General features: G+C 42.5%; 1 protein-coding gene across 2 annotated transcripts; it reads left to right on the top strand.

The window, feature by feature from the left end:
• Nucleotides 1–21987: 21987 nt before the first annotated feature.
• On the top strand, nt 21988–45721 carry PAFAH1B2 (platelet activating factor acetylhydrolase 1b catalytic subunit 2). 2 transcript variants are annotated; one of them, XM_084895624.1, is made up of 6 exons: nt 21988–22140; nt 28857–28944; nt 38598–38687; nt 39378–39494; nt 40829–40951; nt 45063–45721. In XM_084895624.1, exons 2-6 carry the CDS (start codon nt 28864–28866, stop codon nt 45339–45341), a joined length of 690 nt encoding a protein of 229 aa, XP_084751750.1. In that variant the 5' UTR covers nt 21988–22140; nt 28857–28863; the 3' UTR covers nt 45342–45721. The 2 variants fall into 2 exon arrangements, with proteins under 2 accessions (XP_084751750.1, XP_084751751.1); XM_084895625.1 differs by having other exon boundaries at nt 22041–22144.
• The last annotated feature ends 8931 nt before the right edge of the window (nt 45722–54652 follow it).

Here is a 54652-nt window from a genome sequence, read left to right as displayed (position 1 = left end):
ACAGTACCATCTTTCACAGACTAAAAACAAAACAACAACAACAAAAAAACCCATACCTGGAATTATAGCACATGTGTGTATCAGTTTATTTTAGAAGAAAAATAATGTAACAAACTAGTATCTTAAGTGACATTATTTTACAGAAATCTATCCTACAGTTTTCTTTTAATTTAAAGGGCCAACTAACTATTGAGCAAATCTACAAAGGATAGTGAAATTATTGACATAAGTAATGACTTCCATGGGATTTATTTATTTTATTTTTTAATATATATTTTTACTGATTTCAGAGAGAAAGGGAGAAGGAAAGTGAGATAGAAACATCAATGATGAGAGAGAATCATTGATTGGCCACCTCCTGCATGCCCCTACCCAGGCATTTGCCTTTGACTGGAATCAAACCCAGGACCCTTCAGTTCGCAGGCTAACACTCTATCCACTGAGCCAAACTGGCTAGGGCCCTTTCATGGGATTTATTTATTTATTTATTTATTTATTTATTTATTTTTAATATATTTTATTGATTTCGTACAGAGAGGAAGGGAGAGAGATAGAGAGTTAGAGACATCGATAAGAGAGAGTCATCGATCAGCTGCCTCTTGCACACCCCCTACTGGGGATATGCCCGCAACCAAGGTACATGCCCTTGACCGGAATCGAACCCGGGACCCTTCAGTCCCCAAGCCGATGCTCTATCCCAGTGTTTTTCAACCTTTTTTGGGCAAAGGCACACTTGTTTCATGAAAAAAATCACGAGGCACATCACCATTAGAAAATGTTAAAAAATTTAACTCTGTGCCTATATTGACTATATATAAAGTAATTCTCTTGAATAGGAATCAAATAAACACAAAGAAAGTATTTTATAATTACTTTATTATGAAATATTAAGTAAACAAAATAGTGAAAAATTATAAAATTCTTGTCTTGTCTGCACCTATGGCACACCAGGCAACATCTCGCAGCACACTAATGTGCCGCGGAACAGCGGTTGAAAAACGCTGCTCTAACCATTGAGCCAAACCGGTTTTGGCCCTTTCATGGGATTTAGACTTAAAAGCATACGCACTGATACCTAGAGGCAGAAATGTAACATTGGCACATTTGATATGGTCACAAATGACTTGATTCAGAGATCCCGCCTCTTCCTCAGAGTCATCAGAATATATTCAAACTCCTTAAATTATATAACTGGTAAGGTTAATCAATTTATTGTAAATATTAACTTTGTTTTTATGTATATCATCTTTCTGTTAATCATACTTTTCATTTTCTTTTTCCCTTATTTCTTTCCTGTCTTCTTCTTCTACTAGATTGTTCAATATTTCTGTTTTTCTTTAGTTTTACTTTCTTTTCTCTACCTACTGTTATGAATATCTTGTTTAATTTCCTCAGTGGCTTTGGGTAATTTTCTCATTTGCGTAATTGACTTGACAAGTCTAAAGCTAACCAAATGTTCTACCATTCTTCCCAACAACTAAAGAAATTGAGTGTATTTCTTAAATTCTATGAGAAGAGGAGGACCAAGATGGCAGCATAGGTAAATGCCAGTGCTCGCCTCTTCCCACAACCACATCAAAATTACAACTAAATACAGATCCACCATCATTCAGAACCACCTGAAAGCTGACTAAACAGAAGTCCTACAACTAGAGAAGTAAAGAAGAAAGCATATCGAGACTGGTAGGAGGGGCAGAGCATGAATTGGGTTGCTCTGACATCCACATGTGGGGTTTTTTAATGGGGGAGTGGGTGGACCATGGCTGCTGAGGCCTCCTGTGAGGAGCAAAGACCCCCACACCAGACCCCTAGCTCAGGGTTCCAGAGCTGTCAAGAGAAGTCCCCATAACTTAGGGGTGTCGAACTCAATCAGAGAAGGAGCCAAAATCTAAAATCCAGCCTAAATCGCGAGCCGAATGGTTTACTGAACAGTCATAAACTGACAGCCGAGTGCAGTGATGACAGCGCGGTGCGGGCCACATTGCAAGGCCTGGCGGGCTGGATTTGGCCCGCGGGCCTTGTGTTTGACACATGTGCTAACTTTAGGCTGTAAAACCAGAAGGAATTGTGACTGAGTAACATGGAAGCTGTTGGAGACCCAGGAAGTCCCTCTTAATGGGCCAGCACACAGATTTACACAGATTCCATCTCTCTGGGCTCCAGTGCCAGATGGGCAGCTTAAAAGGAACCTGAGACATTCAGGGAGGATCTGAATTATTTGGCATCAGGGAGGGAGCTCAGATTGGCTTTCTCCCAAACACGGGAACTCACAGGGGACATTGTTTTTGTGCTAGGACACCCCCTGTTGACTGGCAGCCATATCTGAGTTTCCATCAGCTTGGCTCACACTGTTTCCTCAACCCTGGTGATTCCCTGAGACCCCACCTGATCCAACTTGCAGCCCCAACCCAGCTGTTTGCAGCAGCTTTTCCATATGAATGGCTTATCCTGGATCAGGCTTCAGACTTTCGTAAAATCTCACAAACAAGCAGCACCTGGTGTCAGCAAACTTACCAATAAGAGGACCAAGACTCAGCACTAGCACCAGCCTGCCTTGCTTCACAACTGGGCCTTGCCTGGACACTGCCAAACCCAATACAAGTACCAGCTATCTGCAGATCTCTCTGGCCCCAGGCAGTGGCTGACTTTGCATCTTCTGGGAGGCCCCAGAGCTAGTGCAACCAGTGGACAGCTTCAGACCATACCAAATTATAACTCTACACATACATAAGCAACACACTCAAGGGGCAGACTCAGTGAGCACCAAAGCCCCACGGAAGCAAGTTCTGCTCCATAGGGGAGCCTCCTGCACAGCAGCTCTTCCACTGTAGACACAGTTAGTCCTCACAGCCAATTGCTCTGGAGGTCAATTCCTCCCAGTGATGCCAATAGCAATCAAGGCTCAACTACAATGAAACTATGCACACAACCCACACAGGGGTGCACTTAGAGTGCCCAATTCAAGTGACTGGGGATGCTGAGACACCAGGCCCTACAGGACATCTATTACATAAGGCCACTTTATGGAAACATAGACTACCAATACCAGGAGACACAGCAGCTCTACCTAATACATAGAAACAAACATAATGAAGCATCCAAAATGTGGAGACAAAGAAATGTCACAAATGAAAAAAACGAACAAAACTCCGGAAAAAGAACTAACTGAAATGGAATCAAACAAAGTACTGGATATAGAGTTCAAAACAATGGTTATAAGGATGCTCAAGGATCTCAGTGAGAGCTTCAAGGGACTTAGTGAGACTTTCAAAGATCTTAGTGAGAATTTCAAGAACCCTAGTGAGAACAAAGACATGAAAAAGGACCAGTCAGAAATTAACCATACACTAACTTAAATAAAGAATGATTCACAGGGATTCAACAGTAGAGTAGAGAATTCTAAAACTCAAATTAATGATTTGGAATATGAGGAAGCAAAAAACACCCAATCAGAAGAGCAAAAAGAAAACAGAATCCAAAAATATGAAGATAATATAAGGAGACTCTGGGACAACTTCAAGTATACAAACATTTGCATTATGGAGGTGCCAAAAGGAGATGAGAGGAAACAAGATATTGAAAAACTATCTAAAGAAATAATGGCAGAAAACTGCCCCTACCTGGTGAAAGAAATAGACGTATAACTCCAGGAAGTGCAGAGAATCCCAAACAAGAGAAACCCAAAGAAGCCCACACCAAGACACATCATAATTAAAATGCCAAGGGTTAAACATAGAATCTTAAAAGCATCAAGAGAAAAGCAGATAGTTACCTACAATTGAATGCCCATATGACTATGAGCTGATTTCTGAACAGAAACTTTGCAGGACGAGAAAGGAGTGGTAAGAAATATTCAAAGTGATGAATAGCATGGACCTTCAACCAAGATTACTCTACCCAGAAAAGCTATTATTTAAAATTGAAAGTAGATAAAGAGCTTCACAGACAAGAGAAAGCTAAAGAAGTTTATCACCACCAAACCAGAATACATGAAATGTGAAAGGTCTTTAAGAAGAGGGGGGAAAAGGAGGAGGAGGAAAAGAAGGAGGAAGGGGGAAAGGAGGAGGTGGAAAAGGAGGAGGAGAAGAAGGAGGAGGAGGAGGAGGAGGAGGAGGAGGAGGAGGAGAAGAAGAAGAAGAAGAAGAAGAAGAAGAAGAAGAAGAAGAAGAAGAAGAAGAAGAAATAAAAAACAAGAACAGCCAAAACCAATTTGGCTCAGTGGATAGAGCGTTGGCCTGTGGACTGAAAGGTCCCAGGTTCGATTCCGGTCAAGGGCATGCACGTTGGTTGTGGGCACATCTCCAGAAGTGGGTGTGCAGGAGGCAGCTGATCGATGTTTCTCTCTCATCGATGTTTCTAACTCTCTATCCCTCTCTCTTCCTCTCTGTAAAAAATCAATAAAATTTCTTTAAAAAAAAATAAAATAAAAAATAAAAATAAAAAACAAGAACAATATAATGGCAATAAATACATATCTATCAAGAATTGAATCTAAAAATCAAAACAAGGGATTCAATGCACTCCCCATTAAAATACCAACAACATATTTCACCGATCTAGAAAGAACTCTCCAAAAGTTCATTTGGAACAATAAAAGACCCCGAATAGCCACAGCAATCCTGAGAAAGAAGAGTAAAGTAGGAGGGATCTCAATACCAGACTTCAAACTATATTACAAACCCACTGTTCTCAAAACAGCCTGGTACTGGCACAAGAATAGACATATAGATCAATGGAATCAAATCGAGAACCCAGATATCAACCCAAATCACTATGCTCAATTAATATTTGACAAAGGAGGCATGAATATACAATGGAGTCAAGACAGTCTCTTTAATAAATGGTGTTGGGAAAATTGGACAGATACATGCAAAAGAATGAAACTAGATCACCAACTTACACCATACATAAAAATTAACTCAAAATGGATACAGGACTTAAACATAAGACGGGAAACAATAAAAATACTAGAGGCATCCATAGACAGCAAAATCTCATACATATGCTAAAAGAACTTCTTCACTGATACTGCCCCTAGGGCAATGGAAGCCAAAGAGAAAATAAACAAATGGGACTACATCAAAATAAAAAGCTTTTTTACAGCAAAAGAAACCATCAACAAAACAATAAGAAAGCCCACTGTATCGGAGAACATATTTGCAAATGTTATCACTGATAAAGGTTTAATCTCCAACATCTACAGACAGCTTAAACAACTAAATAAAAGGAAGATAAATGAGCCAATTAAAAAATGGGCAATGGATCTAAATAGAATCTTCTCAAAAGAAGACAGAAGGAAGGCCAAGAGGCACTTGAAAATATGCTCAAAGTGACTAATTATCCGAGAGATGCAAATCAAAACAACAATGCGGTACCTGGCTGCCTGGATTCGGACCTTGGCTTTGCCCTGTAATAGCCATATGACTCGGGGCTAGCTCTTTCCATCCGTCTCAGTTTCTTCATCTGCAAAATGAGGATGAGATGAACACATACCTCCTAGAGTTGTTACCAAGATTAAATAAATTCATCTTTGTAAAGCGCTTCAACAAGCACTTGGTTGTTAAATAAAAGTAGATTGCAGATGAGATAAGTTAGCATTCTTTTTTTTTTTTAATTGATTTTTTTACAGAGTGTAAGAGAGAGGGATAGAGAGTTAGAAACATCAATGAGAGAGAATCATGTATCAGCTGCCTCTTGCACACCCCATATTGGGGATGTGCCCACAACCAAGGTACATGCCCTTGACCGGAATCGAACCCAGGTCCTTTCAGTCCGCAGGCCGATGCTCTATCCTCTGAGCCAAACCGGTTTCGGCAGTATAGACATTTTGATTATGTTGATTCTACCAATCCATGAACACGGTATGTTCTTGCATCTGTTTATGTCTTCCTCTATCTCTTTTTTCAGTGTCCTATAGTTTCTGAGTACAGGTCTTTTACCTTCTTAGTTAAGTTTATTCCTAGTTATCTTAATCTTTTTTTTGATGTAATGGTAAATAGGATTTTTTTTAACATCTCTTTCTGTAAATTCACTATTGGTATATAAAAATGCCATAGATTTCTTGGCATTAATTTTGTATCCTGCTACATTGCTGAGTTCATTTATTAAGGCTAATATTTTTTTAAAATATATTTTATTGATTTTTTACAGAGAGGAAGAGAGAGAAGGAGAGAGACCTAGAAACATCGATGAGAGAGAATTATTGATCAGCTGCCTCCTGCACACCCCCCACCGGGGATGCGCCTGCAACCAAGGCACATGCCCCTGACCAGAATCAAACCAGGACCACTCAGTCCACAGTCCGACACTCTATCCACTGAGCCAAACCGGCCTCGGCAAGGCTAATAATTTTTTTGATGGAGTCTTTAAGGTTTTTTATGTACAGTAGCATGTCTTCTGTAAATAATGACATTTTTACTGAAAAGACAACTCTTTTTTTTCAAATTTAATAAATCTTTATTGCTCAGATTATTACAAGTTTCTCCTTTTTCCCCCCAAAGCTCCCTTCCACCCAGTTCCCACCGCACTCTCTGCCCTTACCTATCCCTCCCCATTGTCCTCATCCATTATAGTGGCTTTGTAATACCATTTTAGTCCAGTCTCTTCCTGCATTCCCCACACTCTTTCCCCCTGATAATTATCAATCAACTCCCTTTCTTTGCCCCTGATTCTATTATATTCACCAGTTTATTCTCAGATTTTTAATTCACTTGATTTTTAAATTCACTTGTTGATATATATATATATATATATATATATATATATATATATGTATATAATTTTTATCTTTACTTTTTTCTTCTTCTTCCTCTTCTTAAAAAATACCTTTCTGCATTTCATATAATACTGGTTTTGTGGTGATGAACTCCTTTAGCTTTTTCTTATCTGTGAAGCTCTTTTTCTGCCCTTCAATTCTGAATGATAACTTTGCTGGGTAGAGTAATCTTGGTTGTAGTTTCTTGCTATTCATCACTTTGAATATTTCTTGCCACTCCTGTCTGGCCTGCATAGTTTCTGTTGAGAAATCAGCTGATAATCATATGGGTGCTCCCTTATAGGTATTTCTCTTGCTGCTTGTAAGATTCTCTCTTTGTCTTTTGCCCTTGGCATTTTAATTATGTCTTGGTGTGGTCCTCTTTGGATTCCTTTTGTTTGGGGTTCTATGCATTTCCTGTACTTGTAAGTCTATTTCTTTCACCAGGTGGGGGAAGTTTTCTGACATTATTTCTTCAAATAGGTTTTCAGTATCTTGCATTCTCTCCTCTTCTGGCACCACCATAATTCTGATGTTGGTTTGCTTGAAGTTGTCCCAGAGGCTTCTTACACTATCTTCAACTTTCTGGATTCTCTTCTCTTCTTGCTTTTCCAGAGAAGTGTCCTTTGCCTCTTTGTATTCCAAATATTTGATTTGATTCTTGTGTTCCTCAAGTCTGCTGTTGGGTCTCTGCATAATATTTTTTATTTCAGTCAGTGTATGTTTAATTTCTAGTTGGTCCTTTTTCATATCCTCGAGGGTCTCATTAAATGTATCGGCCTTTTCTAGGAAATTCTTGAAAAACCTTATAACTGTGGTTTTGAACTCTATATCCAGTCTTTTGTTCTCCATCTCTTTCGTTTGAGATCTATTTCCTTGTCTCCGCATTTTTGCTTCTTCCTTGAGTTTGTAGAGTGGCTTTGTGAGCTTGGTGTCCTATATAGCCCAGTGTGTCAGCCTCCCCAGTTACCTAACGTAGACACTCTTGGTGCTCCCCTTTGTGGACTGCTTGTACAGCCTTGTTGTATTTAAATCTTGATTGTTGTTGGTATCACTGGGAGGAATTGAACTTCAGGCCCATTGGATGTAAATATCAGCTGTGTCTACTCTGGGATAGCTTCTGTATTGGAGACAGTCTTATAGGATCAGACTTGCAAAATTGCAAAAAGCCTCTGTGCTCAGCTTGGATGGGGCGTAGTCTCAGGGCTGAGTCGACAGTCTTGGCTTCCACTCAGTCCTGCCCTTGTGCGTGTGCCTTAGACCTCTGCTTTCCACGAATCCCCTGAGTTTCCACTTGACAATCCAGATTCCCCTTGTAAGAGCGAGGGTGCCCCAGGGGCTCGCCCAGAATTGGGTTGGGTCCCTGTAGTCTGGGACTCCTTCTGATATGGAGCAGCTGCGGCACCCTCCAGGGTCAGACCTCTCTGCATGCACTCACTCACGTGTGACTGTAGCCCCTGCCTGTTATGGCTCCTGGCTCCCCCAAGTCTCCCAGTCTCTGAGTCTCTGAGTGCCTTTCTCTACAGTGCAGGCTCCACCCATGTGAGCCTGGGTCCACGGGGTTTCAGCCGGGGCTGGGGTTCAGTGCAGTTGGGGGCTTCCTTTCCCCTCCCACCAGCCAGGCACTTGGCCGCCCTTCCTCTCTGCGCACAAGCGTCTCCCTATCTCAGCACTTGGCGGTTCCCCTGATCCATGAGCCTCTCTCCTTCTTTCTAGTTGTAGAATTTTCCACTCAACCAGCTTTCCTGTGGTTTTGGGTGATGTTTGTTCCGTCTTTTAGTTGTTGTTTTGAAATTGCTGTGCAAGGCAGCAGCTTAGGTGCTTACCTAGACCGCCATCTTGGTTTTCTCTCTGAAAAGACAAGTCTTAATGTAGACATTGAAAGAGCTGTTTTGCTGTCTCTGTAACACACTGGGGCTCAAACAACATGATTTGGGATCCTCTCTGAGTGTGTAACAGGAAGTGTGAGAGAAATTATTCCCTACTCTACTACCAATTGCTTTTTCGCCCGGGAGACTGGGTATAGCATGGGAAAGAGCCAGAGCACCCAGAAGAAGAGGGGAGGCACAAGCTGCGAGCTGGGAGTCTTCAGTGAGGACACAGCAGAGCACTGGAGGGCAGCAGTGTGTATTGCTCCCATCCAAGCAGTGGCCCACCCTGACAGGAGCTGCCCTCCCAGGCAGCATCACAGGAGGCAGTTTAACAGGTCAGCTCAGAGTGGCAGCAGATCTTGATGGAACACTGTGTTTATTTTGTGGATAAATAAAATTGGCCCATGGAGATGCAAGGAGTATTGAGGGAAGGGAATTTTCAGAAGGCTGAAGCCCCTATGTTTGCAGGTGAACCCTAAAAAGCCAGCAAAAATTTCTGTAATACAGTCATTCCCAATAACAAAACCATCAGTAGACTTGAAATCACGGACATCCCCGAGGTAGTAGTCCCGGGACTGTGGCGTACCCTGATGTCACTCACCATTCATGTTCCAATGTTGAAAGGTTCCTTTTACTTCACAAGTCATCAAGCAAACATTCAATTACGAATTCTCCAACACCCCAACAGAGTTTGAGGAGAGCCATTTTTAACATCACTGTGCCAGAGTAAGATCTGGGGAACAAGCCTCTGGGACAGGTAATTCCTCTGCCTAAAAGCTGGTGCCTCTGCTTTTTGCAAAGAAAGCCTTCTCTGTGTTTGCCCTTGTCTCCAAAGGAGACAGCGAACCCTTAACTCTTCCCCTGTAAATAGACTGTTCAGAGTCCCTTATGCCTTCCAAGACAAGTCAGGAACAGGTGGTCGCTGGGCATGTGGTGGACCCAGATTCTCCACAGCCCTTGCCACTGAAGAGCCTTGCAAATACGGTTGCCAGATTGCTTAGTGAACTCACAGCAACAAATCTTAAGGTGTCCCTTGCCATAGGCAACACTCTGTCTTCCCACAAAATAAGAGACAGGTGCTCTCTTTGCATCTTTCATCCGTGGGGATGCAGCTATGGGGGTAGGAAGAAAAATTAATTGTCCCTAATCCTGAATTCATTTTAAAGATGAATACTCAAAGGTTTAGAAGCTGAACACTTTAGGATTTCCCAAGGTGGAAAAGATTTTTCAGTCTCCTGTTTTGGGGGAGAGAAAGTAACCCACAATCTAGCTAAGTGACAAGTAAATCATATAAAACTTAAGGAAGATAAGTCTCAAGGTTTATAAGCTTGCTATCTGAATGTAGCCAAAGAAAGAGTGTAAACCAGTGGTTCTTCATCTTTAATGTCTATAATAATCACATAGGGAATGTGCCCAGTAATTCTAGTTTATTGATTCTGAGTTGAAGCAGAGGCAACGGCAGCCTCATTTACTCTTCTTTCCACCACTGTCCAAAGGCTGCAAGCAACTTAATCAACTGCAACTATGGAGCCTTAATCAGACTTGTTGAGATTTTGGGGGAGAAAGCTAAGAAAGTTATAAAACAAAGGCAGCTAAAGACTTGATTTTCTCCTTCCCTATCCACTACTTCTTAGTTGGGGGAAGTTTCGAACATATCTAGAGCAAGAGTGATGAGGCAGCTTTTGGTAGGATTTTGCCAGTGTATTCGTCCCTTGGCTGTGGTATAGCTACACTCTGGGCTACAGACCCTACGAACAGTGAAGAGGAGAACATTAGAATCTCCTCTGGGCTTCGAGTACCAATCCCCCTCTCAGCCTGTAAAGGTGAATTTCAGGCTTTGGATGGCTGTAGATACTGTCTCGGTGGCCTTCAAGCCATGGAGTCCTCTTCTTACTGTGGTCATTGGTTGTTAGCTCAAACTGCCATAACAAGCTACAATGGGTTCAGTCGCTTAAACACCAGAAATTTATTTCTGAGCTTTCCTCCCAGAGAGCCAGCAGGTAGTGCTATATAGGAGTCTCCGTTAACCTGGCTCACACTGTTAATTCACCTAGCCCTGGTGATTCCCTGAGACCCTACCACACCCAATATGCAGACCCACCCAAGCCATTTCCACTGACTTTTCCATAGAAATGGCCTCTCTGGCCTCATGCTTTGGACTTTGTTAAAATATCTCAAAAAAGCAGCAACTGGCCTCTTCATACCATTAATTCTTCTGCCAGGATCACTAACTGGCAGAAAACACCTGGAGACCAGTAGGAAGGGTGAGTCCCGAGAGGACCGGACCCAGTTTTATGGGCGGCAGACCCGGAGTGAAGAGGGAGCTGTGGGCTCTGGGAGGGTCATTGCCCTGAGAAGATGGAGGCCAGGCCTGGGCTGAGACCAGGAGCCCATGTGGCATCAGCTGTGAAAGGCTGAAGGCTGCTGGCCAACAGGGCGTCTGGAGCAGGTCGGACATAAAGCTGCAATGTTTGTTTGTTTGTTTGTTTGTTTGTTTGTTTGTTTTAAAACCCAGGGCACAGGATTTCCATCTGCTGCTCCTCACATGAGGCTTCAATGGAGGGAGCGCGGTGCTGACTGAGGGGAGGCTGGGTGGGAAGCATGGGGGGAAACGTAGAAAAGAGGCGGCTGGCCGAAACCGGTTTGGCTCAGTGGTAGAGTGTGGGTCTGCGGACTGAAAGGTCCCAGGTTCGATTCCGGCCAAGGGCATGTACACTGGTTGCGGGCACATCCCCGGTGGGGGGCGTGCAAGAGGCAGCTGATCGATGACTCTCCCATCGACGTTTCTAACTCTCTATCTTTCTCCCTTCCTCTCTGTAAAAAATCAATAAAATATATTTTTTTTAAAAAAGAAAAGAAAGAAAAGAGGTGGCTGGAAGACCTGTAGTTGATTGCACTCCTCCAAACCGAAATGGCCATTTTTCCTGAGAGGCTCTGGCCCATTTCAGAAGTCACAGCTCAGGAAAAGGAAAACCCCACTCAGGTGGTACAGTCCAGCTCCCCGTCATGGAAGAACCAGAGGTCTGGGCTCCCGCTGCCCTCTAGCCCTTTCAGAAACAGACATTTGGGTTGTTAAGACTGACAGTGGAGGCGAAGCCCGGGAACCTGGGAAAGGCTGCTGACCCATCACTGGGCTCCATGCTGCTGACAAGCTAGCCTGAGGGCAGCTGGGCCTCTCCCACATGCAGCCACGTCCTGTTAGACAGACAGCAACTGTGGATCACATGAAGCTTCAAGCAGGGTGCTAGAGCCAGAGGAGGACTGCTCTGACAATGGTGAGCACCGAAGCAACTCTCGGGAAGCCCAGGATCAGCAGACAGAACAGCCAACCCCAGAGGCATCAGAAGAGCAGGATCCAAAGGGAGCTCCCAGGAAGAACCAGATGGTGCATAGGCAATCCTGGTACTCCCCGCCTCCGCCTCCCACAAGCACTTCAACACAACAACTAAAATACAGAACAAGTGCCCTGGTCGGTTTGGCTCGATGGATAGAGTGTCAGCCTGCAGACTAACGGGTCCTGGGTTCAATTCTGGTCAGGGCACATGCCCAGGTTGTGGGCTCAATCCCCATTAGGGAGTGTGTAGGATGCAGCTAGTCAATGAGAGATCTCATCATTGATGTTTCTATTTCTCCCTTCCTTTCCTTTCCTCTCTGAAATCAATAAAAGTATATTTTAAAATAAATAAATAAAATATAGAACCACCATCATTCAGAACTGCCTGAAAGCTGGCTGACTGGAAGTCCTACAACTAGAGGAGTAAAGAAAAAAGCACACTAAGGCTGGTAGGAGGGGGGAGGTATGGAACAGACTGGTCGGACATGCATATGTGGCATTTTTTTAAAAACATATTTTATTTTTTTTACAGAGAGAAAGAGAGGGATAGAGAAACATTGATGAAGGAGAAACACCAATCAGCTGCCTCTTGCACTGGGGATGTGCCTGCAACCCAAAGTACATGCCCTTGACTGGAATCGAACCCGGGACCCTTCAGTCCAAAGGCCTACGCTCTATCCACTGAGCCAAACCGGTTTTGGCTGTGGCATTTTTTAATAGGAGGAATATTGTGGCTGCCAATGAGGAGCAAGGGGTCCCAGCCCCAAATCAGACCCCCAGTCTAGGAAGAGAAGTCCCCATAACTTCGGGCTGTAAAAACCAGCGGGGATTATGGCTATCAATTTTTGAATCAAAATAAGTGAACAAGGAAACTAATGAACAAAATAAACTGATTAATAAAATAGAACTAGAGGCATGGGAACATGGAACAGACTGAGGAATCTCAGAGGGAAAACGGGAGGTGGGTGGGAAGAGATTAACCGAAGATCTTATATGCATATGTGCATCACCTATGGACACAGACAATAGGGTGGTGAAGCCCTCCGGATGGAGGGGGCAATGGGAGGATAAGGGGGGGACATCTGTTATAATCTTAACAATAAAGACTAAAAAAGATATACTGTTAACAAAATGAAAATACAAGCCACAGATTGTGAGAGAAATGTTTGAAATATATTTATTTGCAAATGACTTTTATTCAGACTCCAAGAGAACTTTAAAATTTAGCAACAGGAAGGAAAAACCTAGTTTTTTTTAATGGATAAAATTGTTGAACAGGCACATTGCAAAAGAAGGTATATATAAATGTCCAATAAAGCCAAAACCATGAAAAGATTCTTGCCCTACCCAGCTTGGCTCAGTGTATAGAGCTTCAGCCTGTGGACTGAAGGGTCCCAGGTTCCATTCTGGTCAAGGGCGCATGCCTGGGTTGTGGGCTCAATCCCCAGTGGGTGACGTGCAGGAGGCGGCCAATCAATAATTCTCTCTCATCATTGATGTTTCTATCTCTATCTCCTTCTCCCTTCCTCTCTGAAATCAATAAAGAAATATTTTCTTTCTTTTTTAAAAAAATATATATTTTATTGATTTTTTACAGAGAGGAAGGAAGAAGGATAGAAAGTTAGAAACATCGATGAGAGAGTAACATTGATCAGCTGCCTCCTGCACACCCCCTACTGGGGATGTGTCTGCAACCCAGGTACATGCCCTTGACCAGAATCGAATCCGGGACCCTTGAGTCTGCAGGCCAATCATCTATCCATTGAGCCAAACTGGTTTCGGCAAGAAATATTTTTTTTAAGTAAATATGCTTATTAATATTAATTATCAGGGAAATGCAAATTAAAACCACAAGATATTCCCACACACCCACTAGAAGAGTTACTATGAAAAAGTGACAACACTATGTGTTATTGACGATGAAGAACAACTGGAATTCCAACACACTGCTAGTGAGGTGTAAAATGATAAATCGCTTTGGAAAACAGTTGGGCAGTTTATTATAATACTCGACATACACTTGTCCATAGGACTCAGCAATCCAAGAAAATGAATTGTCAACATTTAAGCTTCTACATAAACTTGCACCTTAGTTTTTTTCATAAGCAAAACTAGAAACAACCCAAAGATCCATTAACAGTCACTAGATAAGCAAATCCAGTCCACAGACATATGTAGAATATCCTTATAATGGAATACAACTTGCCAATAAAAAGGAATGAACTATTGATATACACAACAACATGGATGAACCTCAAAACTATTATGTTAAACAGAAGAAGCCAGGAACAAGAGAGTACCTACTGTCTGATTCCATTTGTATGAAACTATAGAAAAAGCAAACTAAAATGGCAGAAAGCAGATCAATGTTCAGTCATTTCAAAATGACTTAGGAGCCAACCTGAATAAGATCCCACTAACTAAAGATGGGACAATCTGGTAATCAGAAAACTTAATCCCACTGTAAGAAAGCTCATGGAGTGTATTTTAATCCATCTATATATATAAAAGTCTAAGTGACCATCTGACTGTCTGACTGGTAGCTATGACATGCACTGACCACCAGGGGGCAGATGCTCAATGCAGGAGCTGCAGAGCTGTGGGGACTTGGCAGCTGCGGGTCTCAGATGATGCACCCAGAACCAGAGAGGAGGGAGCCTCATTCCCTGGTGTGTCACCTGTGAACTATCCTCTCACGATCTGGGACCCCTTGGAAGATGTCGTAGAGCCAGTTTCAGCCTGATCCCCGCAGACCAGGCCAAGAGACTCCACACTGGACCTCTAGTGAGTTTATAATGATACTAACACACACACACACACACACACACACACACACACACACGGTTAATAAAATAAGAATATGGTAAATTAACTATCATCAGTTGTGGACACAAAAATATTGTTATAATATTTTTTTACTATACTTCTAACAGTATTTCTGGATGACCCAAAAAATATTAAAATTGATAATTAAAGTATGGAGAAACCAAGATGGCAGCATAGATAAACACCTGAATTGCTGCCTCGCACAACCACTTCAAAGACAAAAACGGACATCACCTAGAACCACAGGAAGGCTGACTGAGTGGAAATTCTACAACTAGAAGGAAAGAGAAAATCACACTGAGACTCAAAGGAGCTGCAGAAATAAAGTGCAGAGGTACAGAGGCACACACGTGCTTAAAGGGCTGGCAACTGAGTACGCAGCTGTCTTCCTCAATTGGAAGGGAGACACAAACTCTGAACTCCAGTTCCTGGGAGACTCTGGGGACCCAGACTCATACAGGGAGAAATGACTGCCTGGCATTGGGTGGAACTCAAGGGCGGCTTTCTCTTAGAGGTGCTTGTAGCGATTACCGCAGGACACTGAGACCCGAGGGTCTCTTAGGGCAGGGCTGACAGGAAGCCATTGCTGTTTGTTCCGCCCTGAGACCCCAAGCTGTGTGTGGAGGCTTTTGGGTTTTTTTGTTTTGTTTTGTTTTAAATATTTTATTGATCTTTTACAGAGAGGAAGGGAGAAGGATAGAGAGCCAGAAACATTGATGAGAGAGAAACAGCTGCCTCCTGCACACTCACCACGGGGGATGTGCCAGCAACCAATGTACATGCCCTTGACCGGAATCGAACCTGGGACCTTTCAGTCCTCAGGCCAATGCTCTATCCACTGAGCCAAAAACACTGGTTTTGGCATGTGTGTGGAGGCTTTGCATATGAATGGCCTGGCCCTTTGCAATCTAAAATTATCTAACAAACTGCAGCTGGGCAGAGAGACCCAGAACATCCAAAAGAAGGCCCAAGGCCCCCCAGCAGCTTGATTGCTTCACAGCTGGGCCTCATCTGGGCACCTCCAAACCCCAAACAAAGAAGAGGAATCTGCAGATCTCTCCATAGCTCCTGCTGGGTGGCCTCAGGCACAGGCTAAATTAGCACATCCTTAGAGATCCAAGAGCCAGTGTACCCAGTGATCAGAGTGGGACCATCCAGATTACAACTCCTCAGATCCATAAGGGACACACTCAGGGGGCAGACTCAGTGAGCACCAAAGCCCCACTGAAACAAGTCTTGCCCCATAAGGGTGTCTCCAGCACAGAAGTTCTCTCAATGTAGACACAGCTGATCCTCACAGCCAATTGCCTGGAGGTCAATTCCTCTCAGGGATTCCAACAATAATCAAGGCTTAACTACAACAAGACTGTGCACACAGCCCACAAAGGGGTGTACCAAGAGTGTCCACCTCAGGTAACTGGGGAGGCTGAGCCACTGGGCCCTATAGGACACCTAGCACACAAAGCTACTCTAGCAATACAGGGAAGCAGCCAAAATGTGAAGACAAAGAAACAGGTCACAACTGGAAGAAATGGAGGATATAGAGTTCAAAACCACGGTTATAAGGTTTTTCAAGAATTTTCTAGAAACCGCCAATAAATTTAGTGAGACCTTCGAGTATATTAAAAAGGATCAACTAGAAATTAAGTATACACTGAATGGAATAAAGAATAATAATACAGAGATCCAACAGCAAACTAGAGGATCCCAAGAATCAAAGTCAAAGATTTGAAATACGAAGAAGCAAAAAGCACTCAACTGGGAAAACAAAAAGAAAAAAGAACACAAAAATATGAAGATAGTGTAAGGAGCCTCTGGGACAACTTCAAGTATAACAGAAGAAGAGAGTGAGCAAAATATTGAAAACCTATTTAAAGAAATAATGACTGAAAACTTTCCCCTACCTGGTGAAAGAAATGGACTTACAAGTCCAGGAAGCATACAGAACCCCAAACAAAAGGAATCCAAAGAGGACCACACCAAGACACATCATAATTAAAATGCCAAGAGCTAAAGACAGAGAATATTAAAAGCAGCAAGAGAAAAGCAATTAATTAATTACCTACAAGGGAGTACCCATACAATTGTCAGCTGATTTCTCAACAGAAACTAAGCAGGCCAGATGGGAGTGGCAAGAAATTGATTCAAAGTGATGTATAATAAGAACCTACAACCAAGATTACTCTACCCAGCAAAGCTATCATTCGGAATTGAAGGGCAGATAAAGAGCTTCACAGATAAGAAGAGACTGGACAAAAATCATACACCTATGGATGGGGACAGGGGGAAGGGAGGGTAAGGGTATGGGTTGGGGTGGGAACCAGGTGGAGGGGAGCAATGGGGGGGGGAGGGGGAAAGAGGAACAACTGTAATAACCTGAACAATAAAGATTTATTAAAAAACAAAAAATTGAGAAAGTATTTATTGAACATATAGCTATTGAATGAAAGGAATTGAGGCAAATAAAAAGATTAACTTATAGGAATGCAAGTGAAACTATTTTTTTCTGTTTAAACATTTCTTAATGTTGTTTTAACAATAAACAAAACTTTGCAACTCTTTTTTTGTAAGCCATCTGACCTTGTGTTCTACCCACAGAAATTTTCTGAATTCATACTGTGTTATTTCTCAGTCCACATAGCTTTTCTTCCCTCTTATCATGCCTGAAATGCCAGGCCCTCTGAAATCTCCAGTTTTTATTCATGTAAGTAATTAAATAAGTAGTTACCTAAATTTTAGGCAGGGAGAGTAGGATTTTGATACTTGTCCTTGCCAAAGTGTTTGAATTACTCTAGCCCTGTGGTCGGCAAACTGTGGCTCACGAGCCACATGTGGCTCTTTGGTCCCTTGAGTATGGCTCTTCCACAAAATACCATGGCCTGGGTGGGTCTGTTTTGAAGAAGTGGCATTAGAAGAAGTTTAAGTTTAAAAAATTTGGCTCTCAAAAGAAATTTCAGCCAAAGCCGGTTTGGCTCAGTGGTAGAGCGTCGGTCTGTGGACTGAAAGGTCCCGGGTTCGATTCCGGTCAAGGGCATGTACATTGGTGGGGGATGTGCAAGAGGCAGCTGGTCGATGTTTCTCTCTCATCGACGTTTCTAGCTCTCTATCTCTCTCCCTGCCTCTCTGTAAAAAAATCATTTATATATATATATATATATATATATATATATATATATATATATATATATATAAAGAAATTTCAATCGCTGTACTGTTGATATTTGGCTCTGTTGATTAATGAGTTTGCCAACCACTGCTCTAGTCCATAGGAGTACTCCAACTAGTCCACAGGCATTTGTCAGAGTTTGTATATTTTCTTCCTTTAGGTTGGCATTTAATCCCAAGGGAAACCAGACTAAAGAATCTGAATGGGTTCATAAAACCTACCATAATTAATGAAAAAACAACTTGAAGGACAAGCTGTCCTGGAAAATTTCAGTCAATTTGCCTCATAGTCAAAAAACAATTTCTTTTTACCTACCACCAACTCCCAATCTATGGAAAATAAACTCTGAATGGCGCTCTGTGAGGGAGAGGGGGTTGTGTGAAAAGTGAGGAGCAAGACAGTGTGTGTGCCATCAGAATTATGTTCCTGCATGTAACCGAGGGAAGGGTGCAAGTTTAGAACTAGAAAGGAACTTAGCAATGATCTAGTCCATCGATTTTGGTTAATTTGTTGTTAATCCTCACCTGAAGATATTTTTCCCATTGATTTTTGTAGAGAGTGGGAAAGGAGGGGAAGAGAGAGAAACAGAGATGGATGTGAGAGAGACACATCAATTGGCTGACTCCTAACGAGGGTCAGGATGGATCCTGCAACTCAGATATGTGCCCTTGACTGGAAATGGTACCCACAACTTTTTGGTGCATGGGCCAATGCTCTAACCACTTCATGGCACCAGCCAGGGCTCTAGTCCATTTGCAGACTAAGAAACAAAGGCTGGAAGAAGTTAAATAAGTAATAGCTTATTTAAGAACCCTGGGCATGTTGACACCTCTTATCGAATCCTTTCCACTATGCCACCTACATATATTTTTAATGAATTGTTTAGAAAGCTAAAACAGAAAAATCAGGAGACAGGCTCTCAAAAAATTTCAAGGTTCAGCGACATTGAGATTTTTGCCAAAATACTAAAGACCGCCTAAGCCATAAAGGTATTTAAATATTTGCAGAGAATAGTTTAACTAGGTCTAGTACCTCCTAGAGGCACACCTCCCTTATTTGTTTCTTAGTTAAAAAGTTGGAAAAAAACAAAAACAAAAACAGGAAGGAGACTGGCCATGGGTTGCACACAAGCACACATTCAACCCTTGATCATTTCATTCCTCACTCAAGGGTCTTTAGTATTTTGGCAAAAATCTCAATGTCACTGAACCTTAAAATTTATTGAGAGCCTGTCTCCTGATTTTTTTGTTTTAGCTTTCTAAACAATTCATTAAAAAATATATGTAGGTGGCATAATGGAAAGGATTCTAAACGAGGCTTCAGCATGCCCAGGGTTCTTAAATATGTTAAAGTGGTGATTACATTAAAATGTGTTAAGTATTAACATTGGGGAAATGCCAGATTCTATAGATTTATCCCTGGAGAATAATTCAAGCTGCTTCTCTTCTGTTATTACTATACTAGAGGCCCAGTGCATGAAATTCACGAACGGGGGTAGGGTCCCCTCAGCCCAGCCTATAGCCTCTCCAATCGGGAACTCTCAAAGGATGTCCGACTGCTGGTTTAGGCCCAATCCTCAGTTGGACATGCCTCTCACAATCCTAGACCACTGGCTCCTAACCACTCACCTACCTGCCTGCCTGATTGCCCCTAACTTCCCCTCCTGCCAGCCTGATCCCCCTAACTGCCTCTGCCTGTTGGCCTGATTGCCCCTCACTAACCCCCCTGCCAGCCTGGTCGCCCCACACAGCCTGCTGTTCAGTCGTTTGGTCACCCTCACTGCCCCCCCTGCCAGCCTTGTCGCCCCATGCAGCCTGTGTTCGGTTGTTAGGGCCCCTGGCTTTTTTTTATATATTAGGATTCCTGGGCTGCCTCTTTATACCATCATTTGAGTTCCCCAAAAGAGAACTCTTCTCAATAAAACATTTAAAACAATAAACATTTCCTGAGCACCTCATGGTGTGCCACACATGGTGTGAATTTTTGCAAGAGAATTCCAAGGTAAACTAGTAATGTAAAATGCATTTTATATGGGAACAAAATTATTTTGGATTACATATGACTGTTAAATTTAGTACAATTGACAAGCACAGGTGATCTCAGAAGTAATTTGATATGTCTTGAAACTTTAGGTTCCCAGGTTTTTATAGTAGTAACAGGTTTTGTCAGCAAAATTAAATCCCATGACTATTTTTGGGGTGCTACTGTATTCTGGGCACAGGTACAAATGACTCCCATCCATCCTTAAAGGGCCAGCTCAGCCCAGCCAGTGTTGCTCAATAGTTGAGCCTCCTCCAGTCATGAAGACAGAAGAGATACAATTCAGAGATGGAAGATGCTGACGATGCCTCAGCATACCAGCAGACAGCAGCTGCCGGTTGCTGAAGGATGCCCAGGACCAAACCAGAGATGGGCAGACCTGCATTACCACCATTTGTTTACCAACCAGATCTGAAATATCATGGCTGGCATGTACACATAAGGAACTATCTGGCATTGAAATTGGGACTTAAAAGAACTGTTGACCCAGAAATGAACTCACTACAGACTGATTCATTTGCCTCTCAGCATAACCATTAGGGCTTGTTGCAGTTTAGGTTCTTACAAGGGTATTTCTTGGATCACGTGATCTCACACATCTAGAGGAAATAATGAACAACATAAACAGACCCAGAGAAAGAGAACCAGCGATCAGACTCTCAAACCTCAGAGGGAAAGTAAGGGAGGATGGGGGTAAGGGGAAGAGATCAACCAAAGGACTTGTGTGCACACATATAGGCCTAGCCAGTGGCCATGGACAGTGGGGGTTGGAGGGGGCATATCTAGGGAGGGGTTTGGGATGGGAATGGGGGAATAAGGACAATTATGTGAGACCATAATCAATAAAATAAAATTAAATTAAATTAAAAAAAATAGTTGAGCCTCTATCCATGAACCAAGAGGTCACTGATTTGATTCTGGTCAGGGCACATGCCCGGGGTTTCAGACTCCATCCCCAGTAGGGGACTTGCAGGAGACAGCCAAAGGATGTTTTTATTTCTCTACCTTTCTCCCTTCCTCCCTCTCTAAAATCAAAAAACATTTTTTTTAAAGGGCCAGCTCAGAGCGCTACTCCACATAGCCCTCCTCTCTACCCTTAACAGAACTCACATATCTGTAGCATTTATCATATATTATCCTTCTTATATAATAAAGGACTAATATTTAAACCAACCCAAGGCAGAACCACCAGTTGCTATGATGCATACTGACCACCAGGGGGCAAATGCTCATTGCAGGAACTGCCCCTTGGTGGTCAGTGTGCTCCCAGAGCGCCTCTCAGCCAGAAGCTGGGCTCAGGGCGTGTGTGTGTGTGTGTGTGTGTGTGTGTGTGTGTGTGTGGCAGGAGCCTCTCCTGCCTCTGTGGCAGCACTTAGGAAGTCTGGCTGCTGGCAGTGGGACAGCCGGAAGGCTCCAGAACTGCGAGAGGGTGAGGCCTGGCTGAGGGACACACACACACCCAGTGCATGAGTTCGTGCACCAAGCCTCCTGTTTTCAATATTGACTTTATGTATGTCTTCCCCTAAACGGGAGGAATGGATCATTAAGGAAGACTGGGCCTCCCCATGCCCCTACAGAGGCTGTCCCGCAGAATCCGTACTTTCCTCCTGGAAACAGAAATTCCCATCATAAATGTACGGGGTTGCCTCGTTAACCTCGGAGCCTCGCTGCCCTCACGCTTGCAGCAGTCTGGGTTATTGCACGGGGTGGAGAAGGAAGCCAGGTCGGCTGGAGGGAAGGGAATGGCGGCAGCGTGAGGTCATGCCACATGGTCCCGAATGGCATCTCTGCACAGCGGGGACATTAACGCGGGATGGAGGGATGCAGCTGAGGGAAGACGGAGGCCCCGGCGCGCAGCCTACAGTCCAAAGAGGGCCGGGCATGGAACAAAGCGGGGCCCTCCCGGGGCGTGGCCGGCCAGCCGGCCGCCCGAGCGATGGAGGGAGAGTGGACAGCGGGGAGCCACCCCGAGGCCCGCAGGATGGGGCGGGACTTCCGGAAGCCATTTGCCTGAGTGGCAGGGGGACCGGAAGTGGGGGCGCTGCTGCTGGTGCTCGGGCCGAGGGACGCGCCGTGGTGGGGCCGCCGGGACTGAGCGAGCGACAGACGCGCCACCCGCCGCCGGGGCCAGCACGGACCCTCTGCCTGAGTGAGTGCGTCCGGGGTCCGAGACTGCGGCTCCGGGGGGCGTGGGGAGGGCTGCGCTTCGGTCTCGCGAGCGGCCCGCGGCCTCCCCTCCCCCACCGGGCCTCCCGCGCCGCCGGGCCTCGCCTCCGCGGCCCAGAGCCTCCCCGGCTCCCACCCCCCGCATGTCGGCCCTGGCCGCTCCCGCTCCCCGTACCGCCCGGAGGAAGCCCGGGGCCCGGCCGCCCGCCCGGCTCGCTGCCTCCGGCCCAGCTGTCGCCCCGACGCCGCCCGGCGCCCCCCGCCCCGTCGCTCTGGCCCGAGAGGCCTGGAACGCGGGCCCGCGCCACTTAGTTACTCTGTCGTTTCTGAACGGGGCACCTGTCCTCCCCCTTTTGTTGGAAATCTCAGCTCTTTAGAAACTTCTCCACTTCCCCCTCCAGTGCAGAGTAAAAATTCCCGGGCCGCTGACTCAGAGGGGCTCTTCCTCACGGCGCTCCCGCCCAGCCCCTCTTGGAGACGGGCCCGGCGAGGTTGCCCTCCGCCAGGGCGGCCAGCGCTCGGACCGAGCCCGGCGGTGCTCGCAGGTGCTCTCCCTGCGGCCCAGGCCGCGGCGTCCGGACCCGCGGGTCTGCAGGTGGCGATGCCGGCGCGCGGGGACTCCCTGCTCTCCTCCCCCGTCCCGCCGCCCCGGCGTCGCCTTTCAGCATTCACACACAAACCTGGAGAAAGCCAACACGTGAAATGTGGCCTCTTTTAAAGCTTCCCCTGGGGAGACGACCCGGACCCCACCCTAGCAGCTCTTTTCGTACAACTTGGAGTTGGGGGAGGGGAGGTAAAGGAAGGAGAAAAGGCAGAGGACTGTCTCCCCGAACCTCGAAGCAGCCCCGGCCTTGGTTTTGCCGGTGTCTTTAGATCCTGCCCCGGGGCACATTGTTCTGATACAAAGGCTGCTTCCCTGTGGGGGAGCAGAAGGGGGGTGGAAGATCTTTGTGCTTTAATTTGTTAGCTTGGGCATTGGATAATAAATTATGGATGTGCTGGAAACGGGGGGCCCTCCCACCGGCACCAGAGGCTGGGTATTCAGGATGAGGCCTCCTTCCCCTGCGGAACCACCCTGCCAGCTGACTGCCTCTGGAACAAAACTGAGCCCCAGGTCTGGGTGGAAACGTTCTGAATCTTTTCCTTCTCAGTGCAGCGTTCCCCTCCATCTGTTTCTGGTGAGACTGCAGAGACATCACCGGGCCGAGGACGTGAAGTTAATTCTTTGTGGCGCTGGCCTCTGGGTAGCCCCGCTGCCCCCTGCCTGGCAGAGGCCTCTGGGAGTTGGTGTCCTGCTGTCAGTGGGGGCTGAGGCGGAAGACAGGCCGCGCAGGGAACTTGGGATGCTGTGCATCTCTTCTTCCCAGAAAACTCATTTTAATGGGCAAGGAGCTTACCTGGAACCGTCTCTCCTGGTCAGTTAACAAAACTGGCGATCTTTGGGCCTTTTTCTCCTTTAGGCTGGGTTTTTCTTTTTCTTTTTTTTTTAAATGAGGATTTCTTTTTTTTCTTTTTTTTTTAAATATGTTTTATTGACTTTTTACAGAGAGAAAGGGAGAGAGATAGGGAGTTAGAAACGTTGATGAGAGAGTCATCGATCAGCTGCCTCTTGCACGCCCCCCACCGGGGATGTGCCCGCAACCAAGGTACATGCCCCTGACCGGAATCGAACCCAGGACCCTTCAGTCCGCAGGCGGACGCTCTATCCACTGAGCCAAACCGGTTTCGGCTAGGCTGGGTTTTTCTAACTCAGGGGTCCTCAAACTTTTTAAAGTGGGGGCCAGATCACGGTCCCTCAGAGAGCTGGAGGGCCGGACTATATGAACTACTAATTCCTACTGTAACACCTTGGCTGTGCTCACTGCCCAAAAAACCTGGCGGGCCGGATCAGACTCCTCTGCGGGCCGCATGTGGCCCGAGGGCCGTAGTTTGAAGACCCCTGTAATGAACCAGGTTGTACATTTCCATCTTGGTTCTTAAAGAGGAGGTTGGCTTGTGGCTGTTTTTCTTTACCTCATGTTTAAAAATGTTACCAAGGCCAAAACCGGTTTGGCTCAGTGGTAGAGCGTCGGTCTGTGGACTGAAAGGTCCCGGGTTCGATTCCGGTCAAGGGCATGTACCTTGGTTGCGGGCACATCCCTAGTGGAGGATGTGCAGGAGGCGGCTGGCCGATGTTTCTCTCTCATTGACGTTTCTCTATCTCTCTCCCTTCCTCTCTGTAAGAAATCAATAAAATATATATTTTTTAAATAAATAAATAAATAAATAAAAATAAAAATGTTACCAAGCCATAGGCATCTGTAAAAATGAAAGCTACTTTGTCAAAATAATACACACTATTTTGTAAATAGTAAGTTCTTAATAAAACTTACTTGCAATTATTATTCTAAATCAGTTGTTTCTCTGTTGGAGGAACTCTGAAAATCCATGTAAAATGAATCATAAGCCTAAGTAGGTCTTACAGTGTAAACCACTGGTCTTGAAAGTAGAGTGTGTGCACACTGGCAAGTTTCTAAAACAAAAACAGTGTTTGGACCACACTAATCTGGACCGGTCTTGACTCATCTGCTTTAGTTGACTTTATGCTTTCCTATTGGGTATTCACCCTGCCTCTCTTTTGACTCTTTGTTGGAGGAATCTACCTTGAGAGACAGGCCATGTGGCTTTGTAGTCATATTTGTTAGAAACTTGACTCTATATTCTATCCATGGCTTTATCTTCATCTGTGGAGACATGTAGAATAATCCTAATATCCTTTCCTACTCATCTTTGAATATGTTGACAGCTCTTTATGTCCTGTGTCTTCTTCCTCTTCCCCAACCAGTTTTTCTATAGATACCTAGTTTATACATACCCATTTCTTAAAAGCTACCCTAATATGAAAGGTTTTCAAATTTCTCATTATCTTGGCTCATTTTCTCTAGACACTCTCCAGTTGTCAAAATTCTTTATAAGTTTGTTGTTGTTGTTTTTTTTAATATATTTTATTGGTTTTTTACAGAGAGAAAGAGGGATAGAGAGTTAGAAACATCAATGAGAGAGAATCATCATCGATCAGCTGTCTCTTGCACACCCCCTACCGGGGATGTGCCCGCAACCAAGGTACATGCCCTTGACCGGAATCGAACCCGGGACCTTTCAGTCTGCAGGCTGACGCTCTATCCACTGAGCCAAACCAGTTTCGGCTCTTTATAAGTTTTTCAACAAGATTTGAACATGGTATCCCAAGAGCTAAAATGAGCTTAAGGGCCTATCTGCACTTTGTCTTTATGCGGTGAGGGATGTATTTGAATACATTTATTATGAAGGTACTTCATATTGATAGTTGGACACTCTTGCTCTTTATTTTTTAAAATATATTTTATTGATTTTAGAGAGGAAGGGAAAGAGAGAGAGATAGAAACATCAGTGATGAGAGAAAATCGTTGACTGGCTGCCTCCTGCATGTTCCTACTGGGGTTCAAGCCCACACATCCCAGGCAAGTGCCCTTGGCTGGAATTGAACCCAGGACCCTTAGTCTGCAGGCCAATGCTCTATTCATTGAGCCAAACTGGCTAGGGCTGTCTCTCTTCTTCTTTAAGCAATCCTCAGTAAAAATAGTTTCAATTATATAATAGTGAGAGTAGGAGAGATTATTTTTCTCCTTTATTAGTGATTCTTAATTATACTCTTTTTAAACTCTGTAAAGTTCACTTTTGCCTCAAAATACCTAACATGTTAAGTGTTTCCCCAGGTGGGAAAATAAATAGAAAAAAACGAATGAAATGGTTGGGTTTCTTAAATCTATTTTAAAAATTAAGTTAGAAAATAGACTTTTTCAGTTATTGAGTAGAAAATGGAGCTCGTTGTTCTTATATTTCTTTACATTGTATGTCTAATTTTAAAATCCATAATGTAGGAAATGTTGATTGCCCTTTATGTGTCTTAAGGCCAATAGAGCATGTGATCAGCAGGGAAATAAGGAACTCTTTAAATTAAAATACTATTTTTTTTTAAATTTTTTTTTATTAAATTGTTATCTGCGTACATATTTTAACATTGCCCTCCCTCCCCCATACATACCCTTCCTCTCCAGAGTTTTGTGTCCATTGGTTGTACTTATATGCATGTATACAAGTCCTTTGGTTGATCTCTTATTTCCCCCAGATCTCCCTAACCTCCCCGCTTTAATTTGACAGTCTGCTTGTTGCTTTACTGTCTTTATATCTGACTTTTGGTTCATCAGTTTATAATGTTCTTTAATATCCATATATGAGTGAGGTCATGTGGTATTTCTCTTTCATTGACTGGCTTATTTCACTCAGCATGATGTTCTCTAGTTCTATCCAGGTTGCTGCAGATGTTGAGAATTCCTTCTTTTTTATGGCAGCATAGTATTCCATTGTGTAGATGTACCATAGTTTTTTGATTCAATCATCTGCTGGCGGGCACCTAGGCTGTTTCCAGATTCTAGCTATTGTAGATTGTGCTGCTATGAACATAGGGGTGCATATATCCTTTCTGATTGGTGTTTCTAGTTTCTTGGGATATATTCCTAGGAGTGGGATTACTGGGTCAAATGGGAGTTCCATTTTCAGTTTTTTGAGGAAACTCCACACTGTTCTCCACAGTGGTTGCACCAGTCTGCATTCCCACCAGCAGTGCACGAGGGTTCCTTTTTCTCCGCAACCTCGCCAACACTTGTCGTTTGTTGATTTGTTGATGTTGGCCATTCTGACAGGTGTGAGATGGTACCGCATTGTTGTTTTGATTTGCATCTCTCGGATAATTAGTGACTTTGAGCATGTTTTCATGTGCCTCTTAGCCTTCCTTCTGTCTTCTTTTGAATAAATTAAAATACTATTAAACACTAGAGACCCAATGCACGAAATTTGTGCAAGGGTAGCGCCCTCGCAGCCTCAGCTTCATCTGGAAGGTTGGTTAGCTGTTCAGTCTAATTAACATATTAGGCTTTTATTATTATAGATTATGTCATATTTAACCTGATAGCAGACTTAATTCTATAATTGAACTTAGACCCAAAGACACTTTTATAGATGTTTTATGGGGTTAAAAAATCGAAAACCTAAGATTAAGTAATTCTATATGGCTATTTGTTTTAATCCCTTTAATCATTTTTCTTTTTCCTTTATGCGTGTTTTAATTTTTTTCATATCTTTTTAAGACAATGATACTCCAAACATATCATACATAGTCTGATTGGAGTTATATAAGTTCATCTTGCAATTCTTGCTGATTCTTGTATTTTTACCTTGATGTTTTTATCTCTGTGTAATATTTATGTATATCTTTTGAATAAAATGGTTATATATAAGGCCCTCTCTAGGGAGTGATCTATGAATTCTTTTGTGATCAGTGGGCCAGATGTGACATTGGGGGGTTCAGACAAACCTAATTTCAGTCACTCACCATGCAAATTACCTAAGTTGTCTGATCCTTATTTTTCTCATTTTGCAGCACTTTTGTGAGGATTGGTTACATAACACATAGTCCTTCATAGAAAGATGCTATTATTGATAGTTGCAAATTTTAGTAATCTGAAGAAATATATACATAGGGACTGGGTGGCGTTTTATATCTTCAGTCAGATATGGGTCTAAACGTGAGCCTAATTTATTTAGACCTATATAATTTAGAACTGCGCTAATTTGTTTGTATAATCAGTAGTAAAACTCAGTCCTCCTTCTGAGAAAGTTTAGCTGTATTTGAGGATGGCAAAAGAAGGAAAAAGATGAATATGGTCTCCTTTCTTTATAAGCCACAAAACCCACGAGTTTTCCTTTTTTCATCATCCTTTGCATTTGCCAAGTGCCCTCTTTAGCCTAATGTCTCTAATATGTATTCTCCATTGTTGGTTGAGAGCAGTCTGGCTTTTTAATTGTCTTTCTAGAACAGGTGGAGAATGTCTGGCCTGTGGGTAGTATAAGGCCAGTGAGATCATTTGGTCTGGCCCTGCCAAGGCAGTAGGGGTGAGTTATTAAACATTTGACCAAATATAGCAGGCTCATTTTTAAGTTGATAAGTTTGTATGGCCCATAAATGATGTTATAAATATTCAAATGGCCCTTCGCAGAAAAAAGATTCCCACACCTGTTCTAGAAGATTAGAATTTCTAATTTTTCTGAATTTCACTTATTCTTTCTTCTCCACTATGAGATGCCATCTTTGTGTTCATCGTTAGTAAAATGTTCTTAGTGGAGATCTTTCATAAGTAAAAATACCTAGTAAATGTTTGTCTCAAGAACCAGGGCCAAAGCCTATGGCCAATTTTAACATGACATGTAGTACAGTTATTTGTGATATTTGTGAACAGTGGTATTACTATAGTAATACTTAATTATGTAATTAGCAACCTAAAAAGCTCTAATATAAATTTCATTGAACTTTAGGTGCCTAATTCCTGTGTCCTTTGGTAGAATAGTAACATGCAATCATGAAAAATTAATTACTAGGATTAGACTTTTTAAATGTAATGCACTATTTCTAAATGATATTCAGACCTGCCTAGGAGTTTAGTGCTGCTGGATATTTATGGGACTTAAGCAGTTGTGTCCTGGAATTCATTTCTGCTGAAAATAAAGTCCATGCAAAACCACAACAAAACTTAAATTGTATTTACTGGCATGTAGTACTTAAGCAGTAACAAATAAATATTTCTGTTGATGGATGAAAAATGACACACACGTTATTTTCCTCAGGTATAGAATGAGCCAAGGAGACTCAAACCCAGCAGCCATTCCACATGCAGCAGAAGATATTCAAGGAGATGACAGATGGATGTCTCAGGTAAAAGGAAGGGCACATGTATTATTCACATGAGATGAGCTGCTTCTGTTTTTTGAGAGTCTTTTGACCAAAGCTGCAAAGGTGTTTTCAATGGTCAACAAAAATTTATTACTATAACCCTGACCAGTTTGGCTCAGTGGATAGAGCATTGACCTGTGGACTGAAGGGTTCCAGGTTCGATTCCAGTCAAGGGCATGTACCTTGGTTGCGGGTACTCTCCAGTAGGAGGTGTGTGGAATGCAGCTGATCGATGTTTCTCTCTCATTGATGTTTTTCTCTATCCCTCTCCCTTCCTCTCTGTAAAACAAAATCAATAAGTGTGTGTATGTATGTGTATGTGTGTATATATATATATATATATATATATATATATATTCTTTTTTTTTTTTAAGAATTTATTACTGTAAGTAAAAGTCTGTCGTTAGAAATCTCGAGCCTAATCACCATCTGCTGTTGGAACTGAGAAATATGTTGAAAGCATGGTAATTGCCCTCTTAATTTTAAGACATAACAATGTCTCTACAGTATTCTTTTTGTATTATAACAATTTCTAAATTTCAAAATGACACAAATATCACATAACTTTTATTTATTTTTAAAATATATTTTATTGATTTTGTACAGAGAGGAAGGGAGAGAGAGAGATAGTTAGAAACATCAATAAGAGAGAGTCATCGATCAGCTGCCTCTTGCACACCCCCTACTGGGGATATGCCTGCAACCAAGGTACATGCCCTTGACCGGAATCGAACCCAGGACCTTTCAGTCCCCAAGCCGATGCTCTATCCATTGAGCCAAACCAGTTTCGGCAAATATCACATAACTTTTAAAAAGAACCTCGTATATTTTTCATCTAGACCTGCCAGTTAAGATTCTTGTGGTTGTGGAATTGAACCCATGACGCTTTGGTCCAAGGGCTGACATCAGCCAAGGCACCAGTTAACATTTTGCCATCTACCTAATTCTTGTGTCTGTATCTATTTGTATATACACTGAGTGGCCAGATTATTATGATCTCTGAACGCATAATAATCTGTCCACTCAGTGTATATTCTATATAATAAAAGGCTAATATGCAAATTGTCCCCTCAACCAGGAGTTCAGCCAGCAGGCAGGCCAGCCAACCACCCATGTCCCCTCCCCCTGGCCAGGCTGGCCGGACCCCATCCATGCACAAATTCATGCACTAGGCCTCTAACACACACATACATACACACACACACACACACACACAAGTGGCCAGATTATTATGCGTTCAGAGATCATAATAATTTGGCCACTCAGTGTATACCCAAAATACTGTGTGTTTTTTTCCTGAACCATTTGAGAATGAGTTGCAGTCATATGTCTTTCACCCCTAATAGTTCATTGTTTTCTAAGAACAATGACATTTTCTTACATAACTATAATGGAGTTATTAAAATCAAGAAACTTGCCGAAACCGGTTTGGCTCATTGGTAGAGCGTCGGTCTGCGGACTGAAAGGTCCCGGATTCGATTCCGGTCAAGGGCATGTACCTTGGTTGCTGGCACATCCCCGGTAGGGGGTGTGCAAGAGGCAGCTGGTCGATGTTTCTCTCTCATCGATGTTTCTAGCTCTCTATCTCTCTCCTTTCCTCTCTGTAAAAAATTAATACAAATATATATTTTTTTTTAAATTTAAAAATCAAGAAACTTAACGTTGATATTATACAATTACCCCATTTCAAAACCATAATCAGATTTCTCCAGTTGTCCCAATAATATTCTTTATATCAGTTATTTCCCCAGTCTGCAATCATACATTGCATTTGTCATATCTCCTTATTCTTCTTTAATCTGAAACATTTCTTAGATTTTGTTTTTCATTTTATTGACAATTTGAAATAGTGTAGGCCATTCATTTTGTAGAGTCCCTCAATTTTGAATTTATCTTTTTCCCCATAATCATGATTCAGAAGATTCATTTTTGGCAGGAATATCAGTGAAGTGGTATCTTTAGTGCATCATATCACATGGAAGGCACATGATGTTTGTCTCATTGGTGATACAGTAAGTCCTCATCTGTCATCATCAGTAGGTTCTGTAACTTTAAGCAAAATGGTGTATAATGAAACCAATTTTACTATAGGCTAATTGGTATAATAAACAAAAGTTAAGTTCCTACAAAATCTCATCAAAATAACAAAACAGCATTAAACAAAATGACATTATTCCAGGACTTACTATATTAACTTTGATCGCTTGGTTAAGATGCTATTGTCTTATACCAATTCTTATTTTTTATAGTATGAACCCAGGGGTTCTTATTTTATTCAGTGGGATACAGCCATTGTAATTTTGAAGCTCAAATTATCCCAGGTTTAGTAAGTGGGAATCCTTTAAGCTGGCCCCTTTATATTCTCAATGTGTCCCATTGTTTTTTAGCATTTTATTTTCTTCAATATTTTAGCTTCCTTTTAATAAATCATTACTACTTAATAGTAACTATATTTAACCTTTATGTTTCCGACCATAATACCTCTTTGAAATAATAAGTCTGATTTTTAAGTTCCCAGAACTTTATGTTTTAGTATCTAGTGATTCTACTTATACTCTTTATAGTTATATATTCTCTTTCTGTTTTTGTCTTCCCAGGCTTAAAAAGTCAGTCTATCAACCAGCTTATTCTGAGTGGTAGTTAGGTTTTCCCAGCTGTTCTCATATGGATTAACTACTTTATTATTCTTTTTTTTTTTTTTTTTAATACATTTTATTGATTTTTTACAGAGAGGAAGGGAGAGAGATAGAGAGCTAGAAACATCGATGAGAGAGAAACATTGACCAGTTGCCTCTTGCACACCCCCTACCGGGGATGTGCCCGCAACCAAGGTACATGCCCTTGACCGGAATCGAACCCGGGACCTTTCAGTCCACAGACCGACGCTCTACCACTGAGCCAAACCGGTTTCGGCTACTTTATTATTCTTACTTAATCTTCTCATTTGTTTATATCTTTTAAAAGAATTTATGACCCTGGCCAGTGTGGCTCAGTGATTGAGCGTCAACCCAGGAGCCAGGAATTCACAGTTTGATTCCCAGTCAGAGCACAGGCTTGACCCCCAGTAAGGGGCGTGAATAGGCAGCCAATCAATGATTCTCATCATTGATGTTTCTGTCTTTCCCTCTCCCTTTCTCTCTCAAAATCAATAAAAACATTTAAATAAGTAAATAAGAATAAAATAAATATTATGAAGTGTTTTGAGCATCAATGTATTGTCACTTTAAAAAAAATAAAACATTGCTAATAGAATTGCTATTCCCTGTATACTCCTCACCGATCATATTTCTCTTTTCTGCCTCTCCTCTCCCAAACCAGTAACCTGAATTTTGTGTTTTTTTTTCTTCATGTATTTGCATACTACTTATATGTAATCTCTTTCGTGATTAAACACATTATAGTGTATACAGTTGTCAAATTATAATGTACACCTGGAACTATACTGCTATTAAGCAATGTTACCTCAATAAAAAAAAATTTTAATAATACATAGTATTGCTTGCATATTTTAAACTTTTTATAAATAGTATCTTTCTGAATGTTTTTTCCACAGTACACCATACATATTAAAAGTATAGCTATAGTTTGTTTTCTCTCTGTCAATAGTATTTATTTGTTCTGTATCAAAATGCCAGAATGGATTTGCCCATTTTTTTCATTGATGGACATTTAGGTCATTTATAACTTTATTGAAAGTAGTAACTAAAAAAATAGGTGCTTTTATTTTTTCTGGCACAAATTAGCAGGCTTAAAATAATTAATAGTGACTGAAAAAATTAGTCAAGGAAGAAAAACAGATTGAATATTTAAAAAGTCTTAAGCTTGTGTAATGTGGAAGGAGTAACTTTGCTAAATATTAAAGTATATACACAGAACTTTTAAAAATATTTATTGATTTCAAAGAGAAAGGGAGAGAAAGATGAGAGAGAATCATTGATTGGCTGCCTCCTGCACACACACACACCCATGGGGAATCGAGCCTGCAACCCAGGCATATGCCCTTGACCAGAATTGAACCCGGGACCCTTCAGTCCGCAGGCTAATACTCTGTCCACTGAGCCAGACCAGCCAGGGCCAGAACTTGTTTTTTAAAATGTAGTTCTCCAGCGAAAGAAACTGGGCTCCTTAGAGAAATGTTTGATTCTACAACTGGAACAAAGGAAATAAAAGATGGGCCTGGAGCATCTTGTGGCACATCTTACGGCGCGAGAAAGCAAGGAAGTGCTCAAAAACAAAAGGAAAGGGGGGGCAGCACTGAAGCCGTGTGTCAGGCATCAGAGGAGACGTGTATTGGCTTGTCTCCTTGATGATACTAACTAGGACTATTTGGAGCGAAATTGATAGAGCACCAAAGCACAAAATTGAAAAATTTGAACAACATAATAAATGATGATATTGGTTTATAGCTCAAAAAATAAAATAAATATTCCTGAATCCTATTCTATAAATGATTGCATGAATAAATAATAGGGGTGGAGGGACAAACCTTCCTTTCAGGATAATTTTTTATTTTATTCCCCATTGACCCCTTCTAGCCTTGTTCTTCCCTGCCCCCCAACCCCCGGCCTTCATCATACAGAATACTTGTTTTATTAAATGTATTTTTATTGATTTCAGACAGGGAGAGAGAGATAGAAGCATCAATGATGAGAGAGAATCATGGATCGGCTGCTTGTTGCATGCCTCACATGGGATCAAGCAGGCAACGTGGGCATGTACCCTGACTGGGAATCAAACCGTGACCTGATTCATAGCTTGGCACCACTGAGCAACACTGGCCAGGCCAGAATACTTTTAATAATGGAAAAGAAAATTAAGATTAGAACACCATAGTAATAATTACAGTAGGCAAGATCTATTAATGAAATCTGAATTCGGGGACACTTAAAGGAGGAAAAGTATTTGCCTAACCTCAGAGTATTTCCCTGTAAATTCCTTTTGTGATTTTAATGTACAACCACATAGCATTTGACACCCTTCTCTCCAGCAGGTGGAACTTTAATGTGGGCTGTGAATTTAGTGTCTTGCTTCTGAAAACAAGTAGAGAATGTTAAAAAAAACAAAACAAAACAAAAAAAAACCTTTATAATGGAGAACTGTAGCAAACTTCACCTTAACCAAGTAATTGATGTTAACATCACCAGTAATAAGTCATATCAGTATCATGTGCCCCCTGATAAAACAAGGACACATCACCTCTGGTAGTCTTCCAGAAGAATCCATAACCTCATGACAAAACATCATCAAACCCACGTGGAGGGCCATTCTCCAGAACACTGACCAGAGCGCAGTGTGGTCAGAAAAGGCCAAGACTCGCGCATTGGCAGAGGCCGGAGACATGTGGCTAAATGCAGCATGATGTCCTGGGCAGGCTCTGCGGACAGGAGAAGAACAGTAATGGAAAATGAGTGAGATTTGGATAAACTATTTTAGTTGATGGTGTTTGCCAATTTAGTTTTGATAAATGTATCATGCTTATTTATGTACAATAGGATGTTGGAAGAAGTTGAGTGAAGGACATACGGAAATACTTTATTGTCTTTGGATCTCTTTTGTAGAACTAAAATTATTTTGAAAATATTAAGAAAACTAATCGTGATTAAAACAAATACTCAAGTTATAATCAGTACCACCCTCAAAATATTACCAAAATGTCAACTCTAATGTAGACTTAACTACCACATATCAGGAAATACCTGGAACATGTGAACAGTTAGCACCACCACAAGAATGTAAACAACATAATCCAGACAGGAAGTCAAGTACCCACATTCCTTAAAAATAAGTTTGGGAGATGGTGACAGAGGGCGGGGAAAGCTATAGATTAAAAGGGATTTAAGAGAGCCCAACTGGCATAGCTCTGTGGTTGAGCGTCAGCCTATGAACCAGGAAGTCACAGTTTGATTCTTGGTGAGGGCACATGCCTAGGTTGCGGATTCAAACCCCAGTGTGAGGTGTGCAGGAGGCAGCCAATATTAAGTGGTTAAACATCTCATCGTTAATGTTTCTAGCTCTCCTCCCTTCCTCTCTGAAAAGAAAAAAAAAAAAATTATATATATATATATATATATATATATATATATATATATATATATATATATTCCTAAGTGATCAATACAACCGAACAACTGGTCGCTATGATGTGCACTGACCACCAGGGGGCAGACACTCAATGCAGGAACTGCCCCTGGTGGTCACCTCCCGCAGTCCCTCCCCCCAGCTGGCCAGCCCTGATCGCCGGCTGGGCTGAGGACACCCACCCCCACCCCATGCACGAATTTGTCCATGAGGCCTCTAGTATATTTTTAAGACGTGGAAGGGGATTTAAGATATAACTTGGGTCCTAATTTTAAATATATTTTTTATTATTTTTTTTTTTACAGAGAGGAAGAGAGGGATAGAGAGCTAGAAACATCAGAGAGAGAGAAACATTGTTCAGCTGCCTCCTGCACACCCCCCACCAGGGATGTGCCCACAACCAAGGCACATGCCCCCCACCGGAATCGAACCTGGGACCCTTTAGTCGGCAGACTGACACTCTATCCACTGAGCCAAACCAGTTTCAGCTGGGTCCTAATTTTAAAAAGCCTGTAAAACAATTTTGTAACATTGAATTTGAATACATTATTTCTTAATATTAAAGAATTACTATTAATTTAGAGGGGAGTAGCATTGGTATTGTTATATATATTTTTATAATCTTTTAGGAATTACATAGTGAAATATTTGTACATGAAATGCTGTATCAGTTTGCTTCAAAATAATCGAGGAGTGGGTGGGGCAGTAGTTTGGGGGAGTGACTGAAATAATATTGGCAATAAGTTAGATAATTGCTGTAACTGATGACAGATAGATACATAAAGGTTCTTTGTGTTTTCTATGTGTGTATTTGATATTTTCCACAATAAAAGGTTTTTAAGGGTGATAATTAAAAGACTTGACTATAGATAAATTTAATACAAGTATCAAAACATTAGCCAGAGAAAGAAGATTCAGCAGCAGACTGAGGAAACTATTTGCAATAAATATTAAAGATGAAGCATTGCTATTTTTGTTATAATGTCAATAAAAAGATCTTTAAGGTACCACTAGAATATCTCAATAAACATGACAAGAAGTGTTAAATTTTTGGTTTTAAAAAAATACAGATTAAAACAGTGGGAAGGGAGAAATATTAATATTCAGTGCCCATGCAAGCATGGTGAAACCAGTTCTCATACATTGCTGGAGACAGTAGAGATAGAGCCTTTTTGTTAAGAATTTGGAAATATATCCAAAATCTATAAAAAATTTAATCCCCTTTGATTTAAGAATTTCTACAATGTTAAAAGTAAAATAATTTCTCTATCAATAAATAAGGTACTGGTAAGTCTATCAATAGATAAAAGAGCCTTAAAAAATAAAAAGGGCCAAAACCAGTTTGGCTCAGAGGTCCCAGGTTTGATTCCGGTCAAGGGCATGTACCTTGGTTTTGGGCACATCCCCAGTAGGGGGTGTGTAGGAGGCAGCTGATCGATGTTTCTCTCTCATCTCTCATCGATGTTTCTGACTCTGTCCCTCTCTCTTCCTCTCTGTAAAAAAATCAATAAAATATATATTTTTTTTTTAAAGGTGTCACTAGGTGCATTCAGTGGGATATTATGTGTCCTTTAAAAATTATGGTTTTGTCCTGGCCAGATGGCTTGGTTAGGGTGTCATCTCATACACCAAAAGGTTGTGGGTTCAACCCTAGTTGGGGCAATGGGAGGATTGTAGGTGTTTTGTTTGATCTTTTATATTTCTCCAAACTTAGTGCAATTACTTTTATACTTAAAAAGAAAATATGGAATACTAACAACAGGAGAGCCTCAATTTCATGACATGCTATAAATGTTCTTTTATTGGGATTGAAAGGTAGTTGGAACTATAGAGAGTACATGCAGTAGAGAGTTGATGTGATGTGAACATGCACCTGCTCACTAGCTCAAGTTTATTCTTGCTCATCTTATTTCTTTAATAAAAATACTTCTTGATGCCAAAACTGGTTTGGCTCAGTGGTAGAGCGTCGGCCTGCAGACTGAAGGGTCCCGGGTTCGATTCCTGTCAAGGGCATGTACCTTGGTTGCAGGCACATCCTCAGTGGGGGGTGTGCAGGAGACAACTGATTGATGATTCTCTCTCATCAATGTTTCTGACTCTCTATCCCTCTCTCTTCTTCTCTGTGAAAAATCAATAAAATATATTAAAAAAAATACTTATTGAAACAATAGTAATTTTAAATTTTTTTTATTTATACAAGACATGTATGTTAGAGAAAAGAAAAAGTTATCCAAAATCCTGTCACCCTAAGGGAGAAGTTTTTTTAAATATGTTTTTAATTGATTTTTAGAGAGACAGGAAGGGAGAGGAATAGAATGATATAAACATTGATGAAAGAGGAACATCATCGATTGGCTGCTTCCTGCACAACCCCTACTAGGGATCAAGGCCACCACCCAGGCATGTGCCCTGACCAGGAATCAAGCCAGTGACCTCTTGGTTCCCAGGTCAATACTCAACTTCTGAGCCACACGAGCTGGGCAAGAGAAGTTGTTTTTATTGTCAAATTATTCCAGAAGTAACTTTATTTTCACCTATAGCAAATGAATTTCTCAGTTTCATCACAGTATCAGTCAGCACTGTATTATAATCAGCAGATATACTTAAATAGTAACTCTAGCTTAATTCCTAGGGGAGAGCATAATTGAAGGTAGTTTGAGAAAAAAATAGCATTCAGGCCTTTCCCTAGAACTGGGTTAGTTAGAGACCTGTTGCCTAAAGCATCATGTAAGTTTGTCTCAGGGGCAAATATGAAAGTTTGAAGCACTGATGGGTAAATCCATTTGGAAAACTGTCTTGTGCCTTCAGAACAAAGAGAAGCATTCCAGGATTAAATCACCACTGCTTATCAGCTTGGATTAGACTGAAAAAGGCTTGAATTCTAGTTTGCCCATGTCTCACATTTGGGGTTAACAGACATTTTCAAAGGCATCCAAGTAAATTATATGCTTCTTGATTGGATAGATAGAAATCCAACTCTTGGGACAATTGGAAAGATTGAAAATGGACTGAATGTTAAATATTATGGGATTATTGTTCATTTTCTTAGATGTGATAATGATTTAATGGTTTTTACACTCTGGAGATGCATGCTGAAATATTTAAGGGTAAGGAATCACAGTGCTTGCAACTGACCTTCAAATCCTCCATATGGTTCCACTAATACATACAGAGAAAACAAATATGGGAAAATGTTATTGGTTAGGTGGAAGATGTACAGGTATTCATTGTATTACTTCAGCTTTTCTGCTTGTATATCTGAAAATTTCTTTTAAAGGCTTGAGGAAAAGATACATTAAAAAAAAAAGTGTTAAATGTATTTTTAAAATTTTGGTTTCAGTAAAATTGCTGTTTTCTTGAGCGTACTAGAATGGTGACTATAGTAAGGGTGGGAAGAAAGTTCCACCAGTCTATTGCCAATCAAGAGGGATCAGCTTTAAGGACAGGCCACAATGGAGGTTGAACGGCAGAGTGCTGGTTGGACAGCTGTTGTATCTAGGCCAACAAGTCTCACAGGGAAAGAGAGGCCAGTTTCTAATGTTTCCTTCTTCCACCAGCACAACAGATTCGTCCTGGACTGTAAAGACAAAGAGCCTGACGTGCTGTTTGTGGGGGACTCCATGGTGCAGCTGATGCAGCAGTACGAGGTGAGGTGCCAGGGACTTACTGAAGTAAGTGCACTCAGCACTGGCAGACTTGCATTCTGAGCTGATGCCCTGGAAAAGCTCCAGCTCCCAGTGTAAGGTGTCAGCCATGCCTGACGCTGCTCCGTGCACTAGGCACAACGACACGAAAAGGTAGCATTGTTTATAAGTAAACTTCTTTTTTTGGCCTTGGCTTCCAAAAAGCTTCACATTACATTTATTGTCTTAGTCATGGTTTTCAATTCTTATTTGTGTCTTATTTTCGTATTTGTATTTGTATTTGCTCATTTATATTTGTCTTGGTTATGATTCTCAATTCTTATTCTTTGTGTTATTTCTGTTTGGCTCCAGCACTGTAAATATCTTCATCTCGTGTTTCTATTTTACACTGATCCTTTAAATGATTGAATAAAGGGAGGGAGAGTTTATTCAGTTGGCAACTTATTTATAAGTATCGCAACCTCTTACGGGGCAGCAGGTTGAGTGGTGACTTTCTGGAGTTGAGACGGAGTGCTGCACGGAGAGCCGATTTGTACAGTGGCATCTAACGAGTCCTTCACCGAGGAGCACAGTACTTAACCGTGTGCTGTGTGGATGCAGAAAATGAGAATTGTTATTTCAGGCACATTGCGATTGGGGGATTTTATTTCCCACAAATTTGAGCTTAAATAAATCAAGTTTTTCTCTTTTCAGATATGGCGAGAACTTTTTTCCCCACTCCATGCACTGAATTTTGGAATTGGAGGAGATACAACAAGACATGTTTTATGGAGGCTAAAGAATGGAGAGCTGGAGAATATTAAACCTAAGGTGAAATGAAACTTATTTTTTAAAGAATATTGTTAATCTTGAGTATTTTTCAGATAGTCAAATTGTCTAAAACTAGTAGTAAAAAGGTTGCTTCAAAGCATTATTTCACTGTTGTTCTTTGGTTCATACCCCACTAAGATGAATGATATTGTTATTGCTTAAGAACATTCCAAATACACATTTAATTAAGCAATCAGCCCTAGCCAGTTTGGCTCAGTGGATGGAGCACCAGCCCGAGGACCAAAGGGTCAATTCCTGTCAAAGACGTACCTAGATGCAGGCAACCACTTGATATGTCTCTCTCACTTCAGTGTTTCTCTCTGTGTCTCTCCCCCTCTCTTTCACTCTGTCTAAAATTCAATGAAAAAAAGATCCTTGGGTGAGGAATAACCAAAAAAAAAAAAAAAAAAAGGAAAGAAATCAACATACATGCTTGAGTGGTATTTGTAATTGTTACACTTTTCAACTGTAGGGAGAGGTGTTGCTAATGAGGTGTGCAAGTCTAGGAACCTGAGGCAGTGTGAGGGGTAAGCTGTTCAGAGGTGGGCCCTGGGAGCAGGGCCAAGATTCCCCATAGGAAGGAATTGGATCTATTTAACCACATAGACAAATAGGTCATCAGCGTCTCCGAGGTCTTCTGAAGAACATTGGAAGCCGATGTGAACAAAGGTGCACCACAAATGTTCCCAGTACCTTCACCCTATAAACATCTTCCATGCTCCTCCCAGCCTCAAAGAAAGAAGCAAAGTCGAGCCACTGATATCAACTGCTTTAGTTTTATTTTACTCTTTGCCTTTCTAATAGAAAAATTCATCCGGGTTCCTCTCTTTTGTGATAGTGTGGAAAAGTAAGGTGTATGTCTCTAGGTGATAGACATACATCTAGAGACATTTTTAAAAAAGAGAAAACCTTGTTAAAACTTCATCCAGCTTGCACCCCAGTGACTTCCTGGATGCAGCTGTGTATTTATCCTGTCACACTCCCTTGGGTTCTGTAGTACTTCCAGGCAAGGAGACTTTGTTACACAGATAGCAAATATTTCCCCCCAGATTTCTTAGATCTCACTTTATTTAAAATTTTTTTGATATGCACAGGTTTTATTTTTAGACATTGAATTTGTTATGTTTTCTGTAGAATGTCTAGTTTTTAAGAGATTAGCTTCTCCATTGTGATGAAAGAATTCTCTTATTTTCCTTCTGTGAATTTATTTTAATATATATGAGTTGTGAATCAGTGTTTTAAGGTGATTGCTCAGTTGAAGTTAGTACCATTTGAGAAGTTCCTTTATTCCTGGGTACTTACCCCTCTTTCCCCCCTCCCCCCCTAAATTATAGGTCATTGTTGTCTGGGTAGGAACAAACAACCATGAAAATACTGCAGAAGAAGTAGCAGGTGGAATCGAGGCCATCGTACAACTTATCAACACAAGGCAGCCACAGGCCAAAATCATTGTGTTGGTATGTAGTCCTTGGGGGGTGGAGACCTTGATACGATTGGGTCAGGTGAGGAATCTTTTAGAAATGTGAGGTTCATGAATCTTTAGGTGGAAGCAGGTATAATACTCCTGAGAAACACTTCTCTGATATATTCCATTGTCTTAGCAGTCTCATCATTTACCAGACCAGCTGTAGGGTCAACTTTTAGCTTCTCATCCTTATTTAGAAGTAGAAACCCTCTTTGTTGCCTCAGGGAGCCTTATTTTTAAAAATTTTTAACTGTCTTCTAATAATTATTAAAATTACATATAAGACTTGTCCTAGTTCTGAGTCTCTTTATTTTTTTATTTTTTATTTTATTTATTTTTTTAATATATTTTTGTTGATTTTACACAGAGAGGAATTGAGAGGGACAGAGAGTTAGAAATGTCGATGAGAGAGAAACATCGACCAGCTGCCTCTTGCACACCCGCCACTGGGGATGTGCCCGCAACCAAGGTATCCTTGACCGGAATCGAACCTGGGACCTTTCAGTCCGCAGGCCGACGCTCTATCCACTGAGCCAAACCGGTCCTGGCTCTGAGTCTCTTTTTAATAGCCCTGAGTTTGGACTAGTTTAGATATGGTGTGTTTTGTGTCACTGTTAATATGTTAAAGGTGGTGTAGTCATTGGATCTCTGAATTCCCTGACATATCAGAGAATCCATCACTAAGAAAATGGATAGCCGAAACCGGTTTGGCTCAGTGGTAGAGCGTTGGTCTGAGGACTGAAAGGTCCCAGGTTCAATTCCAGTCAAGGGCATGTACATTGGTTGCGGGCACATCCCCTGTAGGGGGTGTGCAAGAGGCAGCTGGTCAATGTTTCTCGCTTTTTATCTCTCTTCCTTCCTCCTCTCTGTGAAATATCAATAAAAATATATTAATAAAAGAAAAAAAGAAAATGGGTACTGCCAAAACCAGTTTGGCTCAGGGGATAGAGCGTTGGCCTGTGGATTGAAAGATCCTGGGTTCGATTCCTGTCAAGGGCATGTACCTTGGCTGCGGGCACATCCCCAGTGGGGGGTGTGTAGGAGGCAGCTGATTGATGTTTCATCAATGTTTCTGGTAGGATTGTTAAGAGAGAGGCCACAGCCAGGGCGTTTCGGAATTTGTATGCCATGTTAAGAGTTTGCATTTTATCTAACAGATGCTGGGGAACCAGATTTGTTTTTTGTCCGTTTCTTCAAATGTTTTTATTGATTTCAGAGAGGAAGGGAGAGGGAGAAAGTAATTGAAACATCAGTGATGAGAGAGAATCGTTGATCAGCTGCCTCCTGCCCTCCCCTCACATGTGCCCTGACCAAGACTCAAACTGTGATCTCTTGATTCACAGGTTGACTCTCAACTGCTGAGCCACAGAGGCCAGGTGCCAGGTCTTTTAAAAATTATTTTTATTTATTATGTGGTATCTCGTGTCATTTAATTTACTTACTCATATCTTGCCTTGTTCCAGAAAGGATTATATTGTAGTTATGAGTTCTGAAGTACAGTGCCAAGTCCATAGTAGTTGCTTAGGACATATTTATCGCATGAAGTTGTTGAATAAATCCTCCATACATATTCTTTAGCTCAATCAAACTTAAATCTGATGTACAGTGGTTCTACCTACAACACTAAAACATTGGCAATAACCTAACCAGTTAACCCCATGGGGGAATGATTGCACAGGCCATTTACATAATAGCATTAATCAAATGACAATTATGAAAACTGCACAAAAACAACTTGAGATGCCGAAACCGGTTTGGCTCAGTGGATAGAGCGTCAGCCTGGGGACTGAAGGGCCCCAGGTTGAATTCTGGTCAAGGGCGTGTCTGCAGGAGGCAGCTGATCGATGTTACTAGCTCTCTATCCCTTTCCCTTCCTCTCTGTAAAAAACCAATAAAATATATTTTTTTAAAAAACCAACAACAACAACTTGAGATGTATTTAAGTGAAAAATTTGAATAAACTATGTATCTTTTACTTAGAACTACTTAAAAGTATATATGGAATTGGAAAAGGCAACAATTAAAGTTATTGTTATTAGTAAAGGGATTAGGAGCATAATTTTTTTTTTTTTTTTTTTTTTTTTTTTAAGTGAAAGCAACGTTTATGGGAGGATAGATCGACTCCCTGCAGCAGGGAAGGGGCCCAAAGCGGGTGCCTGTGAAGCTTCTTTCTCTCAAGTTTCAAGACCCCATGCCCTTAAGCTAGTCCTGGAAAGCGAGGGTTCCAAGAGAGCGAAAAGCAGCCCCGTGCCCAGAGCTTCTGTTCCAGGGTGTAGCTGGTTAGGTCTAAGCTAATTAAGTCAGCGAGTCCATGTTGGAGTCCCAGATGGCCGTAAGCCACGTGGGCGCAGGGGGCACGTCCCTGCCACAGGAGAGCCAGGAACCCGGTGCGCCAGAGAGAGCTGTGTTTGTGTTAACATAATATTTTAGCAATTACTAATTATTTTAGGGGGAAAGTCCCATGGCATACCCTGATATTAAGGAAAATATATGCAAATACTTATCTACTTTCCTCATTCTTGCTTGAAAATTTCATTAGGTATGCTGCCCTGTTCTTGAGGCTTAATCAATCTTTATGGCTTTGACTGCTGTTGTATTACTTGAAAGTCAGAACAAAGTATGTATTTATTGTTCACTGGCCATCCTTCCTGGTTGCTCATTCTAAGTCATATATAAACTAGGGCTTAGGATGACCTCATCTGTGACTTTTTTTTTTTTTTTTTTTTTTTTTTTTTTAAGAGAATAAGGAGGAGGGAGAGAGAAAAGCATCAATGTGAGAGTGAAACATTGGTCTGCCTCCTGCACGCCCTACTGGGGATTGAGCCTGACCGGGAATCGAACCAGCAACCCTCCGGTGTATGGGACGATGCCCAACCGAACCACAACGGCCAGGGCTCATCTGTGACATTTTGAGGCGCTTTTAACAAGGATAAAAGAAGATGAATGAGGGTAGCAGAGTCATGATTCTCTTTTGGAACTAACTATACAATCACACAATAAATTGGTAATCAAGGCCCCAAAATTTTGCTGAAAAAAAATGTAAAACGGGCATGAACAAGTACTTACTCTGGGCATAATAAAAATTATCTTTTAATAAAACACCCACAAAAAATCTATTTTTGTGAAATAAGACCTCTTACTGTACTCTGTAGTAGAAATAGATGTCATCATCAGCTATTAACCAACTAAAAGGTTGTGGGTGTCTGGCTAATTTTATAGTAGACTTGATGGTTTTTAAAGGCCATTTCTAGTTGGAGATGATAAAACCTTGCTCTTATTATATAAGACCAGGTTTTTATTTATTATAGAAGGACAGATACCTACTTTATCTGAAAATCATATTAGATCATTAACATATAAGTTAAAAACAAATTAGGACACATCTCTGTTTTAATCTACCAGATATTTTGTGTCTCTGGTTCTTCAAGACAGTATTTGTTCCAACTCTATTTCTCATGTGCAGTCGTGTAGGTTCCATGTGGCGTTAACAAATAGATGTGTATTTGAGCTAGATTATTCTAGTGACGGTGTTGAGAATGATGTGAAGGAAAGACAACATTGGCCATAGAAAGACCAGTCAGGAGATTTTACGTTAATGGAGGTGTGAGTAACCAGCCACAACAGTGTGTATAATCAGAATGGATTAGTAAATGTTTAGGATACAAAAGCTGAGTAATTTAATGATAAATAGATGAGGTGTGTGGAAGAGACTTGGGTGCTGGAATGACCAGCTGGTACAAAGAATGTGGAAGGAGCATAGTTGGGGGAAGCTGGGCCTGTAAAGTGAGTTGGGAGTGCCACAGGAGCATTCACGTTTGCTTCTGTAGCTGATGTTCAGTATGTAGTTCTGAAGTAGGGAGAGATTGGGCCAAAGTTTTCAGACTGGGAAGAATAGTGAGCCAAGGAGACGACCCTGAGAATATCAATGATTCAGGGACAGGAGGAGGGAGGGGAACAGCTGGAGAGACTGAGAAGGGATGGTCAGAGAACTTATTTAAACCAAGCTGGTCCAGTGTTTCAGAAATCAAAGATGTAGCAAGTGCCAAATAAGTAGACATAGCAAAAGACTCTTCTCATCTTACGTTCTTTTCTGCTCTGCCCAGGGTTTGTTACCTCGAGGTGAGAAGCCCAACCCTTTGAGGCAAAAAAATGCCAAGGTGAACCAGCTCCTCAAGGTTTCCCTGCCAAAGCTTGCCAACGTTCAGCTCCTGGATACCGATGGGGGCTTCGTGCACTCGGACGGTGCCATCTCCTGCCACGACATGTTTGATTTTCTGCATCTCACGGGAGGGGGCTACGCAAAGATCTGCAAACCCCTCCACGAACTGATCATGCAGCTGCTGGAGGAAACCCCTGAGGAGAAGCAGACCACCATCGCCTGACTGGCTGCCATCAGTGTTCACTGCATCCCCTTCCTCAGATCAGCTATGTCACTGGCACTCGGAGCCTTCTCTTTCCTGAGGCACTTGGCGTTGTAGGATGTTCCCGGATGTTCATATCTAGTGTTGGAAAGGGAGGAGGGATTGAAACTGGTCCTGTACATAGGTTTGTTTGACACAGGAGAAGAATTAGTTAAGGAAGATGGTTGTTTAAATTCATTTGAAACCAGAAGGGGACTTTTTAGTTGTATGTGTGACGCATTTATTGAACTATCACTGTTTCACCTAGAATGACATCAAGCCTAAGTACTGAACAAAATGAAGATTCTTTCCTTGGCCTTTCTTTCTATGGATTATGTCATATATAACGATGATCAGAATCATACCTACTTGGCTTTAAAACATGGTTTTTTCCGATTTTTAAGGTTCATAATTTAGCCTTTTGTTTCTTTTTTCCTTTATTCGTGTATTCTCAATGTTTTGACATATAACATCAGATTGGACATACTTGTCATTCAAATATGGGAGATGCTATAGTTACAAGTGGTTTGTGCCACTGTCTTTTCTTTCCCAGGCTTACCAGTGAAGAATAGGTTTTGCCCCAATTGGGGTACTCTGTGGTGGGTATTATTTTTATGCTGCTGAATATCATGTCTGAACAGACCCATGCATGCATCCTTTGCTCCTTTTTTGGAGGGGTCCTTGCTGATGTTACCAGCTTTAACACATTTTTTGACCTCGGAGCTCTGTTGCTGGGCGTGTAAGTACCCAGCCAGTTACTCTCATGATATTCTGATATTTTGTGTGTGTTCTGCGCTAGAGTCTGTGTAGTGCTATCCAGATCCGGAGTGGTTTGTTTGGTTTGCTTTTCCCTTAGAGCCTGTTACAGTTTTTTCTTCCTTCCTTCCCTCCTTCCTTCCTTCCCTCCTTCCTTCCTTCCCTCCTTCCTTCCTTCCTTCCTTTCTTTTTTGGTGGGGGGGTTGGGGAGGATCAGAATCAGACCTCTTCTATTTTTCATTCCATAAACCCTGGCATTATTTCAAGTTTTTTAGTATCTAAGGTGTATATTTTATTTTTGTATTGTCCTAGTTTTTAAATTATATCAGTCTGAAAAGTTTGGCCTTTTCTCATGGGGAAACAAGTGGAACTGTTCTTCAGAATAAACATCCTACTTGATTCCTCCCCCTCCCACCTCAGGCTTGTTTAACTTTCAGGCTTTCTTCTTAATGTATCTTCTGAGAATTTCTTTCAAGGGAGCTCTTTATTATCTGAATGGTTTGAGCTACAAGAACTGCCATTTTGAAACAAGGGGACAGTGGATGGTTTTTGTTCCTATGAAATGTGTACAAACTGGATCTACAGACAGATTTAAACTGGACCAGGAGATACTGAAGTAGCCCGTCCAGATGTGCTCTGCAGTGTTTGCTAACATTCTGGGTCAGTAACGGCGGCGGATGGATGCCCATGTCTGCCTGCCGAGCAGACGGCAGTGCTTCGGGGGCGGGGAGGGTGCTGTTTGTGCTGAGCCAGTCCTGGTTGAGGGATAGAGTTTGGCTGATGTGTTCTTTTCTTGTCAAGCCTCTTTCTAGGAATTTTATTGTTTTTGGTTTTTGTCTTTTTAAGAAAAAAATACATACATAGTTTTCTAAATGTATCATGTCTTCATTAACAAAAGAAAGTACACATGATGTTTACTAAACTTGTTTACTATTTTAAATTTTTATTTTTAGTAACCCAGGTTCTTGAATTTTTCAAGACAATTTTTTTTTCTTAGCTTGGGTAAAGTTCTAGGGAGAATAACTAAATAAGCCACAATTTTGTGTGTGAAAAGACAGTTTCCTGTCCAGGTCTTCTGTTGGTCAAAGGGTGGGAGTCAGGGTGCCCCAGCAGCAGAGGACTCAGTGTCCCTGTGCGTGCTGGCCTCCAGCTCCTGTGCTCACGTGTACAGACCTGAGATATCACTGCATTTTCTACTTACTGGAGCTGTTCAAGCAATAGTATTTGAAACACTAGCCTCGTTAATAAAAGTCTGCCCCATTGCTAATGTGCAGATACTGAGTCCGCTCTCATTTCTTGCCAGCACTGCCTTAGGCAGAAAGTGATATCTAGGTGTCCCCAAAATGAATAATTATAAAGGCAGTGTTTATTAAAATACACTTCATTTCCAAAATTGAGCTATCAGCTGCAAAAGTTTGTATATGTTTTTGGGGAAGACCCTGTATTTTTCTTTCATTGACATCCCAGTTTGCTACAGTGACAGAACTTAACGCTTAGTCTTTGGATCTCTCTCTCTCTCTCTCTCCCTCCCTCCCTCCCTCTCCTTCCTCCCCTCTCTCCTCCCTCCTATATATAAATTTAATGCACTGTCCAGATGAAATGTCCTAGTTGTCATTATGATTAAGGGGCCAATTTTGCAGAGGTATTATTCTGTTCCTCTGCCGGCAAATTTTACGTCCTCTGCCCACCTGTTCCTGCTACATTAAGTAGCAGCTGGTGATGACACTAGAACAGTTTCTGCGATTGCATGTTGAATGTGGAGGTGAAAGATGGGCTGCCAGGGGTGATCTTGGACCTGTTGTTTTGCTGCCATAATATTCTAGACTGTCCTAAGCCTTTTGGGACTGTATCTTTTGTCAAAAACCTGAACCCACACAAAACATCTTGAGTAGCTTTTCCCTGCTGTTATAAATTCTGTCACATTGTTAAATTCCAAATTTATTTTTCAGCCTAGTCACTGTTTACAGTTGTCTGCTAAAGCCTGAAATATTGTCTGTGCTGTGGTGTATGAGCATTGCCAGTTTATATTTATTGCAGTGAAGAAACTGAAAACATTGAAATCGTGGTCATGTCCACGTTCTTGAGTCTGTGTGGGTGCATGTGGGAGAGGTGAGTTGGGTCTCTTGAAAGGAGGCTTTTGGAGCGGGGTCTCCCAGCTTCTTGGCGTTCCTGCGTGGGGAGCACTGCTGCTGGCGGACTGCACCTCCCGGCGCGGGCCTGTGATTCCGCTTTGGCAGAGTCTCATTGACCAGTGAACTCATTCTGTTGTAGTGCATATTTCAATATAAATGTAAACATTTCACTTAAATGTGCTGTCTTTGTGCCTCCTTTATCATGTTTGAAGGGAGAAATAAAGGGGTGGGGTTTTTTCCTTCCTGCTCACAAGCCAGTTGGATACTTAGATTATCCTGCTGCTTTTCTGTGTGAACGCACCAACCCGACCCTCAGTCATCTCCTGAGGGTGAGGCTGGTAGGGTGGGATGAGCAGATACAGGGACCCTAAGTAGATATATGGGAAAATTTAAAATGTTTCAGGTTGGTTAAGAATATCTGTTAGTTAAAAACAGAATTAACTTTTAAACAATTAATTGGTCTTTTGACTCTCATTTCAATCTTTAGAATTTATTCACATTTAAATGTCTCAGTTTGCACTGTTTCTCCATTTCTCACACTAATAATTACGAGTTTTCTGCTTCACAATGGAATATTGCATAATGTGGCTTTGGAGCCCAGGACAGGAAACTTGAACACAGTTCTCATCTACTTCCCTCGCCTCCCCAAGCCGAAACGCCCCACGTGCAGCCTCTGTAGAGTGTCATGACTAGAACAAGGTTCAGTTGCTCAACTGACCATCAGGGCCTGTCCTGATGACTAACCACACCCACCCAGCAGTAAGTACAGAAATTGCTATGTCATATCATGTTCTTAGCAGCTGAATCTGTCCGGTTTCGGTAACATTTACCTTTATCGCTCTTAAGTGCAGCGATGCTATTGGTCACTATGGCTTACTCGTGGGAGAGGACATAATTGGGAGATATTAAACTGAGGCGTTTTTGTTTTTCTCTTTGCCCTCCCCCCATATCTAATCACACCAAGTTCCTCCCACCCCTCGCCTTTGTGAGCTACTTGCAGATTCGCTAAGATCACAGAGCAGCGGGAAAGCCCTGCGTCCTGGCTTTGCTGACTGTGTCCACACTCTGCCCTGGGACCTGCTCCGGGGCTGCAGCAGTGTGGCAGGAGGGAACGCCCCTACCACAGCTACTTGGGGAAAACTGACAAAACCAGCAGGAGAATCCAAATACTTTTTCCCAGCCAGGATGGGTAAAATGTTGGTTTTTTAATCTTCACCCAAGGACATACTGAGAGAGAGAAGCATTGATGTAATAGAGAAATATCAATCTGTTGCCTTCTGCACACATACCTACCAGGGATCAAACCTGCAACCGAGGTATGTGTCCTGACAGGGAATTGGACCAGCAGCCTTTTGGTGTACAGGACGATGCTCATTTTATTTAGCCACACTTGCTGGGCTGATGGGTGAAATCTTTAACTCAGCTACATATTTTTCTGTAGTCACGAAGCAAAGATCTTAAATGTTTCACTAAACAGTCTTTTTTGTTTTTTAATATTTTTAATTTTTTCCTTAGGAAGGGAGAGGGAGAAACATTAATATGAAAGAGAAACTGATCACTTGCCTCCCTTACATGGCCTTGACAGGCTGAAGCAGTGACCTTTCAGTGCACACTCCACCAACTGAGCCATACTGGCCAGGACCACCATCCTTTTTTGGGCCTGGTTTTATGTTATACCTCTTGCATTTTGCTTACTTGCTGGCATATTTTAGTTCAACCCAGCACATCAAAATACAGGGTGGGGCAAAAGTAGATTTATAGGTGTTCATGTGAAAAATAATGCAATCCTACATAATAAAAGGCTAATATGCAATTTGTCCCCTCGACTGGAAGTTCAACCGGGAGTTTGACCAGGGGGCGGGGCCGGCTGGCCAACTGCCCACAGCCCCTCCCCCTGGCTGGCCCAACTAATTGGGATGAGCTGGCTGGACCCTACCTGTGCACGAATTTGTGCACCAGGCCTCTATATATAAAAGCCAAGTGATCGTCCAACTGATGGCTATGACATGCAATGACCACCAGTGGGTAGATGCTCAGCATAGCGACTGCTGAGCTGCAGTGACTTGGTAGCTGCAGTTCTCTGGTGACTCACCCTGGAACCAGAGAGGAAGGAGCCTGATTCCAGGGTGTGTCACCTGACAACTTCCTTCTCGCAATCTGGGATTCCTCAGGGATGTCGGAGAGCTGATTTTGGCCCAATCTCCACAGGCCAGGCTAAGGAACCCCACCTGCCGGAGGTACCCCATTCACTTCACAGGCGCTCTTCGAGCCACAGCACTTGCAGCTGGCTGGGGAGGGACCACAGGAGGCTGGCCCCAGGGCATGTCTGGCCTGTTTGCCCAGTCCCGGCCCCTGCCAGAGATTAATTTCCTTTCAATATGCACAAATCCATGCACCATGCACTAGGGCACTAATGAGTAAACTTTCATGAACTCATTATTGTATAATAAACCTACTTTTGTCCTACCCTGTATGTGTCAAAAGACACCATATAGAAATATATTTTACACACTGATCAAGCTTCAACAGCACACCTGTAAAGAATTCATGACTCAGTGTATTGCAGCATGCTCACTGATAACCACTGATAGCCAAGATATTAAATACAATGTCCTCTCCATGACCTGGCCCTCTTCAGTTCATATCTTCGACCCCTTACTTTGAACCTTCTTGCCAATAGTATTGAACTTTGAGTATGCCTTTGCCCCAGAGAGCCACCACCATCTGGAATATGCTCCACCTACTCATCTTTTAAGAATTCCTCAGGGACACCTCCTGGAGTGTTTTCTGATTTCTCTTTCCAGCACTGATCTGAACTAGTAGGTCTCTCTCATCTCTGAGTTCCCATAATACCTTGTGTAAATATATATATTTTTTTTTTCTTTATTTTTTTTTACTATGCTTTTATTGATTTTAGAGAGAGAAAGGGAGAGGGATAGAGAGGTAGAAATGTTGATGGGCTGCTTCCTGCACACCCCTACTGGGGATTGAGCCCACATGCTGGGCACATGCCCTGACCAGGAATCAATCCAGGGACCTCTTGGTTCATGGGCCGACACTCAAACACTGACCCACACCGGCCGGGCCTTGTATAAATCTTTTATCATGGGACTTATCACTCTATTATATGCTTACCTCTTTAAACTGCTAGATAATGAATTACATAAGAACAGAGAATGGCCCACCAGTGTGGCTCAGTGGTTTAGCGTCAACCCATGACCTAGGAGGTTAAGGTTTGATTCCTGGTCAGGGCACATGCCTTGGTTTTGGGCTTAATCCCCAATCGGGGGGGAGGGGGCAGTGTGTGGGAGGCAGCCGATGAGGATTCTCTCTCAATGTTTCCATTTCTCTCTCCCTCTCCCTTCCTCTCTCTGAAATAACTTTTTTTTTTAAGGGACAATGTGTTTTAAGCATCTTTGTGTTCTCAGCACCTAGCTTAGTAATTAGTACAAACTAGTCACTGAATGAATGGAGGAATTAACAGGGGATTGCTTTGTTCATGCTCTTCTAGGCAATAACTGTCAGAATTGAAACGAGAATACAAATTTTGACTACAGTTCCTGCTTTTTCAATGGTACATGCTTCTGCTTGTGAGAAACAATAAACATTTGTGCTAGTGATAAGGGCAAAGGAAATTCACTTGAGAATAACAAGAAAGGTGCAGTAAGACCTATTACAAAAATTTTGAGACATTTTCTGGAATTTTTGTAGTTTCACTAGATGGAATTAATACAGATAGTTCTATAGGAAAAGTGAAGCTAGAAGAAAAAGCTTGGCTGGTTCAGAGGAACAGAGGTATGGTGAATAAGAAAATAACCTTGGGGAAGGTTCTGAGGACCAGTGAGAGACAAGAAGCTATAGGATGTGGCTGTATCTGAGCGTGAAGAGAGGGGACTCTATTATGGAGAACAACTGGGAATAAACTAGGTAGCTGCGCATGATCTTTATTTTTCTTTTGTGTTAACCCTCACCTGAGGCTATTTTTCCATTGATTTTTAGAGAGAGTGGAAGGGAGAAGGAGAGCAACATCAATGTGAGAGAGACATATGGATTGTTTGCCTCCTGCACTTGCCCTGACCAAGGCCTGGATCAAGCCCGCAACTGAGGTATGTGCCCTTTGACCAGAATCAAACTCTAGATCATTCCGGGGGCCGACATTCTATCCACTCAGGCAGGCGGCTGGGGCTCCGCAGGATCTTCAGATACGACCAGAGAGGAGCAGTATCTAAAAGGCTCCCAGCGGCACCTTCTGATTTCTAGCTGGAGACCCATGCTTGCTTGAAACAGGAGGATGGCTGGCTCACTGTTATCAGTGATCTTTGGAGACACAGATTGAGTTGATCAATTATTTATCTGCTTGTTTTCAGTAACCTGATGACCAGCTTCGTTTTCTGGAAAGCTCTGACGGTGGTTCCATCACATGGCCACAGGGAAGCAGGCGCAGGGCCTGCATCTCTATCCCGGTGGGATGGGAAAGCGGGTTTAGGAAATGGAAAGTGGCTGATGTCCCCTGCGGAAAGTCCCGCCCGTTTAGTCAGAACTGCTCTCTCTTGGCTCATCTACTCTTGACAGTCGTTCAGGATGACGAATGCCACTGAGTCCAGCTCTGCGATGTGGCATTCCGGGAGTGGAGAGGAGACCTGGCTCCTAAAGGCTCAGAAGGTTTGATTTGCCCGGCTGGCGTGGCTCAGCGGCTGAGCATCGACCCAGGAACAGAGATCATGGTTTGATTCCAGGTCAGGGCACATGCCTGGGTTCCAGGCTCCATCCCCAGGGAGGGGCACGCAGGAGGTAGCCATTCGATGATGTTTTTCTCATGGATGTCTATCTCTGAAAAATAATAAACTGAAATAAAATTTTAATAAAAAGTTTGATTTGCCAGGACCGGTTTGGCTCAGTGGATAGAGCGTCAGCCTGCGGACTGAAAGGTCCCGGGTTCGATTCCGGTCAAGGGCATGTACCTTGGTTGTGGACATATCCCCGGTAGGGGGTGTGCAAGAGGCAGCTGATCGATGATTCTCTCTCATCGATGTTTCTAACTCTCTCTTCCTCTCTCTGAAAAATCAATAAAATATATATATTTTTTAAAGTTTGATTTGCCTAAGATGTGCAATGCAGGGCTTGGAGCCTACACCTTTCTGATAAAGTCCTTTTCCCACAATACCATGAAGCTGTGTGGCCTGTTTGAGACCTTATCCCCCAAAAGACAGTTCACTCTGTCTCTTCAGCTGATTCCCAATCTCTGTGCATCCACTGTCCACAGCTCTTGAAGGGAAGGTACAAGGCAGCCTGGGAAACGTGAACTTGCAGGGCGGGAAGGAGTGCTGCCCTCTCACCACCAGGGCAGCCTGTGCCCAGGGTATTTTTATTTGAGCTCCAAATAGATAAACTGAGCCCTTTTTATGGCCACAGTGAAAGCAGGGAACTTCAAGTCCTTTTTTCCCCAGAGGGGTTGGTTTTCTCTGGGTTAAAGTTAACCATCACTTTATTTTAAAGTGCGGTTTGGTTCTGCCCCCCACCCACAAGCATAGCCACTCCTAACCCCAGGCTCCTGAATGATTGAGGGGATGCAGCTGGCCCGTTTACTGTGCCTCTGACTGTGCCCTGCTCTTCCCCCGCCTGCAGGTGGTCTGACAGCCCCTGACAGGGAAAGCTTTTCCTCGGTCCTCTTGCTCCAACCTTGAGATCCTGTGGCTGAGAAGGAGCCAGACCCCTGCAAAGCTGGGAACCCCGTCAGCGGCCTGCTGAAGGGTCCATTTCCTAGGTCCTTGTTCTACTCTGGCTGGGAAGGACGGCCCCAGGGAACAGCCTTGTGGCCTCCCTGCCCCCTCCCCAGGGCTGGCGCTGGGCTTTTACATAATGTGGGAGAATGCAGCTTGGACCTGCACAGAGGGCCAGGGAGCTTCCTGAGGCCTTGCCTTCCTTTGAGGCGGAGCACTGCCCTTTTATGTTGATGCTACAGGCAACAAAAAGGCTTTCTCTCCGCTCAGGGCTGCCAGAGCTCAGAAAGGGCCTATTCACAACTGGGTTGCTCGCTGTTCCCTGCGTGGGGGGTGGGAGAGCCGGGCTGAAGAAAGGCCTACCCCTTGAAAACAGGAAGGAAAGCTCTGGGGTTGCTGCCCTCCTATCTGAATACTCCTGGTGCTGAGGATTCAAAAGCTAGGACGGTGAGGTTTTGCAAAAGGGCAGACCTAGGAAATGGGACCCTTCAGCAGGCCGCTGACAGGGTTCCCAGCTTTGCATGGGTCTGGCTCCTCAGCCACAGGATCTCAAGGTTGGAGCAAGAGGGCCAAAAAAAAGCTTCCCCTGTCAGGGGCTGTTAGATGACCTGCAGGGGGAAGAGCAGGGCACAGTAAGAGGCACAGTAAACGGGCCAGCTGCATCCCATCTAGGTTTATTTGAATA

The sequence above is a fragment of the Pipistrellus hanaki genome (genome assembly GCF_964339955.1).
Source record: "Pipistrellus hanaki genome assembly, chromosome: 9".
Classification (NCBI taxonomy): Eukaryota; Metazoa; Chordata; class Mammalia; order Chiroptera; family Vespertilionidae; genus Pipistrellus; species Pipistrellus hanaki.
This window is presented reverse-complemented; position numbering and strand designations above follow the sequence as displayed.

Excerpts from the sequence above, each read along its gene's own strand:
- PAFAH1B2 (XM_084895624.1), top strand. The coding sequence starts at position 28,864 with ATGAGCCAAGGAGACTCAAACCCAGCAGCCATTCCACATGCAGCAGAA. Across the intron at positions 28,945-38,597 it reads ATGACAGATGGATGTCTCAG|CACAACAGATTCGTCCTGGA; the intron begins GTAAAAGGAAGG and ends TTCTTCCACCAG. Across the intron at positions 38,688-39,377 it reads AGCTGATGCAGCAGTACGAG|ATATGGCGAGAACTTTTTTC; the intron begins GTGAGGTGCCAG and ends TTCTCTTTTCAG.